The sequence below is a fragment of the Bufo gargarizans genome, chromosome 1 (genome assembly GCF_014858855.1).
Source record: "Bufo gargarizans isolate SCDJY-AF-19 chromosome 1, ASM1485885v1, whole genome shotgun sequence".
Taxonomy (NCBI): domain Eukaryota; kingdom Metazoa; phylum Chordata; class Amphibia; order Anura; family Bufonidae; genus Bufo; species Bufo gargarizans.
In genome coordinates, this window is record NC_058080.1 from 228,503,872 (window position 1) to 228,575,960 (window position 72,089).

The following is a 72,089-nucleotide window of genomic DNA, read 5'->3' on the forward strand; positions in this document are numbered from 1 at the left end:
TGGAGCCTTACAGGGGGGTGATCAGGGGTTAATAAGTGACACGGGGGGGTGTAGTGTAGTTGTGTTTGGTGCTACTTTGCACAGCTACCTGTGTCCTCTGGTGGTCGATCCAAACAAAAGGGACCACCAGAGGACCAGGTAGCAGGTATATTAGACACTGTTATCAAAACAGCGTCTAATATACCTGTTAGGGGTAAAAAAAAAATAATCGCATCTCCAGCCTGCCAGCGAACGATCGCCGCTGGCAGGCTGGAGATCCACTCGCTTACCTTCCGATCCTGTGAACGCGCTCTCCTGTGTGCGCGCGTTCACAGGAAATCTCGCGAGATGGCGCGTATATGAGTCGTTGAGCGCACAGCTGCCGCCTCCGGACCGCAGATCTGCGTTAGGCGGTCCGGAGGTGGTTAAGAGAACTAGGAAGAGGACTTCAAGACAATGAATAAGCTAGAAAAAAAATGACTGATTTAACCCATCTAGCTAGTGAACTTTTTGAGGATACCCTTCCCTTATTCCTCCCTGAAAAAAAGTTCAAAAAGAGCAGAGGATTTCCTCCAATCCCTAGTCACTTCTAAGTAATGCAAAAGGTATCACCTAACATCCAGCTAGTGGAACCTACTCTCCTCCTGACTTTTGGAATCGGTAAAAAAAAAAGGGGGTTTGATTGAGATAGCCTGGATCTCACTAATTATTCTAGCAGAAGTTAAGGGAATCGGTCACTTGGTTTGAGCATATTCAGCTGTCACCATTGGCATGTACAATAAACTACCTCATTTTCCTGGTTTCATTTTGATTTAAAAAAAAAATCCACTTGGTGTTATGCAAATAAACCTCCAAGAGATGAATAATAAACATCCCTCTGGGCACCTTGGAGGTTCATTTGCATAACACAAAAGGAACTTTATTAAACAAACCATGAAAAGAAGACCACTGCAGGGAACAAGGTAGTTTATTGTACATGCCAATGGTGACAGCTGAATATACTCAAACCAGGTGACAGATTCCCTTTAAAGCTATTAAAACTAGTTTGAAAGTAAGGAGTTTTTCTGAACAGGATGACAATGGTTCAAAGGGTTGGTTGATCAAGGCATTTAGAACTAAAGTTTACGTCCCACGGGGCCATATTGGGAGCTTTCACTGGCAGAATTCTGTCCACTTTAAAGAACCTCACCACCCAGGGGTTAATGGCAAAGTTTCTATGAAAAAGGGCAGAGAGCAGACACCTGAACTTTTAGATTTAGTTTTCACAAATGGGAATTTGGTATCCGATATTACTGTAGGGGAAAGCTTGGGATCTAGTAATCACCAGTCAGTGTGGTTTACTATAAGTACAGTGACTGAGTCACACCGCACAAAAACAAAAGTTTTAGATTTTAGGAAAACTGACTTTTCTAAAATTAGATTAGTGGTATACGAGTTCCTATCAGATTGGAACAGTGTCAATGGAGTCCAAGAGAAATGGGACTACTTAAAAGTGGCACTAGTGAAGGCAACAGATAATTGCATTAGGCCTCATGCACACAACCGTTGTTTGCTTCTGCGTCCGTTCCGCCGATTTTAGCGTTTCAGGTGCAGACCCATTCATTTCTATGGAGCCGTTGAAAATGCGGATAGTGCACCGTTTGCCATCCGCGTCCGTGATTCCAGTCCTATTATTTCCGCGGAAAACTGTTCAGGGACCCATTCAAATCAAATCAATGGGACCGCTAAAAGATGCGGAGGCACACAAGATTGTCAGCCGCACGTCCGTTTTATTCCTATCATTTGCATGGCAAACCTGTCTTAGCCTTTTTTTTTACATTCCTTTGTGTCTGGTGGTCCTCCAAAAATAAAGGAAGACACAAACAAAAACGTATCACGGAACCCCATTTTGCGGAACAGAACACAACGGTCGTGTGCATGAGGCCTTAGGCGAAGCAAAAAAAAAAAAAAAAAAAAAAAAAGGAAGAGACCACTGGTACTCAGCAGAAGTGGCCAAAATCATTAAAAACAAAAAGATAGCATTTAGTAATTATAAAACAAAAACAAGGATGACAGAAATTTATAAGATTAGGCAGAGAGAAGCCAAGCAAGTTATAAGAGCTTCTAAAGCACAGGCAAAAGAGAAATTAGTTCAGTCAGTGAAAAAAAAGCGATAAGGCATTCTTCAGATACATAAATGAAAAAAGGAAACTAAAACAAGGAATTGCCAAATTAAAAACAAAAGGAAGGTATATGGAATATAAATAACTATCTGACTGCCTCAATGAATACTTCTGTTCAGTTTTTACAAAGGAAAATGACCTCAGTAAGGCTACTTTCACACGTCCGTTCGGAGTTCCGCTTGAAGGCTCTCACAAGCGGCCCCGAACGCATCCGTACGGCCCCAATGCATTCTGAGTGGATGCGGATCCGCCCAGAATGCCTCAGTCTGGCACCGTTTGGCCTCCGCTCAGCAGGCGGACCCAAACGGATCCGTCCAGACTTACAATGCAAGTCAATGGGGACGGATCAGTTTGACATTGACACAATTTGGCTCAATTTCAAACAGATCCGTCCCCCATTTACTTTCAATGTAAAGTCTGGATGGATCCGTCTGACTGACTAATTTTTTCTGAAATATAATGCAGACGGATCAGTTCTGAACAGATCCCAAAGCCATTAAAAGAGCTTAGCAGTGAGCTAGCAAAACCATTAACAGATTTATTTAACCAATCACTGGTAACAGGAGTCATCCCAAAAGATTGGAAATTAGCAAATGTTGTGCCCATTCACAAGAAAGGTAGTAGGGAGGAATCTGGCAACTATAGGCCAGTAAGCCTGACATCAATAGTGGGGAAATTAATGGAAACCATACTTGAGAGGATTGTGGAACATCTAAAATCCCATGGATTGAAAGATGAAAAAAAACAGCCTGGGTTTACTTCAGGGAGATCATGTCAAACTAATCTAATTGATTTTTTTGATTGGGTGACTAAAATAATAGATGGCGGAGGTGCAGTAGACATCGCTCATCTAGACTTTACTAAGGGTTTTGATACTGAACCATATAGAAGGCTTATCAATAAATTGCAGTCTTTGTGCTTGGACTCCTATATTGGTGAATGGATTAGGCAGTGGCTGAAGGACAGACAGAGGGTTGTAGTCAATGGAGTATATTCAAACCATGGTCTTGTTACCAGTGGGGTACCTCAGGGATCTGTTCTGGGACCCATATTGTTTAATATCTTTATCAGCGAAATTGCAGAAGGCCTCGGTGGTAAGGTGTGTCTTTTTGCTGATAACACAAAGATTAGTAACAGGGTTGATGTTCCTGGAGGGATACACCAAATGGAAAAGGATTTAGGAAAACTAGAGGAATGATCCAAAATCTGGCAACTAAAATTTTATGTTGATAAGTGCAAGATAATGCACCTGGGGCGTAAAAACCCAAGAGCAGAATATAAAATCACTGATCCAGTCCTAACCTCAGTATCTGAGCAAAGGGATTTAGGAGTCATTATTTCAGAAGACTTAAAAAGGTAGGCAGACAATGTCAGAGCAGCAGGAAATGCTAGCAGAATGCTTGGGTGTATAGGGAGAGGAATTACCAGTAGAAAGAGGCAGGTGCTCATGCCGCTCTACAGAGCACTAGTGAGACCTCATTTGGAGTATTGTGCGCAGTACTGGAGACCATATCTCCAGAAAGATATTGATTCTTTGGAGAGAATTCAGAGAAGAGCTACTAAACTAGTACATGGATTGCAGGATAAAACTTACCAGGAAAGATTAAAGGACCTTAACATGTATAGCTTGGAAGAAAGACGAGACAGAGGGGATATGATAGAAACTTTTAAATACATAAAAGGGAATCAACAAGGTAACAGGAAAAAATATTTAAAAGAAAAACTGCTACAAGAGGACATAGTTTTAAATTAGAGGGGCAAAGGTTTAAAAGTAATATCAGGAAGTATTACTTTACTGAGTAGTGGATGCATGGAATAGCCTTCCTGCAGAAGTGGTAGCTGCAAATACAGTGAAGGAGTTTAAGCATGCATGGGATAGGCATAAGGCCATCCTTCATATAAGATAGGGCCAGGGGCTATTCATAGTATTCAGTATATTGGGCAGACTAGATGGGCCAAATGGTTCTTATCTGCCGACACATTCTAGGTTTCTATGAGAGGAAACATTAATAAAAGAAAACTGTAAAGAAACAATGTTCATACTTTATTATTTCCATAAAAACTGTTCAGAAACACATGGAGATTGACAGGACAAGTGAATGTCAATGCTTGCAAACATATAAATAAAATATTCACAAATATAATTGGTGGACATTTCAGAATCATATGCTGTGTTAATTCCAAATGAGTAAATCACAGTCTAATGGTCTAAAGCTTTATAAAACATTAGTATAAATTATAGAGTATAAAATCACCCTAATATGACCCTTAGAAAACCTGCAAGATGTGTCTAAAGGGCAGGAAGAAGGTATTCGCTGTAATACAGTAGTTTCACAGTGGGCAGTCTTTAAAGGGGTTGTCCAGGATTAGAAAAAGATTCCAAAGAGAACCACACCTCCCCACAGGCTGTGTGGGGTATTACAGCTTACCCCTATTCACTTTAATGGAGCTGAGCAGCAATACCATGCACAACCCATGGACGTGTGGGGCTAAAGTAGTCCTGTTTTGTGAATCCTGGACGACCTCTAAAGGGAACTTGTCACCTGGATTTTGGGTATAGAGCTGAGGACATGGGCTGATAGTTCGCCGCTAGCGCATCTGCAATATCCAGTCCCTGTAGCTCTCTGTGCTTTTATTGTGTTAAAAAAAAACGGTTTTACATGTATGTAAATGAGGCTACTAACGTTTCCGGAGCCCAACACAGCGGGGAGGTGCTGGGCTCCTTCACAGTGGGCGTGGTTGGGCTCCGGAAACGTTAGTAGCCTCATTTACATACATATAAAATAGTTTTTTTGACACAAAAGCACAGAGGGCTATGGGGACTGGATATTGTGGATGTGGAACACCAAAAAAGGAGATAGGGCCAGCACAAATAGAAATGAATACAACCTTTATTATAGTCTCAACATGAGACCAGATATAATAAAATACAAGTAAAAGACAATACTGTGGTGGGTAGCTAGTAGGGCAGCTTATATAGCCGAATAATTTAAGATAAGAGACAGCTGGGGAGACATGTGTGGCCACACAAGGAAGGGAGGCGAGTGCGCTCCAGCATGGAACGCATCGCCTCACTTCCGGTAATCGGGTGGAACGCAAATGCTTCGTGGAACGCAAGGAGTCACTTCCGGTATATCGGAGCGAGGAGGAGAGGCTATACCATCTCCGGACCTAAAGACATGTACATATAATGATTAAAAGAGGTATGGTAAGGTAGGGGACAGCCACAAAGTGGTGACAGTGATATGCAAATATGAAAGCCAGAATATAATATTCGGACGGACCGGAGCGCTCCACAGGCATGGAACGCAGAAGGCGATCACATGACCCGTGGAACGCACCGGACATCAGAAAAGTGCAGTGCATAAAATCCAAACATAGGTATATGTAAAAGGCCTTCAAGAACACACACAACTGATGGTACAAATAGTGTATAGAGGACATTGTATGGAGGCAAATAGGAGATAATAATGGTGAAAGGACAGTAAATACAAAAGGTGTATGCCATACGTATAAACATCGACAATAATAGGGATAAAGTAATAAAGAACCTGTGCGAGGTGAACACAGGGGTGTGGCCACACGTCTCCCCAGCTGTCCCTTATCTTATTAACTTTTTCGGCTATATAAGCTGCCCTACTAGCCACACACACCTTCCCCCCCCCCCCTGAAGCTTACGCAAAACGTGCATTGGGGTTATCCGGTTCACCACTCAGGTATTCAATGTCATAGCTTTATTGTGGATGTCTCATTAATCTGATTCCTGCACTTTGCATTTTATACATTTCTGTACTGTCTTTGGATCTCCATCCGGCTTCATTACCTGTGACTCTGCCTGCTATTCTGGATATCCGGTCTCTTATTTATATACCATGTTATATGTATATGATTCTATTAGCCTGGATATCTAGATTGATATTTATATGTATATGTCTATATACTAGTGGTGCCGCTTTTCTTCCCGTGTGTTCCATACCCACCACAGTATTGTCTTTTACTTGTATTTTATTAATATCTGGTCTCGTGTTGAGACTGTAATAAAGGTTGTATTAATTTCTATTTGTGCTGGCCCTATCTCCTTTTTTGGTGTTCTACTTTACGTGCAGGCTCGGCACGGGCACTCACTTCTGTGAGTCATTTATTGGTGTATATTGTGGATGTGCTAGCGGCCATCTAGCAGCCCATGTCCTCAGCTCTATACCCAAAATCCAGATGACAGGTTCCCTTTTAAGGGTTGTCAGGAATAATTTCTTAACTGAAAGCCCTAGCCTGCTTCACCAACTGAAAGACTCACAATTACCTGTTCTCTGGCTCCCATTCCTCCATCTTCTAGTCCCCAGATTGTTCTCTTAAGGCCAGGTATCGACAAGACTTCGTGAGCCACTGCAGCCAATTAGTGGCTTCATGGGTGATAACACGCTACTGCTGAAGTCAGTTATTGGCTGTAGCAGTGCAGGTGATCATGTCCATACCAGGCCAGAAAAACTACTTAATGTGTATTGGGGCCTCCAGACTCTTCCCCCCTATGGTAGATGTCAGTGGGAATAAAGATCAGGCAGTTGAATTTCAACCGCATGATCCTTTTGTTCTCCGCAAGAAAAGCCACTTTCAGTTGAATCTTGCATCAGCTTCTTCCTCTTTCTCCTACTGAGAACACATTCTCAGCCAAACCAAGCAGGCGAGTGTATAAGGCAGATCAGGAGTGATAGCTGTTAGCTGTCAGATGAAAGAGCATTCAACCATCTTATATGTATGGCCACCCTCAGACTGGAGCTACGTGGAGTCTTTTGGTCACCTGGGAGTCTCAATAACATTGCAGCATTACTGCAACACAAACGGCTAGGATTTTTGAGCTGACAGAGGATTGCAAGTTTTTCCAAGATTTTACTCACTTAGAACCAAAATCCATGTAGAACGCTTGCTCTTTTCCCCCCGACCCAATGCCTGCATATGCATGTTGCATGGAAGTCTCAATGGACACAAGACTATTAAATACAAAGGATATATAGCTGTGGTCTAAGAAATACTTAAATGAGTTGTCTCAAGACACATCCTCCATCCACAGGATAGGGAATACGTATCTGATCAGTGGGTGCCCAACTGCTGGAGCCATGACTGTTGATGAGAACAGGGGCCCCCGAGTTCCCTGAATGAGTGGACTGGCAATCAAACAACTTAATGCAGCCCCAGTCCTTCTCTGAACTTCCAGAGATTGGAAAAATGCATTTCGGCAGATTAACGCATTTATGAAACTGATAAGGATACATCTTCTGCAGTCTTTTAGTCAGCCATACAGGACATATTGGGTGCAGATTCTGCATCAAAATCGTCAAAGTACAGTGCAATGCAAGTAAATGGGGTTTAGAATGTATAACAGACCAGAGCTGGTACTTATATAAAATAAGAATAATAAAATGGGTAGAAAAACATTCAGGTCCTGCAAAGGACACTTAAATCTGTCAACAGGAGCTTACTGCCGGAATATGTTCCTGAGACCAAATTGTTAAGTCCACCCATTAAAAACCCAATACAAAACTGTCTGTTACAGCAAGAAAATGAAGCTAGTGCATGCAATAATTGTTGAGGTTGTAAAGTACCCCTGTTTGGTGCCTGAAAGGGGGCACGTTAGCAGATTCTGCCCTCTTAAAGAACTGGCATGACTAGGACCAGTCAGTCGGCAGTGGAGCTGCTAAACAAATATACTCATGTTCATAGCATCACAGTGTACCTTCACAAGCATAGGACCGATGCACTGTATCACAAACTCATGATCCCCTAAAATGAATATGGAACTAAAATACTTAAGGTTGTGGTGGCAGAGCCCGTTACTCTAAGAAAGTGAACTGGTTAAGTTCCATCTAAAGCAACTAAGTAAAAAGCTCCCCTCAATATATCTCAGCTTAAGCTAATGCAGTAGGGTGTGGAAGGACCAAGTCCTCTACAGAGCATCAAAAGACACGTAATGAGGTGGCTACTAAAAAAAATAACCCAAAAAAATAACCACATACATCACCTTAAAAACTGCATTAGAAATCGGATCAATACTACCAGAGTAGACAAGAGAAAGAACAGTAAAAATAGAATCCACTATTAACAGTCTATTTTTTTATATGCCACCATGCTGTTAACTTTATGGATTGTAGTGGTGAAGGAGCGAAGCCGAACTTCTTCAGAGTTGGAAACAAACTGAGGTCCAGATTCTTCCCACTTCTCGGGCACTTCCGAGTCTTTATCTGTATAGATCAGCAAGTCAAAAGCACCTGGATCAAGAAAAGTGAACAAGATTCATTAAGTATCATGGAAAAAAATATCACAGAAATGTATAGTGCGGTGCGGAAGCACTACGGAGTGCTTTTGTGGCGTTTGTCCGTGCCTCCGCACCGCAAAATAGTAGTGCACGCACTACTTTTTGCGGTGCGGACCGCAGACTCCATTCAAGTAAATGGGTCTGCAATCTGCATGCGGCTGCCCCGCGGTCGGTGCCCATGCATTGCGGACTGCAATTTGCGGTCTGCAGCACGGGCACGGAGCCCTTACATTGTACCATTGTCCAGTGACTGTACAGGCAAGGAAAAGAACTAAGGCTACTTTCCCATCTGCGTTTTGGCATTCCTGCAGAGAATCTCAAAACTGGGCCAAAACGGTTCAGTTTTGTCCCCATGCATTCTGAATAGAAAGAGGATGCATTAGGATGCCTTTTGTTCAGTCAGTATTCCATTTTGTGACCAGACATAACTGCTGAAGCAGCTGTTGTGTCCAGTCATTGAAAAAAATTAGTCACTAAAAACAATCTAAGTCAATAGCGTCGGACCAGTTTTTTTGGAATGCTAAACGGATCCGTCACCCTTTGCTTTCAATGTATTTGGTGACAGATCCGGTTGTCACACAACCGCATCCCAACAGAACGGATGCAACCATTTTGGTCCTCTGCCAGATCTCAAAACTTGAAACCAAAACGCATATGTGAAGGTAGCCCAAGTCAGTAAGACGTCCTCTTATGGCAGCCTGTGGTGTTTAATCACACTTTACTAACAAGGCAGAATACTATGATATTCATTCTAACTGCAAGTTTTTTTTTTTTTTTTAGACACATTTGGCTCTTATTGAATAAATAGGTACTTTTTTCAATCATATTTAGCCCAAAAATAAATCCTCTAACTTCTCCATGAGTAGTGATATTAGATGTGTACATTATGTAATGCATGTCATCACTATAGTGGCAAAAACAAAACCACAACTTGAACTTTACATGGATCTCCCACCCTTAGCTTTATGCCTCTTGCAAACAACTGTTGGGGTCTGCTGTTACATGCATTGTGGATTGCAATTTGCGCTCCCCAATGCACAGGCACCATCCGCGCGGCTGCCGAAACGAATCCAGACCATTCATCCGTCCGCACCGCAAAAAATAATAGAACAAGTTTTTTTTTTGGAGGTGCGGATGCACAAAGAAACTCCACGGAAGCACTCCGTAGCGCTTGCTTTCGGTGGTGCTCCGGCTCCCCCGTGTGGCGATCGGAGGAGCAGCAGAGTGTATGCAGCAGCCCATCTATGAATGACATGAGGCTGCTGCATAGTACTTCCTATGGAGCCCTTTCCTGTAAAAGGGTTACATAGGAAAGTAGTGAAATCATAATCGATTCCAATGCTAGTGCATTGGAATCTATGATAATAGCAATCAGATGATTGCATGTATAAAAAGTGTAAAAAAAAGCCGATTTGCAGTTTTTGGTTGCTTCATTTTCTACAAAAATTAAGTGACCAAAAAGTCACCCCCCCCATACAGCTCCGTACACGCAAGCACAAAAAAGTTATAGGGGGCGGGGGTGTCAAAAAAAAAAACAGATTTTTTTCCCCCACTCAATTTTCTTATCACTATCAAAACACAAAAACTATACATATAAAAAAGGTATCACTGGATTCGTACTGACCTGTAAAATAAAAGTAACCGGTCAGTTTTATCGTACATCGAACGCCATAAAAAAAAAAAAAAAAAAAACACCTTCCGGGGCTGAAAAGGTTAAGGGTCAATTCACACGTCCATGTGTTTTACGGATCCGCAAAACACAGACATCGGCGTTGTGCGCTCCACATTTTGCAGAAGTCACATCGCCGACACTTAATAGAAAATGCCTATTCTTGTCCGCACATGTTCTATTTTTTTGGGATCGGCATTGCGGACCCGGTTCCACAATTCTGTTCCGCAAAATGCGGGATCGGAATTGCGGACCCTAATAGTTGCACCGTTGAGAGGGGTTTTCTGTGACAGAACTGATTATTTCTGTTCATTGCCACTGTACAGGATTGGGATGTCATTGTGACTAGCTCAGCAACCCATTTATTTTTGTGGTGAACAGGTTATACATTGCAGGTGTTTTATCGACCCTTTCTCCCAAAAGGAGGAGACCTGAGATGCCTTATACACTACTTACACGCAGTCTCCAGCAGTGGAAGAAACGTTACTGTGGCTGTGATTTGTCTGATGACTGATCGGATTTCTTCCTGAATAACTTTCGGAGACTTGTCTCTAACAATGCTGAAAGAAATATAATGTACAGTGAGGAACAGTAGTATTTGAGCACCCTGCGATTCTGCAAGTTCTCCCACTTCATGGAGTGGTTTGAAATTCACATTGTAGGTGCATTCCCACCCAGAATAAAAAAATAAATTCAGGAAATCAATTGTATGATTTTTAAAGAATTTATTTGTCTTGCACTGCTGAACATAAGTATTTGAACACCTAAGAAAATCTGTGTTAATATTTGGTACAGAAGCCTTTATTTGCAATTAGAGGTCAAATGTTTCCTGTAGTTCTTGACCAGGTTTGCACACCCTGCAACAGGGATTTTGGCCCACTCCTCCACACAGATCTCCTCTAGATCTGTCAGGTTTCGGGGCTGTCGCTGAGCAACACCGAGTTTCAGCTTCCTCCATGTTCTATTGGATTTAGGTCTGGAGACTGGCTAGGCCACTCCAGAACCTTGATATGCTTCTTACGGAGCCACTCCTTGGTTATCCTGGCTGTGTGCTTCAGGTCGTTTTCATGTTGGAAGACCCAGCCAGGACCCATCTTCAATGCTCTGAGTGAGGGAAGGAGGTTGTTGCTCAAAGTCTCACAATAAATGGCCCCATTCGTCCTCTCCTTAATACAGTGCAGTCGCCCTGTCCCCTTTGCAGAAAAGCACCCCCAAAGCATGATGTTACCACCCCCATGCTCCACATTAGGGATGGTGTTCTTGGGATGCAACGCATCCTTTTTCCTCCAAACACGACAAGTGAAGGTTAGACCAAAAAGTTCTACTTTGGTCTCATCTGACCACGTGACCATCTGGATGATCAGAGGAGCCATGGGAGAAAGTCATTGGCAAACTTCAGACCGGCCTGGACATGTAATGACTTGAGTAGGGGAACCTTCCTTGCAATGCACGATTTGAAACCATGACGGTGTAGTGTTCTACCGCCAGTGACTTTTGAAACTGTGGTCCCAGCTCTCTTGGTGTCATTGACCAGCTCCTCCCTTGTAGTTCTGGGCTGATTCCTCACCTTTCTTATCATCAGTGATACCCCACGAGGCAAGATCTTGCATGGAGCCCCAGTCCGAGGGTGACTGACAGTTGTCTTTAGCCTCTTCCATTTTCTAACAATTGCTCCAACAGTTGATCTATTTTCACCAAGCTGCTTGGCAATTGCCCCGTAGCCCTTTCCAACCTTGTAGAGGTCCACAATTTGTCTCTGGTGTCTTGACAACTCTTTGGTCTTGCCCATGGTAGTAGTTGGTGTCTGAGTGGGGTGGACAGGGGTCTTTAAAGCGCTCAAACAGGTGCTACTAAGTTACATTAATGAGTGGAGTAGAGGTGGACTTTTTAAAGGCACAGTAACAGGTCTTTGAGAGCCAGGATTCTTGCTGTTTCTCAGGTGTTCAAATACTTATGTTCAGGTGCAAGACAAATAAATTCTTTAAAAATCATACAATGTGATTTCCTGAATTCTTTTTTTAAATTCTGTCTCTCAGAGTATGAATGTACCTACAATATGAATTTCAGACAGCTCAATGATTTCTAAGTGGGAGAACTTGCAAAATCACAGGGTGTTCAAATACTTCTGTTCCTCACTGTATATTTAAAGTGAGAACAACCAGATAAAAGTAATGATCAATGCATTCCTTCCAGTTATATTCCAGCCAATGGCATTTAGTACCTATCCACCGGATACAGCTGTGCCGTTTCAGTCAGTGCCACAGACTTTGAATGGAGTGTATGGGATATGCTTGACCGCCTTTCCATTCAAATTCCTCCTAGCTACTGCCTTGGTCCCATATACTGGACAGCCACCCACCTAGCAGTTATCACCTATCCAGTTGATGAGTGATGAAGGCTTCTAGCTGGAGTACATTCTTGTAAAGTAACCTGTTTCTGCTCTATCACCAAGCAGTCCAGTTTTAACCACCTGTTAAGATACTGCTGAAATGGCCGAGATCAGAGAATACTCCAAATCCAACCTTTTAATGCCCTTTAGTGGTCAAGGTTGCTATTAATCAGGACATAAGTGGTTGACAGGAGTAGGTTTCCTCTGTCATCCCATTGGCTTGATCACTGGGTGCAGAAGAGTTGCTAAGGCTGCAGAGGTGGCTCACAAAGCACCTCAGGTCCACACTGTATTCGTAACTACTAGAACTAAAGGAGCAACAAGCTTGCACCGCCTAAGCAAGGAAGATCCATCACTCCAGACAACCAATGTGTTAGTGTTATTCAGTGGGGGTAAAGCTTTCCTGAAAAAACCAACAATAATCTCTGCAATAGCCTATAAAATGACGGCTTACACAGCATGAAAGTTAATCACCTCCCTCCATATTTGGCATACTGACTTGGCTTTTTTAAGTTAAAAAGTCTCTCGGAGCTGCCCATCCCACCTGAAATCTAGAATTAGCTGATTTTTTCAGTCTCCATAGCAAGGTTGGACTAAGTGCCGGCCTTACCAAAACTGCTGAGCGGGCCAGCGTTCCTGTGTTTCCATAACTACCATTGCAATGAATGAGAACTACAGAAACATTGCAGAACAAGCAGAAACGGCAAGAAGGGGCAACCCTTTTAAACCTTCTCTGCTTATAAACAAGAAATTTTCCGTTCCAGTATGTGAGCTTCTATGCCCAGGATTTTCATGACATCTCAGTTACCTGTCATCTTTCACAGTTTTATCACATTCTATATCAAACTGCCAGCGCTCAAGAACTTCATTGCCGTCGATGCTTGAAATCACCACCACTAGTTTCTGGACCTGACATTTGTACAGCCAATCTGAAATGACAGAAATAAAAGCAGAACTAGATTAGAACAGAACAAACATACCAAGCATGGACTCAACATATATTACCATTAATACATGAGGATGTGTGCCCCCTGAAACCTTGATGGCACAGGACAGCCTGCTAGGCATTACAAATCTACAAGGCACCGCTACAGCCCCACAGCCTTTTGTACCAGCTGGCGAATAAATGTGGAGGAATTACTGTGTCAAAAAATTGCCTTTTACATCGGAATCTAGTTCTAGATTTCAAGGTTTCAGAATAAACTGCATTTCCAGTTACAACACTTTTCAGTGACAAAAAAAAAAAAAAAAAAAAGACCCCAGCCAGGGAACCAATACGGTACACTCTTTCCCTAACTAAACTAGGATATAACTTCAAGAATAAGCCCCATTAAAGAAAAAAACCGGTTGGGAAAATTTTGGGGTGCTGTCATGGGTTTCAAGAAAAACAATTACCGGTAAGCAATTTGTTTCCCCCTCATCCATGACAGCACCCATGTGGACTACAGCTTGCAGTACCTTCCTCCCAAAGGCAGCATCAGAGTCCAGATGCAACCTGTAGTGTTTTAAGAAAGTATGGGGGCAAAGGCCATGTGGCCTCTCTGGAAATCTGAGATAGGGAAGCCTCCGCCCAAGTAGTAGCTACTGCCCTAGTTGAGTGGGCCCCAAACCCCTCTGGAATGGGCAGACCTCTCGCCGAATAAGCACAAGATATGGCAAACTTAACCCATTTTGCAATCGAGGCTATGGAAGTTCTTTCCCTCACCAGATCCCTGAAACTGGATCAGGAGATTTTCATCTATTCTCCAATCCTTAGTGCAGTGGTGCCCAACCTACAGCACGCGGGCCATAACCGGCCTGCAAAGCTGTGTGATCCAGCCCGCGCAGTGACGGGAGACTGAGCTTGTGCCCAGCTAGAGAAGCTGAAAAAGGTACACTCTGGGGCGGCTGCAGTGGCGCAGTACAGAAAGCCTGGAGGCAAGTCAGGGAACGAATGCGAGTAGTAAATCATTTCTGTGACTGTAGGGTGTTGTGTGTGTGGACTCTGCAGAGTGCGTTGTGTGTGTCGACTAAGCGCATCTCTCACAGCTGTCGTTCACATGGGTAGTTGCTTGCAGTGCAGGGCTCCTACTGTGCGGAGGGCTGTACCTTGTGACTGGACTGTACCGGAGGAAGGAAGGGCTGACTCTTAATGGCGGGCAGTGTGGTTTCAGGAGGGATGCCCCCCCCTGTAAGTGTGGCTGGTTCCTTAGTGAGGACAGTTGGGATATCCTGAAGGGCCAGTGGAGTCCATGTGGCAGGGGTTCGGCAGTACATGCTTTGAGGGGTAAGAAAGTAACCCTTCTTGGTTGGAATTAGTGTCTGGTAGCGGTGGTCTGTGCTGTGGCTGGCAGGAGAGAGAGTGCCCCCTTCACAGTAAGGCTACTTTCACACGAGCGTTCTGCTGTCCGCTCGTGAGCTCCGTTTGAAGGAGCTCACGAGCGGAGCAGAACGCTTCCGTCCAGCCCTGATGCAGTCTGAATGGATGCGGATCCGCTCAGACTGCATCAGTCTGGCGGCGTTCAGCCTCCGCTCCGCTCGCCTCCGCACGGCCAGGCGGACACCTGAACGCTGCTTGCAGCGTTCGGGTGTCCGCCTGGCCGTGCGGAGGCGTGCGGATCCGTCCAGACTTACAATGTAAGTCAATGGGGACGGATCCGTTTGAAGATGCCACAATATGGCTCAATCTTCAAGCGGATCCGTCCCCCATTGACTTTACATTGAAAGTCTGGACGGATCCGTCTGAGGCTATTTTCACACTTAGCTTTTATATGCCAATATAATGCAGACGGATCCGTTCTGAACGGAGCCTCCGTCTGCATTATTATGATCGGATCCGTTCAGAACGGATCCGATCGAACGCTCGTGTGAAAGTAGCCTAATAAAGCTCACATGTGCCCCCTTCACAGTAAAAATGCCCAGATATTTGCCCCTTCACAATAGTAATGCTTGCACGTGCCCCCTCACAGTGTTTGCATTTCTTTCTGGCAAAGCTACCTGGTCCCGGCCCGCAAAATTTATACCATGTCTAGTGCGTCCCTCAGACGAGAAATGGTTGGGCACCACTGCCTTAGTGGATTCCAGGTAAGTGATTAAACATCTTCTAATGTCTAGACAATAAAAATTTAGTGCTCTACAATTAATGGGATTAACACAAAAAGGTAGAATTATGTCCTGGTTTCTATGGAAGTTCAAAATCACCTTAGGCAAGAAAAAAGGTAAAGGCCTTAAAATGACTATCTTCCAATATATTTGTATAAGGAGGGAAGGCTGAAAGGGCCTGGATCTCAAAACTCACCTAGCAGATGTAATAGCTAACAAAAAGTCATTTTTAAAGTGAGCATCTTGATTGGTATCTCCTTAATAGGTTCAAATGGGGAATGAGTCAAGGCAAATAATACTACATTTAAATCTTATGGGGAAACAGAGGTCTTCAAGAGGGCCATAATCTGGAGGCTGCTGATCGAAAACTTTATCCAAGAATGCTCGGCTAGTTGAAAATCGTAGAAAAAGACTCAGTGCCGCTACTTGTCTTTTAGGGTTGTACTTTAGATTCTTGTCCAGGCCTGCTTGCAAAAGGGGTCAGGAGACCTTCCCAAAAATTTAGAGACTGTATCACGATTCTTAACATACCGTATTTTTCGCTTTTTTAAGACTCCCTTTTCCCCCTCAAGAATGGGGGGGGGGGGGGGGGAATGGCTGTGCATCTTATAAAGCAGATACTTCGGTGGCCGCTAGGCCTGCACAATATATCGCCAAAGCAATCGCAATTAATCGCCATATCGCAATTGCCCGACCCAAAAATACTGCAATTATATTACCATATTTTTCGCTTTATAAGACAAACTTGTGGGGGGAAAATGGCAGTGCGCCTTATAAAGCGATGGTTGACTTTTTACGTGGTTGACACGGATGTATCGTCGGCCGCTATGCTGCACAGCACGGCCGGCGATACATCAGTTACAGTATGGGGAGGGAGGAGGGGCTGGAGGCAAGTCGTTATTTTAATGAACAAATGTTTTTATTTATTCTATTTTATTTATCTGTTCCGTGCAGTGCTATTAAGAAAATGGCAAGTTTAGCATTTTGTACTTTTGCAGTAATGCAAATATGTTATTTAGGCTACTTTCACACTTGCGGCAGTGTGATCCGGCGGGCAGTTCCGTCGTCGGAACTGCCCGCCGGATCCGCCGCTGACTGAAAGCATTTGAGAGACGGATCCGGATCACAAATGCATTGCAAGGACGGATCCGTCTCTCCGCTTGTCATGCGGACCGACGGATCCGCCTTGTACATTTTTCTAATTTTTACCGATCTGCGCATGCCGGAACAACGGATCCGGCATTCTGAATGCCGGATCCGGCGCTAACACATTCCTATGGGAAAAAATGCCGGATCCGGCGTTCAGGCAAGTCTTCCTTTTTTTTTCGCCGGAGAGAAAACCGTAGCATGCTACGGTTTTCTCTTTTGCCTGATCAGTCAAAACGACTGAACTGAAGACATCCTGATGCAAACTGAACGGATTACTCTCCATTCAGAATGCATGGGGATATGCCTGATCAGTTCTTTTCTGGTATAGAGCCCCTGTGACGGAACTCTATGCCGGAAAAGAAAAAACCGCAATTAGACTTACCGGTAATTCAGTTTCCTTGAATCCACCATGACGGCCCACATTGAGATTGACCCTTGACCTCTGTAGGGGCAGGAACACAGAGAGTTTAAGAACCCCCCACCCCTCCACCTCCTCAGTGCTTTACAATTACCCAAAAAGGTGGAACAAAAGTAAAAGGATATTAATCCATACCCTTAAACTCCTATTTATCCTAAAGTACGTATATATGAAAAGATATATTCGTAAGCATATATCTCCCTTTTTTTTTTTTTTTGGGAAGGGGAATAGTATGGGCCGTCATGGTGGATTCAAGGAAACGGAATTACCGGTAAGTCTAATTGCGGTTTTTCCATTTCATCCACCATGACGGCCCACATTGAGACATAACAGATAACTAAAAGGGTGGGGATAACGCCTGTAAAACCTTCCGGTCGAAAAGAGTTTCATTCGAATCCGGAAGATTAAGACGGTAATGTTTTACGAAGGTATTGGTGCTTGACCAGGTTGCAGCCTTGCAAATCTGGTCCAGCGAGACTCCTCCTTTCTCAGCCCAAGAGGAGGCAGTGGCCCTAGTAGAGTGGGCCTTAACATTATCAGGACTGGGTATATTCTGGAACCTGTAACAATATTCAATGGTGGATCTGATCCATCTGGCTATGGAAGACCTAGCTAGTTTCTTTCCCTTATTTTTCCCCGAAAACTGAACAAGGAGATTGCCATCAACCCTAAAATCCCTGGTAGAATCCAGGTACTGGATCACTGTATCCCTGACATCTAAGAGATGTAAATTAACACTAGACCCTGAAGATTCAGATCTGGGGATGGAAGGTAGAAAGATCTCCTGTTCCCGATGGAAGGGGGAGACTACTTTTGGGAGAAAACCTGGATCGAGAGTTAAACGGATGTGATCTTGGGTGATCTGGAGGTAGGGTTCCCTACAAGAAAGGGCCTGGATCTCTCCAATACGTCTGGCTGAGGTGATAGCAATTAAAAAGGCAGTTTTTAGGGAAAGGTGTTTTAAAGAGATTTCTGATAACGGTACAAAGGGAGGTTTTGTTAGGCCTTCTAGGACTATGTTAAGGTCCCAAGTAGGAGCCCTCGATTTCAGAGAGGGTCTCAATCTTGAAACCGCTCTAAAGAACCTCCTGATCCATCTGTGGCTAGCTAGGCTGCAGTCATAAAAGGAGCTGAGAGCAGAAACCTGGACTTTCAGGGTACTAGGTCTTAGGCCCAATTCCAAGCCGCACTGCAGAAAGTCCAAGATCCTATTGATGGGAGGGGAGGAGGTGTCTGGGCGCTCCACTCCTAACCAGGAACAGTATCTCTTCCAGATCTTTAGGTAGATGGCAGACGTCACATTTTTCCTACTGGCCCTTAGGGTAGATATCACTTTTTCTGAAAGACCCCTGTTTCTTAATGTCTCGCTCTCAGGATCCAGACTGACAGTTTGAATATCCCGGGGTCTGGATGAAGTAGAGGGCCCTGGACTAGAACATCTTTCTGGAAAGGGATTTCCCATGGATCCTCCAGCGATAGCTGTTTTAGAGTGGAGAACCAACTCCTCTTTGGCCACAAAGGGGCTATTAAGATCAGAGTAGTTGGTTCCCCTAGGAGTTTCTGGATGACCCTGGGAAGAAGAGGTATTGGGGGGAAGGCGTAGGCCAGGTTCCAATTCCAGTGTATCGATAGGGCATCGATTGCCATGGGTCTGTCCTCCCGGTTTAGGGAGCAGAAGCATTCCACCTGCGCATTTTTTCTGGAGGCGAACAAGTCTACCTCCGGACGGCCCCATCTTTCCGAGATCTTCCGGAAGATGTCCCTGTTCAGAGACCATTCTCCTGGATCTATCGTCCTCCTGCTCAGGAAATCTGCTATCGTATTTTCGCAGCCCTTTAGGTGGATGGCGGAGAGAGATAAGACGTTCTCTTCTGCCCAGGAGAAGATTCTTCTTGCTAACGCACCCAGAGGCCGTGACCTTGTCCCTCCTTGATGTCGCAGATAGGCCACCGTTGTGGTGTTGTCGGACATTACTCTTAGGTGTTGCCCTTTTAAAAAACTCTCTCCCCTTAATAACGCCTCCAGGACTGCATACAGCTCTCTGTAGTTTGAGGATTTGACTCGTATCTCGGCTGGCCAGGAGCCCTGTAGAAGATGATCTCCAATCTTTGCACCCCAGCCTCCGAGGCTTGCGTCCGTGATAACCTGAACGGCCGGATGGTTCTGCCACTGTAGGCCTCCAAGCAGTCTTCCTCTTTCTTTCCACCAGTCTAGGTCTGTTTTTACGGCCTGTGGGATCCGGAAAGTCTTGTCCAGACTTACCTGCTTCCCGTCCCAGATGCCTAGGATCCAACTCTGGATCACCCTTGTGTGGCCTTGGCACCAGGCAACCGAAGGGATGCAGGCTGTTAGGCTTCCCAGGAGACTCATGGCCTTCCGGATGGAGCAACTGCGAGACCTCTGGAATGCTCGGATCTTTTCCACTAGAGTCGTGGCCTTGTCCTGAGGGAGGAAGGTTCTTAACAGGGATGAGTCCAGTTCCACACCCAGGAACCTTATTCTCCTGGATGGGATTAGGGTGGATTTCTTTAGATTTATGATCCAGCCGAGATTGTTTAAGAATTCCGAGAATCTTTGCGTTGCTCAGAGGTTCTCGGACTCTGTCTTGCCCAGAATCAGGAAGTCGTCGAGATATGGGATAATTGTAACTCCCTCTTGACGAAGATAGGCCACCATCTCTACTACTACTTTTGTGAAGACCCTGGGGGCCGAGGAGATACCGAAGGGAAGGGCCACATATTGAAAGTGATGGATTGATCCGTCTTGACCCTTTATAGCAAATCTTAGATACCTCTGAGAGAGATGATGAATGGGGACGTGGTAGTAGGCGTCCTTTAAATCGATCGATGACATGAACGCCCCCTTCTGGATCAGGGGAATTATGGATGGGATTGTTTCCATCCTGAACCTCCTGTATAGAATGGACTTGTTTAGGGGTTTTAAGTTTATAATGGTGCGAAAGGATTGGTCTGGCTTTTTTATTAAAAAAAGGCTGGAATAAAACCCTCTCCTTTCCTCTGGGATAGGGACCCTTTGAATCACCCCTAGGTCCAAGAGGTCTTGGACGCCCTGCCAAATCTTTGGAAGTTCTGACCTGCGCTGGGGTGAGATGCAGAATCTTCTTGGGGGGACTGATGCGAATTCTATCTTGTAGCCCTGAGAGATTACATTTAGAACCCAGGGATTTCTGCTGTTTGTTTGGTCTATTTTGGGGGTTGAGGATGAAGCCTCTTCCTCTCCCTCCTTTGGGATAGCTCCATCGGCCAGTTTTCCCTTTCCCCCTGTAGGATCTCTGCTGAGGCTGGAATTGACGAAAGGGCTTCTTTTTAGAGTCTTTCTCCTCTGGGAACCCCTTTTTCTTGTCTGCTGCCCCCTCTAGGATCTTATCCAGAGTGGGACCGAAGACAAATTCCCCTGAGAAGGGGATGGAGCAGAGTTTAGCCTTGGAAGCCTTGTCCCCGGACCAGGCCTTCATCCATAACGCCCGCCGGGCTGCATTAGAAAGAGCCGCATCCTTGGCTGAGAAGCGGATCGACTCTGCAGAAGCATCGGCCAGAAATGCTGTGGCGGAGCGTAGAAGAGGGAGCGAGTCTCTGATCTCTTCTCTTGGGGTTTTATTTTTCAGGTGTACATCCAACTCCCCTAGCCATATATACATTGCTCTAGCAACAGAAGTAGCAGCGATATTAGTCTTGACCCCAAACATGGCTGATTCCCAGGATTTTTTTAGGAGCCCGTCCGCCTTTCTATCCATAGGATCGCTCAACTGTGAGGAGTCTTCAAAGGGTAGAGCGGTCTTCTTTACTACCTTAGCCACTTGTAGATCTACTTTAGGGGTCTGATTGTAAAGTTTGCATTCAGTCGAATCAAAGCAGAGCCTGTTTCTGAACTCCTTAGGAACGCCTAACCTTTTCTCCGGGTCTGACCATTCTTCCATTATCATCTCCTTTATATTTTCATTAATGGGAAAAACTATAGAGGATTTAGATCTAAGGCCCCCAAACATTTCGTCTTGTACCGTACGAGGTTTAGGGGTATCCTCGATACCCATTGTGGATCTAACTGCTCTCAGCAGCTCCTCCATTTCATCAGCGGAGAATAAATATTTTTTATCCTCGTCCGGAATTTCCCCGTCAGACAAGGGTTCCTCATTAGGAAATTGTCTGGATGAGGTGGAAGCCACTTCAACATCCTCGCCCTCAGAGGAGGAGATAGCGGACAACTTGCGTTTCTTGGAGGGGATAGGAGTACTAGCGGGGGCTGTCAGGGTGGCTAAAGAGGACTTGATTTCGTCCGCAATAAAAGATTTCATTTCAGACAGAATATCTGGTTGTTCTTCTTTCCAAATTTCCGATGTGCAAGATTTGCACAACCTTTTTTTGTAGTTCTCAGGGAGACGCTTAGAGCAAGCGCAGCATTTTAGGAGTTTGGACTTTGGCTTTGACTCCTTGCTGCCCTGGAGTGAGGAAGCAACCAGATATGCCAATTAGAATTTCAATGACAAAAGACTGAAATATATACCCCCCAGAAGGGGACTCACGGTACTGGCAGTAGTGGGATCAGGGCCTTCCTGGCGGGGAGCAGGTGTCTCAGACATCGCGGTGCAGCAGGCAAGAGCTGGAGGGAACCGCGGTCTACTTCCCTTTTCAAATTTCCCGGCGTCTGACGTCATCAAGCTGCGCCTCTAGTGACGGCAAGAGCCGGCGCCACACGAGCCTATGAGAGGATGCGTGCGGCGTCCGGCCTGCCTCCTGAGCGCTCCATGCGCCGCACCTGCTCCCCCAGCCGGTCACAAGCGCACAGCATGCGGAGGAAGAACGCCGCACACCGCGCGCCCGCGAATCCGGCACCCCCGACTGCTTCCCTAAGGAGGGAAGGAAGTACGAGAGGTATGGGGGAGGACCACAGGCCTCAGCATAGGCCGAGACGAGGGTCCTCGATGCTCCAAGCTGGCCAGCCTTAGCCCATGCCGCGGGAGGCCAGCTGGAGAACCTGCAAAGTAAAAACTAACGATGTAATCCTCCTTGAGGAGGATCCTCTCCACGTGTTGGCCCCTGTAGGGGCAGGAAAGCACTGAGGAGGTGGAGGGGTGGGGGGTTCTTAAACTCTCTATGTGTTCCTGCCCCTACAGAGGTCAAGGGTCAATCTCAATGTGGGCCGTCATGGTGGATGAAATGGAAAACTCAAGTGTGAAAGTACCCTTAATTTAGTAAAAGATGTTTTATTTTGAAAAACACTGCATTTCAGTTCTTGAGTTAAGCATAACTACATTTCTGCATTATCAGGAATTTGTGTGTGCTTTTGCCTTGAAAATCCAAGCAAATAGACCTCTAGCACAATTGCCTTAAAATATTGCATCGCATACCGTTATTGCAATTTTTAGGGCCCTAATCGCAATCGCACAAAATTCCCATATCGTGCAGCCCTACTGGCCGCTAGTATCAGTGTGGAGGAAACAGGCGGGGACACTCATGGTGGGGCCCGGTGCAGTGACCCTAATACACCAGGTCCCGCAACTGTTAAGTACATTCAATCCGATCCATATCTTAATGTATACCGCACTGTTCTGTACTTACTGTAGTACCGTATGTATAGCATTAAAGAGGACCTTTCACTAGTTTAAAAACTAAAAACTATCAGTGGTCAGAGCGGCGTCCAGGGGTCCCCCTGCACTTACTAGTATGTTTGGGCGGCGCTCCGTTCGCCCGATGTCTGCAGCTCCCTCTGTTGTACTAGGCGGAGTTTTTGTATTAGGGTTGTTCCTTGCTGCAGCGCTGGCCAATCTCAGCGCACAGCTCAAAGCCTTGGAGTCCCAGGCTATGAGCTGTGCGCTTCGATTGGCCAGCGCTGCAGCAAGGGACAACCCCAATACAAACAGAGGGAGCTACAGACACCGGAGCCTATACCGGGCGAACGGAGCGGCGCCCAGACATACTAGTAAGTGCAGGGGGACCCCTGGACGCCGCTCTGCCCACCGATATAGTTAGTTTTTAAACTAGTGAAAGGTCCTCTTTAAAGACAGAGCAGACCGGCAGCTCCCTCGGTTATGCACCGCCTTCCTGTTCATGCATAAAGTGAGATAAGCAGGCAGGCTGCGCATGACCGAGGGAGCTGCCGGTCTGCGCCGTCTTAATGCTATACATACGGTACTACAGTAAGTACAGAACATTATAGTATACATTAAGATATGGATCGGATTGAATGTACTTAACAGTTGCGGGGCCGGGTGTATTAGAGTAGAGTCACTGCACTGGGCCCCGCCATAAGTGTCCCCGCCTCCTCCCTCCACACTGATGCATGATCTGTAGATGACACTTATGGGGATCTGTGGATCCTCAGACCCCCCCCCCCCCCATAACAGTGCGTCACCCACAGCTCCTCCGACCCCCATAGCAGTGCGTCACCCACAGCTCCTCCGACCCCCATAGCAGTGCGTCACCCACAGCTCCTCCGACCCCCATAGCAGTGCGTCACCCACAGCTCCTCCGACCCCCATAGCAGTGCGTCACCCACAGCTCCTCCGACCCCCATAGCAGTGCGTCACCCACAGCTCCTCCGACCCCCATAGCAGTGCGTCACCCACAGCTCCTCCGACCCCCATAGCAGTGCGTCACCCACAGCTCCTCCGACCCCCATAGCAGTGCGTCACCCACAGCTCCTCCGACCCCCATAGCAGTGCGTCACCCACAGCTCCTCCGACCCCCATAGCAGTGCGTCACCCACAGCTCCTCCGACCCCCATAGCAGTGCGTCACCCACAGCTCCTCCGACCCCCATAGCAGTGCGTCACCCACAGCTCCTCCGACCCCCATAACAGTGCGTCACCCACAGCTCCTCCGACCCCCATAACAGTGCGTCACCCACAGCTCCTCCGACCCCCATAACAGTGCGTCACCCACAGCTCCTCCGACCCCCATAACAGTGCGTCACCCACAGCTCCTCCGACCCCCATAACAGTGCGTCACCCACAGCTCCTCCGACCCCCATAACAGTGCGTCACCCACAGCTCCTCCGACCCCCATAACAGTGCGTCACCCACAGCTCCTCCGACCCCCATAACAGTGCGTCACCCACAGCTCCTCCGACCCCCATAACAGTGCGTCACCCACAGCTCCTCCGACCCCCATAACAGTGCGTCACCCACAGCTCCTCCGACCCCCATAACAGTGCGTCACCCACAGCTCCTCCGACCCCCATAACAGTGCGTCACCCACAGCTCCTCCGACCCCATAACAGTGCGTCACCCACAGCTCCTCCGACCCCCATAACAGTGCGTCATCCACAGCTCCTCCGACCCCCATAACAGTGCGTCATCCCCAGCTCCTCCTACCCCCATAACAGTGCGTCATCCACAGCTCCTCCGACCCCCATAAAAGTGCGTCATCCAAAGCTCCTCCGACCCCCATAACAGTGCGTCATCCACAGCTCCTCCGACCCCCATAACAGTGCGTCATCCACAGCTCCTCCGACCCCCATAACAGTGCGTCATCCACAGATCCTCCCCCCCATAACAGTGCGTCATCCACAGATCCCCCCCCCATAACAGTGCGTCATCCACAGATCCCCCCCCCATAACAGTGCGTCATCCACAGACCACCATTAGTTCAAAACCTACCAAAAGCACACTTTTTGGTTCAAAATATTTTTTTCTTATTTTCCTCCTCAAAAACCTAGGAGCGTCCTATAAAGCGAAAAATACGGTACTTTTTAGCTGTGACCTCTTTCTTACTGGCCAGTAAAACTACCTCATTTGACAAGGCCCTCCTAGCCCATACTATACTTTTAATTTTCTAGTTGTAAAAGATCTGGTCTAGGGTGAAAAACTGGCCCCTGATACAGAAGGTTGTCCCACACTGGAAGCATCCATGGGGGTTCCATCACTAGGTTTTGTAACATTGAGAACAAAGCTCTTTTGGGCCATCTTGAAGCTATTAAAATCAAAGAAGCCCTCTCCTGGATAACTTTCTTCAGGACTAATGGAATGAGTAAATACGGAGGGAAGGCATATTCAAACTCCTGATCCCATGACTGGGTTAATGTGTCTATCCCTGTCGGGAAGTTCATTCTGTTGAGCGAAAAAAAAAAAAAAATTATTCTGCCGACCTCTTTGTTTTCCCTTGTTGCAAAAAGATCTTTAGTTGGTAGACCCCACTTCCGTACTATGAGCTGGAAAATAGAGTTGTGAAGGCACCATTCTCCCTGCTTTAAAACTTTTTTTTTTAAAGCATAAAAAAGTCCAGGGCATCGTCCTTCCCTCTGAGGTCAACTGATCTGAGAATGAACTGGTTCATCTCTGCAATTTTAAAAATCACCAGGGATAACGTCAACAGATCTCTTATTCTTGTGCACCCCCCCCCCCCCCCGGTGGTTTGTATAAGACACTGCTGTTGTATTGTCTGAATATATTATATTACAGTTCTGCCAATGTCTATAGGATTTTTAATATAGCCTCTTTTATTGCACTTCGTGCCTTGTAGTTTGAGGAATGGTTTCTGGACTGAATGTTCCATCTTCCCTGCCAGAAGTGTCCCCCTAAATGGGCTTCCCCACCCCCAAGGCTTGCGTCTGTGGTCTGGCGATTGCCATCGTATGCAGAGACACCCAAGGGCATCCCCTGGATAGATTCGTTGGGATTGTCCACCATAGTAATGACAACCTTGCTACTGAACTCAGATAAAAGTTGTAGTCCAAGGATAGAGGAGAACCATCCACGTTCTTTAGAATGTCCTCCTGCAATGGTCTTGAATGAAACTGAGCATAGGTTACCACCGGGATGGTGGATGTCATTAAACCTAGTACTGACATAGCCTGTCTCAGGGAACACCCATAACTGAGAAAGATCCTGTATTTTCTGTCTGATGCTTTTTCAAGAATGTCATCCAAGGAAGACTCAAATATCCTCTGACCCTCACATGGTAGGGAACAAAGCCTCACTTTGGAACCTTGGTCACCCTTCCAAGATTTAAGCCAGATGGCCCATCTAACAGCGTTAGATAAAGCAGCCGATCGAGCAGAAAAATCTAACGGCATCAGAAGAAGCGTCCGCCAAACAAACCGGCCGAGTCTATAAATGTTGTAAGGGAGGCCAGAAGTTCCTCTAGGGGTTTTATCTTTAATATGTGACTGCAGTTGTCCTAACCATAGCTTTAAAAGACCTAGATACCCAGAAAGCAGCAATACTTGGCCTAAAACTAGTAGAGTTTAAAACTAGCAGATTCCTAGGCTTTTTTAAGGTAGGCGTCTGCTTTCTTATCTAAGGGACCACTAAGAACCCCTAAGTCAAAGGGAAGTGCCGATCTTTTCGCAATTTTTGCCACTGGGGCATCTACATTAGGTGCTTTATCCGAGACTGAAGACACTTGTTCATCAAAAGGATTTTCTTTTAATTGTATTAGTAATTTACGATCTGGATTCCTCCATTCTTTTTTAATTAGGGCCTCCATATTTGTATGAACAGGAAAAACTATGCTTTTTAGGTGCCAATCCTTCAAAAACCTGGTCAGCAATGGATGTCTGGTGCTTAACATCTTCCAATTGCATTGTCGCTCTCACTGCTTTTAATGATGGCTCTGTATCTTCAGTGGGAAAAAGTGCTCTGTCTGGTTCATCTTCAGAAGAATTGCTCCCACATCAAAATTCCATTTATCTTCATCTGAATCAGAATCCGGGTTCTGTCTAGTGCCACATGCGGATTGAGGAAAGAGCCGTTTTAGGGGTTTAAGGGAAGCTCTAACCTCTGATTTCACCAGCACCTTAATACTTTTTGACAGATTGAGACTCTTCCAATACTAACATTTCAATGCAGGATTGACAAAGCGGTTTCAGATGAGAAGCAGGCAGCATACTTTTACAAATAGAACACTCTGTTTATTCTTTACAGTACTTATTTTTTTTAAGGAATTTTAGGCACCTATAATAAGTAGCCAAAAAGAATGCAATCAGCAATGCAGGAGAAATAGAGGAATTATCTCACCTTCTTTGTAGCTGTCCCCCACTACTCAGGCCAAAGTACCAGGCTTGATGGTCTAGAGGGCTCAATAGGGTCAGCGTGGATCGCATCTCCTATTTTTTTTTGAGAAACGAAATTGCGGACAAGGTAGTGCGGATCCAGACAGCACATAGTGTGGCCCCATAGAAATGAATGGGTCAGCAATATGCAGAACAGAATTGCAGATGTGTGAATGGACCCCAAAACAGAGAAAGTTTAGTTGGGCATACGTTGTTCCTTAAAACTTCAAGCTGACTCATACTGTCACCAGGTGTAGAGTATACTTTACCCTATGTCTCAAGGCAGGTACACATATATGTCTTGTACTCCTTGAATTAAATACCATTTCTATTAATATTGTCTACATTGTGTAAGGAGGAATGTGGCTCCCAATACAGCTTTGTGCTAAACTGTAGATCGTGAATAGGCACTGTAGGCTACGCCACTCACCAATTGGTATTAGAGTGCATAGACTGAACTACCAATCATCTCCCCTAGGCTTTCTGTGGCCCTGAGTTCTTCACCTTAGGACCCCTATAGCTTTAACTTAACTCCAGTCTCCTACCTAGTTACTTTAATGTGTCAGGGCACCAGTAGGAGGCAAGCGGTGGCAGGCCACTGCACAGAGGCAAGCACAAAAACACAACAAACTACGCACAGAAGCTATGAGGCGGCACTCCAGGCAGAGGCCATAAGGCGGCACGTCAGGCTAGTATAAAGTTCTCCTAGATAAGGAAACCAGTCAGTCAGACATAATTAAAGGGAACCTGTCGCCAGTTTTATGGTGTCCTAAATCAAGGGCAACATAAATAAGTGACTGATTCTCTTAGCAAAATGCTGGGTCACTTTCTTTAATTGACCCAGTCAATCTGCCAACATCTTGTATTGAAAAGCTCCAGCTCATAATGATGATGAGTCCTGAATATTCATGGAGCTCCTGACTCTTCCCGTCTACCTGCTGCAGACAGTTATTTTCTATATGAATCAGCAGCAGGTGGGCGGGGGAGTAATTAGTTAGATTATAATCGAATATCCACATGACAGATTCCCTTTAAGCCAGGTTGCTAAACCTGAAAGATTTAAGTCTTTGACCTTGTCCATTGAATGCAGCCCGAAGTTTTAAATCCAGATACCTGGACCTCCATGATTTACAACTGACCACCTCAGCCAACATCATATAAATGGACTTGCCCCATTTGGTCCACCCCAGCCGCCGCACTGCTCCTCCTCCTCTTCCTGGAGGACTCATTCCAAGGAAGAGTCGACCCCCATGCGAGGCCTCCGAATACCAAGGCCTCCAGCATGCGATGACGCGCGTCTAGAGGAGCATAGGAACTGCAGCCAAGCCCAGAGCTTCCACAGGAGAAGCGGCATCGGCTTCCCCCGATACTGCGGCGATGCTTGCTGTACCAGCTCTTTCACAGAAGGGGCTCCAGCCCTCTAAGGTACCGGGGAAGAGCTAGGGAACCCCTTACCAGAGAGGTACTAGCCTGGGCTACCAGAGGCTGATAGTCATAACCCCCCTCGAGCCAGCCTCAGCCCCTCCTAATCTTACTTCAATCTTGGCTTATCTTAGCAGGTACTCTCTCTGCTTCCTATCCCCGTAGGGACAGGAAGAACACTGGTGGGTGGAGGTGGGAGGGACCTTAAAACCTCTCTGCTTCCTGTCCCAAGAAGGTCAAAGTGTAACATCCTCCATGTTGTGTTGTCATGAGGGAAGAACTGGAAAAACACATTTAAGGCTACTTTCTCACTAGCGTTCTTGCAAGAGCCGTTACTGATAATCAACCATCTGCATCAGTTATGAACGGATCCAGTTGTATTATCTTTTACATACCCAAGACGGATCAGTCAAACTCCATTGAAAGTCAATGGAGGAAAGATCAGTTTTCTGTTGTGTCAGAGAAAACAGATCTGTCCCTATTGACTTGCATTGTGGGTCATGCCGGATCTGTTTTGCCCCGCATCCCATGACGGAAAGAAAACCGCAGCATGCCGTGATTTGCTCTCCGGTGTGAGAACGCAACCAAACGGAACGGAATGCATTTTGGAGCATTCCGTTCAGTTATGTTTTGTTCACATTGACAATGGGGACAAAACAGAAGCGTTTTTTTCCAGTATTGAGACCCTATGACAGATCTCAATACCGGAAAATATTAACGCTAGTGTGAAAGTAGCCCAATACGTGGGCCTTTGCTGTGGATGCTCAAGTGGGCCTTACCACGATGCAATCTGGGAGCAGGCTGACAGTGAAGGAAATCTTTTTAGAAACCTCTTGTAAAGAACAAATCAAAGATGATCAAACACAGACACCCCCAGGGGGAGGTTCCTGCCATACACCAGTACCTTTCAGCTGCTCCACCACTGTGTTCAAGTAGTTCTTAAGATCTGGGTCTGTAGAGACAAGCAGTGTGAGGCCATACTTCTGTGCGCGGGTGAAAGACTCTGACGGATAAATCCCCCGCTGATATAAAATACTATTGATGCCAAAATCTGAGGAGAAACATGGGTTAGTTTACACTGTTACAATGAGCATGAAACATGGGTTAGTGTCATAAATTACACCAGAGGATGCACTTAAAGGGGTTTTCCAGGATTTTTGAACTGATGACAGCTGTTTAAGAAGACACCAGCACCACGGCCATCTCTCTGCCCACCAAGCACAGCGCCGTACATAGTATAGTGGCTGTGCTCGTTATCACACTTCTATGGGCCAAGCTGCACCTAGTCCATGTGACAGATGAACGTGACATCTAGGTATGAGCCTTGCAACCGAACCAGAGTTTGGAACCAAGGTTTTTTACAGTAATAATTCCCAACTTCAGCTCATCAGAGCCAATACATTCTAATACTGTACAGCAGCGGGAACTTCATACAGTTCTGCAACAACATTTTTTGCAAATTGACTTCGAAAGTATCATCCGAAGTCAATTCGCTCAGCCGTGGTCATATGGAGCAGGCATACAGCTGACCGGCAGGGGGCCCGGCTGCCACACCACCTGGAGGATAGGTCACCAGTTCAAAAATATCAGAAGGATACACCATGTGTCAAATAGGTGCAAGTATCACCCATGCCCATCTCCGGAACTGGGCCACCAAAGAGGGGGAGCGCACACCCATAGCAGTGGGTGGAGAGCAGACGCACCACCTCTGCCATCGCCAGTATGGGACTGCTGAGTCAGAACTCCCACAGAAATGCATGGAGGGTGGCTGAATTTGAGCAGCAAGCTCTCCTTCACTTGGCGGATCCCAGGGGTGGTACCTGTGGCACAGTCTAGTAATAGGAGACATCTTGAGATGTGAAATCCTGAGTTTCCAAGTAGTGAAAGGCTTTGGCGAGCCTGAGCTTACACCTGGCTTCTTCTATGCAGAGCCGGAGGTTCCGCAGGTGTACACAGTGCCTGAGCAGAACCGCGCGCACATACAGCAGCGTACTCACAGAAGAACTCGGACACGGTCTCGGCGCTGCCCTTCAGTGTGATACCTTCTTTGGTCAACTGAGCCGCCATTCCTGGGCCTCCCGTCCAGTGCTCCTGGGCTGTATTCAAGAAAGCGCGCCTTTCCGCCACCGCAGAGATGTAATCACGTCACGTACGGGAAGGAGCGCTTCCATTGGCTCGTGGAACCTAGTGGATGTTCACGTCGTACGTAAGGGTTTGCACTTCGGTGGCCATTTTTAGTAAGGGTAAGCCCAATCCCCCCCCTTGATAGGTTTTCTCCGACAGAGTGCTATATTTTCCGTGGTGTCTGCGTCATCTTCTTCGTGTACTCTCTGCCGTACACAAGCCGCATAGACAATGGCAAATTTCCATGTTGCGTTTGTCAAAAGTGATCTCCAGCGCCACCTAGTGGACGCGGACCGCATTGCAAGTGACGTTCTGATCTGAAAGCGATGTATACATTTTTAAACCTTTCTTTTATGTGAATAATTACTTTTGTACACTTTTTTTTTCTTTCTTTCTTTCTTAGGCTACAGTCTGCAGCCGGTGTAGGACCAAGAAAATAAAAATGTCAACCCCAAAAAACAGAAGCGCTGGATCAGGAAAAGCCGCATATGATGGCCATCACGGCACCCGGGATAGACCCCACTAACATTGGGGTCCCTCAGGTTTCTATTATTCTGCAGGGCAAAGTGCTGCTTCATGCAGCAGTATTTTGTACAGTGTTTTTTTTTTTTTTACTGTAAGCTGTATAGGAGGCTCCTAACGGAAACTAGGCTTAGGCTCCATTCGCACGTCCGCAAGTATTGTCCGTCCCCGGTCCTGCAATTGTGAGGAATGGGTGCGGACCCATTCATTCTCTATGGGGACTGAATGGATGCGGAGAGCACACTATGTGTGCTATCTTCCGGTCCGCAGCTCCAGAAAGAAATAGCCACGGACAAGAATAGGCATTTCTATGGGGGTGTCGGCCGGGTGTATTGTGAATCCACACTTTGCGGATCCATAAAGCACTACAGATGTGTGAATGGACCCTTAAAGGGGTTTTCGAGTTGTTAAAGGGAATCGTTCGATGCTTTTACCATTTTAAGCTGGCACCATCGCTATGTTGACTAAAGTCCTTTTTTCCAGCAGTCTTCTTTTTACTTTATTTCGTTTTGTAGTTTTGATATAAAAGCGGCTCCAAGGTGCCCAGAGGGGCGGTTTTTTCACTCTCCGGTGCCCAGTGGCGCCCCCCTGCAGTGCCCAAGAACGCCTCTTGATCATCAAATACCCTCCCACAGCCTGGCAAACCGTTCCGCCCCCTCCCCACATCATAGTCTACCTTCTAGCAATGCCCCGTCCTTCTTCCTGTCTGCGGCCAGAAAACTTGCGCAGGCGGAGCACCGCCTGCGGCCTGCGCGATCATCAACCTCCTGAGGGCAACAGCCTCAAAAGTCTCACTGGGCATGCGCCGAGCCCAGTGATGTGACCTGAGCGCTGTTGCCCTCAGGACGTAGATGATCGCGCAGGCGCAGGCCGCAGGCGGTGCTCCGCCTGCGCGAGTTTTCTGGCCGCAGACAGGAAGAAGGACGGGGCATTGCTAGAAGGTAGACTATGACGTGGGGAGGGGGCGGAACCGTTTGCCAGGCTGTGGGACGGTATTTGATGATCAGGAGGCGTTCTTGGGCACTGCAGGGGGGCATCACTGGGCACCGGAGAGTGAAAAAAACGCCCCTCTGGGCACCTTGGAGCCTCATTAGCATAACATAAAAATCGCATTTATATCAAAACTACAAAACGAAATAAAGTAAAAAGAAGACTGCAGGAAATAAGGTACTTTAGTCAACATAGCGATGGTGCCAGCTTAAAATGCTAAAAGCATCGACAGATTCCCTTTAAAAGTTATCCCCTATCCTAACTATTAGATTGCAGGGGGCCCTACTGCTGGGACACCCACTGATCACTACCCCTTGGAGCCCACCCCCCCAAGACAACGGAGCTGCAGGTCAGGCATGCAAACTGCTGCTGCATTCATCTCTATGGCAGAGCGCTGTACATTGTTGTCTCTGTAGAGGTGAATGGAGCGACAGGGTGCATACCCAACCTCCCTTCATTTAGAGGGATCCAAGACGATCCTGTGGATAGGGGATAACTTTTAACAACTGAAAAACACCTTTAAAGGCATTTTTAATGTGGGGATTTTTATCAATGGGGGTGCTTGGTGTCGGACTTCCAGCGATCTGATATTGATGACTTATTATAAGGATAGGTTATTAATATTCGTAACTCACAAACCCCCTTTAAAGTGCTTCTGTCACCCCACTAAAGTGATTTTTTTTTTTTGGGCTAGTGAAATTAGTTATATTGCGATATATGACAATATAATTGTGTTACTTACTTTGATCCAGCAGTTTCTGCAAACAACGAAGTTTTGTAATATGTAAATTCGGTCTCTACCAGCAAGTAGGGCGGCTACTTGCTGGTAGCTGCTGCAGAAATCCGCCCCCTCGTCGTGTTGATTGACAGGGCCAGCCGGGATCTCCTCCTCCGGCCAGCCCTGTCGGCATTTCAAAAATCGCGCACCTGTGTTGATTCGGCGCAGGCGCTCTGAGATGAGGAGGCTCGTCTCCTCAGCACTCCCTCAGTGCGCCTGCGCCGATGACGTCTTCTATTTCGGTGATGTCATCGGCGCAGGCGCACTGAGGGAGTTCTGAGGAGACGAGCCTCCTCATCTCAGAGCGCCTGCGCCGAATCAACACAGGCGCGCGATTTTTGAAATGCCGACAGGGCTGGCCGGAGGAGGAGATCCCGGCTGGCCCTGTCAATCAACACGACGAGGGGGCGGATTTCTGCAGCAGCTACCAGCAAGTAGCCGCCCTACTTGCTGGTAGAGACCGAATTTACATATTACAAAACTTCGTTTTTTGCAGAAACTGCTGGATCAAAGTAAGTAACACAATTATATTGTCATATATCGCAATATAACTAATTTCACTAGCCCAAAAAAAAAAAATCACTTTAGTGGGGTGACAGAAGCCCTTTAATGGAACTATACAAGTGAATGGGAGTTGAGCTGCAGGAACCCGATTCCTCTCCTTTCTCTGTGTTAGTTCCAGTAGCTGATGCAAGCAGTTGATTGGTGGGGGTGATGGGTGTTGGACCCCCAATCATCTGGTATTGATAAAGATAGGCCATCAAGATCTGTAGCCAGAGGTGCATCACTGATAAGGCCAGGTGAAGCGCCTCAGGCAGCACCAGGTAGGGGCAAGAGAGGGGCAGCCGAAAGGCCATGGGCTGAAGGGAAGTGGTTAGGTTCAGAAATTGGCATTGGGGAGGGGGTGCCGGTTTCTGTTTTCGCCTCAGGCAACAGAAAGGCTAGGTGCACCCCGCCTTAGGGCAGTATTACTCCGGCTGGATCATCCTTACCAAGTGTTTGTAGGAACATTCGTTAGCGATTATCTGCCGGTGTAAAGGTGCGGTGCCGCTGATTACCCTGATGAGTGATGGCATTAGCGATCACTTTTAGGCCTCTTTCAGACGGGCCTTGCGGGAAAATGTGCGGGTGCGTTGTGGGAACACGCACAATTTTTCAGTGCGAGTGCAAAACATTGTAATGCGTTTTGCACTCGCGTGAGAAAAATCGCGCATGTTTGGTACCCGGTGTTCTGTAGATTGTATTATTTTCCCTTATAACATGGTTATAAGGGAAAATAATAGCATTCTGAATACAGAATGTATAGTACAATAGAGCTGGAGGGGTTAAAAAAAAAAAAAAAAAAAATTATTTAACTCACCTTAGTCCACTTGATCGCGAAGCCGGCATCTCCTTCTGTATTCATCTTAGCAGTGAGCAGCAACAGGACCTTTGGTGACGTCACAGTCATCACATGATCCATCACATGATCTTTTACCATGGTGATGGATCATGTGATGACCGGAGTGACGTCACCACAGGTCCTGTTCCTCCAGACAGCTAAGATGAAGACAGAAGGAGATGCCGGCTTTGCGATCAAGTGGACTAAGGTGGGTTAAATTATTTTTTATATTTTTTTAACCCCTCCAGAGCTATATTTTTTTTTGGTCAAATCTTTTTATTTGAAGACAAAATCTTCATGTTTTTAATCACAAACATCAAGAACATCACAAAGAAACCCCAGCCCCGAAGTCCAGGTGCAGTCCGTCTTGGAAATATCGTGCAGCAAAGTCCAGGATACAATCCAACCCTCACTCATACTACAGGCATTCCTGCTCATACACGCTCCATTCATTTACCTGACTAGATCCAGAGTACGTTCTACCTATAACTGACTCCTCTTACTCTACCTTCACATCCCTACCCTAAACAACCAAATGGAAATGGTCAATCCATGCACACCAAATTTTGTTGAATTTTTTTGTTATTCCCCCTCTTCTGATACACATAACTCTCAAGTTGGACCAAAGTATGAATCGCCTCCACTACCTCCTGCACCTCCGGTGGATCTGAAGCAATCCATCGGGACGCTATCCGCTTCCTGGCCTGATATAGGATACGCTGAATTGCCAACTTAACCTCCTTTAGCCCCGATATTCCACCAGTATAGCCCAATACACATAGTAGAGGTGAACATTCAACTGTGACCCCATAAACCTTCCCAATGAGGTCAGCCACATCCTTCCAGTATCTGCGCAATCGCGGACAGTTCCACATTAAGTGTATGAGGTCAGCGGACGTGACCCCGCATCTAGGACATTTATCGTCAGCACGAAACCCTATTTTATGTAACCTTTTCGGAGTTCTATATGCTCTATGAAGCAGCAGCAATTGTGAAACCCGATGAGCCTCACTTACCGCTATATCAGGGAAGTCAGTAAGCACTTTTTCCCATTGGTCATCTTTCAATTCTGGTATATCTTTTTCCCATTTTTCAAACAGGTGTAATGGATTATTTTTATGTAATGCTTCCATTAGGCTCAGATAATGCAGCGATATCACTCCCCCAGAACCGCCCCCAGTAGCCGTGAGGTCTACGATCAGATGTTTCTGGGCAGGCAACAGCTCCTCCCGCCGTTCCTGCACTTGTATGGCATGTCTTACTTGCAAATATACATAGAAAAGATCTTTAGGCAAGCTAAACTCCTGTTGCAAAGCAGTAAATTCTTTAAGGGAAGTACCTTCGAATAGCTGACATAGTCTGTCCAAACCAAATTTCCTCCATGCCCTAGCGCTGGAGACCTTGTTGAGTTCATCATACATGATATTCGGCCATATGGAAGTAAATTTCATATATCCCGTAATACCTGCCATTTTCCTTGTCTTCCACCACACCATATGAATCATGCCCAACACCTCATACCTTCTCCCCATTTCCCTGAAAGTGCCGTCTTCTAGCGCCGACAAAAGGCATCCCCTTTTGAGCAAGTATTTAACTATCTTACCTGCCTTATTAATCTGTTTCTCCTCGCCCCAACCCCTGATGTGCTGCATTTGGGCTGCCAAATAATAAACCAAGGGATCAGGGACACTCAATCCTCCCTGGGTCTTAGGTCTGCACAAGGTGCTCAGTTTTATATGGGGGATCCCCTTCTTCCAGATTAGATCTCTAAAAATGGCGTTGACAGTGTAAAACACCTTCAGTGGAATCCATACGGGAGCATTATGCAGCACATAGAGAAGCTGGGGCATAAGAATCATTTTAATCAGGTTTGTTCGGCCAACAATAGATAACGGCAGCTTAGACCATGCCTGCACTTTCTTCTTGAACTTGTCTAATAATGGCATTACGTTTAGATCTATAAAGTCCTCACTATTTCTGGAGATCTGTATCCCCAAATATCTGAAGCTAGACACGATCTGTAACCCACCGGTCATGACAGGATCCGAAGAAACATCTCCAGCCAGCGGCAACAGGATTGACTTAGTCCAATTTATTTGCAGGCCCGAGATTTGTCCAAAGTCATCAATGATCTCCATTGCAGCCGGCAGGGACGTCTCCCAATCATCTAAAAACACGAGCAGATCATCTGCGTATAACGCAACTTTTTCTGTTACTGACCCATATCTAAATCCCTTAACTCCCGTGGATGAACGGAGAGCCTCCGCCAAGGGTTCTATTGCCACCGCAAACAGAAGCGGCGACAACGGGCAACCCTGTCTGGTACCCCTCTGCAGTTTGAACGAGTCAGATATGTATCCGTTCACCTGCACTCTGGCCGAAGGGCACGCGTACAACATTTTCACCCAATCGATAAAGACCGATCCCACCCCCATCTTTTCCAATACCAGGAACAAGTATTGCCATTCCACGCTGTCAAATGCTTTGGCCGTGTCAAGAGACGTGACCGCCGCATTCAAGGCGTGAACCTGGCCCACCTGAACATTTAAGTGTAGTCTCCTGATATTTACCGCTGTCGACATGTTTGGCATAAATCCTGCCTGATCCTTATTAATAAGCGAGGCAATGACTGAGTTAAGTCTGTTAGCCAATATCTTAGCCAGCAGGCAAGCCATCACTCCCTGAGGCTTTATTATTAGCCATATCACCCAGCGCTATTTCTAACTCTTTCAAAGTGAAAGGACCATCCAGAAATGCTCTCCGATCCTGATCTAAAGTGTGCATCCATAGGGGATGAAGGACATTTTTGATGTCAGCTTCCGTAGCCACAATTTTAGAAGAGTAGAGGTTCTGATAAAACCCCGCCAATACCTGGGATATCCTGTCTGTGGTCACTTGCACCGTACCATCCGCGTCGCGCAGCACCGCCAAATAATTAGAAGTCTGCTGCGCTCTAGTAACCAGAGCCAGCAACCTACCCACCTTTTCCCCTTCCTCATAGTACGTTTGCTTCAGGAAAAACCGTCTATTACGGGCATTACGGAGTAAGCGGTCATCCAACTGTTGCTGCGCCTCTTTCCACTGAAACTCATGTTCTGGTGTAGGGTTATCTACATAACTATTCTCTGCCGCCTCTACCGCCGAAAGCAATTGTCTAGTTAGGGCACTATTCTCCTTTTTTCGACCATTAATTTTAGCAGCTAGCACCCCCCGCAGGAACGCCTTCATTGTATCCCATACTACTATTCTACCAGCTGACGGGAGATTATGCTAAAAAAATTCCTTTAAAGCGTCCCTGACATCTGACATATCAACCAGGACATTCAGCCAATAAGGGTTAAACTTCCATAGATTAGCTCTGCGCGACACGGATGGCAACATCTGAAAGGTCGCCACAATCGGCGAATGATCAGAGACCCGTCTTGGCAAGTATCTGATATCCTCTAGCAAATGGAGTAGTCCGGAAACAGCGACACCCTTTGACCGCCAATAGAAAGATCAGGTAGTTTGCGGGCTTTACGTAGGAGTATATCCCTATCTCTGTAGTGCAGAATCTTCCTAAGAACCTGCCTTGGTGGAGCACCTGGCGGTAGCGGCCTAGTAGGAACCCTGTGAGCCCTTTCAACAGCAAAGAGAGGGGTCAGAGTCTCTTTTCCAAAAGTGTCTCTTGCCCATGCTTCAAAATATTCAGTCGGGTTAGACCCCTCAACCTTTTCTGGCACTCCCACTATGCGAACATTATTCCTCTGCGACCGATTTTCAAGGTCATCTTGTTTAGCCATTAAAAGCGCAATTTTCTGAGTATGGTCAGCAGAGGCTCTCTTAAGGGGGGGTACAGCATCTTCCATTTCCCCTACTCGGCCTTCCAGGGCCGTTGTACAGTCTGCCAATCGTTTTAGATCATGCCGCACTATAGACACATCTTCCTTTATGGAGCCCACTTGCATCCTCGGGGCCGTCAACGACTTCCCACATTGCGTGATAGCTTTCAGCACATCTTTTAGAGTAGGCTCCTCTATATCCGACTCCATAATGTCCATGCCATCTGTATCTGCGCACAATCGCAGCGCATCATACCTGTTGCGCGGGAGACATATCACGCTCCCTATTCTCCTCTCCCCCACGATCAGGGTCGGGCTGAGATGATAGTCTGTCTCGCTTCCCGCTTGTTTCAGGTGGGTCCAGGGGGTCTGTTATGTGCTCGAATCTCCCTAACTTGGCAGCCGCTTCCCGCTGTATATCTTTTGCGCGGTCACTGCGCCGCGGTGTGTCAGGCCCGGCGCCATCTTGCACTGGCCTTTAGAGTCCCTCTTTGGGCCCATCTCGTCTCGCAAAACAACCAAAAAAGTCTCAAACTGGAGCGGGCAGACTTCAGCAGCTTCGAGGCTTCAACTTAGGCGAGATGAATGCGGATTTAGGGGGTTCTATACAGGATAAACTGTTGAGACTGTGCGGGAGCTCTGCTTAGCACGTCCGCTCACATCCTCCGCTGGCTACCAGAAAATTTCCTCCAGCGCTATTTTACTATGCATTCTGTATTCAGAATGCTATTATTTTCCCTTATACCATATTATAAGGAAAAATAATAATGATCGGGTCTCCACCCCGATCGTCTCCTAGCAACCGTGCGTGAAAATCGCACCGCATCCGCACTTGCTTGCGGATGCTTGCGATCTTCACGCAACCCCATTCATTTCTATGGGGCCTGCGTTACGTGAAAAACGCACAAAGAGGAGCATGCTGCGATTTTCCCGCAATGCACAAGTGATGCGTGAAAATCACTGCTCGTGTGCACAGCCCCATAGAAATAAATGGGTCGGGATTCAGTGCGGGTGCAATGCGCTCAACTCGCGCATCGCATCCGCGCGGAATACTCGCCCGAGTGAAAGGGGCCTAACAGTCTCCTTCACTGATGAGCAGGCGCTTGTCGGGAAGAAACACTTCCTTCACGACAATTGCCTGCGGAATCTAATTGTGTAATACAGCCCATATTAAACTGGCCAGAATGATGATGATCTGCCAGTGTAAAGGTGGCACTGATTAGCGGATGAATTAGCAAATGCTTGTTCATCGGGCAATCACATCTTTTATGCATGTATAAAAATCATTGTTTGCCAGCAGTAGATCGTGCTGTCTAATCACTCTCTTCTGCCGGCAAATAATGATTCTGTATGGAGACGAGCGACAGCATTAGCTCCACCCCATACTGAGGAGGAGATCGCTGCATGTAATAGCAACGGTCTCCTTCACTGATGAGCAGGCGCTTGTCGGTAAGGAACACTTCCTGCTCGTCAATTGCCTGCTGAATCTAGTAGTGTAATACAGCCGTTAGACTGCAATGGATTATCTTTTCCTGTCTTGAAATTGAATGTTATCACCTCATTATCTCTGCTACATATGTAAACTGTGGGATGGGACACCCAATGCGTTGTCTCTGCAAGATATGTAAAGTGCAGGGTGGCACACCCTATGGGATCTCTTTGCTAGATATGTAAAGTGCGGGTGGCACACCCTATGGGATCTCTTTGCTAGATATGTAAAGTGCAGGGTGGCACACCTGCAAAGGGCCAGGGGTCTCTTCTACGAGTGTTATGTGAGTTTTTAGAATTTTTGTCGTGACGCCAGTTGCATTTCAGCAACGAGGGACTAGGTTCCCCTTTGTAGAAGGTGAGGGTGGAACCCAGGTGTAGGAATGTCAGAGTGGTATGTGGGTGCCTATAGTGTCCTTTTAGGTGTGGCTTGTCACTTGTCACGGTGCTCCTACCTGGATATCCGGAACCCCAAGCGTGGTCATCCGCAGCAGTGAAAATAGGGTGAAGAGTTGAGGAATAGGTAGAATAAATTGAGTCCAGACTTTCATTGAAGTAGTTAAAAGCTTTACTTGGCATAAACTTTTATCAGAAAACAATCTTCCAACTTTATCTTGGCTATCTTGGCTTAGCTTTCTGTAGTCTGACTCTGTCTTATCTTGCTCTGTATCTTTGTATTTATCTCTGTCTTTATCCAAGGGATATTTATCTTGGCTCTGGAGGCACTCAGCTTTGGCCTCTGGGCCCAACAGAGCAGACATGCTCTGCTGGCTGGAACACAGCCTTCCTCTTGCAGGGGGTAAGCTACTCTGACCTTCACTAACATTGAACTCATCCCTCTCTAGAGAGGGCTAGAATGGATAGGAAAATAAATATACATTGTGCAGGACATGGCAATGAATACACAAGATTAACCATTAAAGATAGTGGAGGGGCACAAAAAGGTGGTAATGCCACTGTGGGGCATTACACACCCTATGGGTTCTCTCTGCTGGATATGTAAAGTGCCGGGTGGCACAGCCTATGGGTTCTCTCTGCTGGATATGTAAAGTGCAGGGTGGCACACGCACACCCCATGGGTTCTCTCTGTAGGATATGTAAAGTGTGGGGTGGCACACCCTATGGGTGATAATTGCCCCAAACAAGTCTCATGATTTAGCATATATTTTTATGTGCCTCCTCTGGAGAAAGGTAGTCCTGTGATCCTTGTCTGCTTTTAAAGGAAAAGACTACTTTTGTGATTGCGTTTTTGTGAAAGATCTGACAATTCCCAGACGTGGCTTCCTAAGTTGAAGACCATGGTGGAATGGTGACCCCAGATATTCTTGAGTTGAATAATAGCTATAGACTACATGGAGTAGTTTGAGACGTGGGGTTCCTATGCAAATTCAGCTACTTACCGATAGTTGATGGTACTAATGCCTGATTCTGATTGACAGGCTTGAACAATAGTCCATATACAAGAGGATCCAGGTGATAGGACTGAGCTACTGGGCCTGTACTGGAGAAAGTTGGTAGAACATCCTAGAAGAAATCAAAAGAAGAGCAAGGGGTGCCATAAATATATGTAACTTATCTATTTTTCTATATTCTATATTGTCATGTATTATGCAGTCAGAGATATTATATATTTAAAGAGGTTGCCTTGTACTATATGATATATGCTTTTTATTTTTTACATTAATCACACGATAACCCTTTTAATCATGGGACAAGCCCTGTGTTCACCATGACCTTATACTGTGTACATTGAGTAAGAGGTGCATGATTAGATTTCTTTAAGAAGCTCACTTTCTTTTATTTCAGACACCTCTCTATTATTAGGTAGTAAAGTAAACTTGAAGGATCTTGAGTCATGTAATGAAGTGACTTTTATATAAAGAATTCGTGAAAAGTATTGTTATTCTCTAAGCTGCGGAGGAAATTGCATTTAGTGGAAATGGTGAAATTTCTGACAAGTCAGACCTAACTGACTTACCATGATTTTATTTCAATCTTTTCAGCAGAGTTTACTTTGAGAAACCCCTGGTGGCCTGTATGTTCCTCCATGAAGGAATTAAAGAGGCATATGTTTTTAAAGCCGACCAAAGTGTTAAATTCATTGTATTTCTTCCTTGGCTGCATATCTTAAAGGGAATGTGTCACTGAAAAAAATATTTTTCTGTCAATAAAAACCAGATAGTAACACATATCCCCTTTTCTAATCCGTTTTTATTTTCTGATTACAGATTTATTTACATATTCTGGTGTCTGAACAAGATTATGTGGGCGACCTGAGATGTTCTTGTTAGCTAGCTAGCTAGCATTTAGAGATATGTTTTATGGCAGCCACCATGGGCCATAGACACAATGGTCAGGAGCGGACCTCAGGGACATCTATGGAGAGTTTTCTAGGTATGCTCTGTGTCCTGTGCTGAGGGAGTAGATAGTCTGTGCTTTTGTGAATAGTGGATCCTGTGTAGAAAAAATATAAAATAAATAGCCATGACAGTAATAGGATATGAAAGATCTTCCTACGTCCACTTTGTGTATTTCTATCTGTCAAATTCTTTATTTTGTGTATTTCATGAGACTTCTGTTTATGAGCACGAGATTAAGTAGCCAAATCAAATCAACTGGTGGACTCCATGGATTAATAGGCCATCAGCGCCAACCTATTTCTCCTGTCACATTGACAATGCAGTGCAATTTCAGTGACCAGGAACGGGTACGCTGACGCCACTTATGCAGTGGGCCAGGATAAGGGTGGATAATAGTCTGTATTTGTTTGTGACGCCAATTGCAGCGTGCGCAGGGTACTATCACAGGGCCCTTCCAAGGTGTTATAATGCACGTCCCTGATTAGGAATGTCAGAGTGGTGTAATGGCCTATAATGTCTCTGTAGGATAGTGGTAATTGTGTCAACGGTGTCTCCTACCTGGGTACGGCTGGACTCCTGGCTCTTGGCTCACTTGCAATAAATTTGAGTGTAGTGATAGTAGGAGTAATAGAGGGATTTTGCAGCAGAAATAATGTCCGGACCTTTAGGTAAAGTTCAAACGTTTCTTTACTGAAGATAACTTGTATCCAACCAGTATACAGCTTTGGTCTTTGGTCCCAGCAGGTTTTAGCAATCATTGGCAAGAATAAATACTTCTGCACTTTAAATGTGAGCTTGCAGGATAATTTGTCTGCTTGGTAGCTCTGTACTTGTGGCAGGAACTAATCTTCTGCGCTTTTCTATATCTTCTGCTGTAAGGGAACAGACTAGCTGAGGAGGAATGGGTTCTCCCTAGGTCTCAGGACTTAACTCACAGATAGATTCTCAGGGGATGCTTTCTTCCTGGAACTCTGGAGATTGTCTGCTTTCTTCTCATCCAGCTGAAGCTGCAGTTGCTCAGGCTGGGTATGTGATCAGGTCTCAGCCGAGACAAGATCCTTGCTGTCTTCCCTGCAGGGGATCTCCTACACACACACACCCTACCCCTAGCAGGGGGTGGGCTACACTGACTCTAACTTCCTTCTCCAGCCATGGTGCAGTATGTGGGAACAGTCCACACCTTCACAGAGGGGGAGCTAAGCTGGAATAATCCATTCCAGCCTAGATAAACTAAACTAGGACTAGTACCTGGCCAATGCTTTGCTGCCACCTGCTGGTAAACCTGGAAAATTACAGGAACAGTTGTGTTTAACATGGTTTTACATGCACATTTGTGAAGACATAATATAAATTACATCAGATGACAAATATACAGGCTCTTAGAAGATAGTAGTGGGGTAGAGGCATGTAGTAACACAACTCTTGGGTGTTACACAATCTGTAGGCATTTATTCATTTAAACCTCTACAGATTCTGGACAGTATTAATGTGGGCAGTCCAGCCTTCTCTATATGAGTAATTAAATATTGAGGCACTCAGTCTGGAAGTTATGCAAATTAAGTGAATTTTATTCTTTCATTCTTTCTATGCCATCCATAGGCCCGTTATATGTTAAAGAATAACAGATTATTTTCTGACCAGACGTTTCGGTCACGGTGGACCTTCATTCAGTGGTCATGTTATCTGGAACATTATCAAATACATATATATATAAGGTACTTTTACATGGATGGCAGAGTATGAAATTACATCGATATGAACATAATAAAAATGAAACAATAAATAATGTACAAGTAATATTTGATAGGGTTATAGCAGCAGAGTAGATAGGAGCCCAGAGGTTATATATACATATAAAAATGCACATATAAATTCATATTTACGAACCTGATTAAATGGGTATACGCAAGGAAAACATGATTCTATTGGGGTTCCATGAAAACATAGTTCAGAATGTGGTTGCGTCGTCTATGTCCACTGCACTTGATGTCAACGTAGAATATGACAAAAAATACACTTAATGTCAACACTTGATATCAACGTAGAATATGGCAAAAATATATAGATCAATTCATATTTATGAACATGATTGTATCGGTATACGCAAGAAAAACATGATTCTATTGGGATTCCATGAAAACATAGTTTAGAATGTGGTTGCGTCTTCTATGTCCACTACACTTGATGTCAACGTAGAATATGGCAATGTTTGCGGGGGTTTACTAGTAAAAATTGTGTACATCAGACTCCATGGGTCCTTGTGTGGTTGGCATAGACGATTAACCACATGCTAACAATATTAAAGCTAATAGGAGGGGAATAGAAAGATACTGAGTAAATCGGTTGTCATATGGATATATAGGAATACACTGTTGTAGTATGTTGAAAACAAATACTCAAGCCTCATGTGGTATATTCTGCATATAGAAGTTGGCAGGCATGGAAATATCCCATGATACTATTGTGGCCGCATAGTTGATCAACATAATCAGAAGAGATTACATCATTATGGCAACCTGTGAGAAAAGGAGTAGAGGTGGTTAGTTACCTGTTACCACACAAGGACCCATGGAGTCTGATGTACACAATTTTTACTAGTAAACCCCCGCAAACATTGCCATATTCTACGTTGACATCAAGTGTAGTGGACATAGACGACGCAACCACATTCTAAACTATGTTTTCATGGAATCCCAATAGAATCATGTTTTTCTTGCGTATACCGATACAATCATGTTCATAAATATGAATTGATCTATATATTTTTGCCATATTCTACGTTGATATCAAGTGTTGACATTAAGTGTATTTTTTGTCATATTCTACGTTGACATCAAGTGCAGTGGAACCCCAATAGAATCATGTTTTCCTTGCGTATACCCATTTAATCATGTTCGTAAATATGAATTTATATGTGCATTTTTATATGTATATATAACCTCTGGGCTCCTATCTACTCTGCTGCTATAACCCTATCAAATATTACTTGTACATTATTTATTGTTTCATTTTTATTATGTTCATATCGATGTAATTTCATACTCTGCCATCCATGTAAAAGTACCTTATATATATATGTATTTGATAATGTTCCAGATAACATGACCACTGATGAAGGTCCACCGTGACCGAAACGTCTGGTCAGAAAATAATCTGTTATTCTTTAACATATAACGGGCCTATGGATGGCATAGAAAGAATGAAAGAATAAAATTCACTTAATTTGCATAACTTCCAGACTGAGTGCCTCAATATTTAATTACCTGGATACGGCCTAATAAGCCCTTGATCGGCACCGGTATCAAGACTTGAACAGAGTGCGGTTCCTCACCTCTTCACATACTTCTCTATATGAGTGTGCAGGGTCGGCGTTGGGGGGGGGGGGGCAAACTGGGCAATTGCCCAGGGCCCTCAACATGGAAGGGGCCCCCTGCTTCAGGATCTTCAGCTGAATGTCCGCGGAAGCCAGCGGGCATTCAGCAGAAGAGTGCTCAGTATAGAGACGCTGCCAGCTAGTCTGCGCAGCTGCCAGCCATGCTCCTTGTACTCGTCGGCCGCACAGTGATGGAGGAGGGAGAGAGCCTCCCTCCCTCTCCCACTGTGATGCGGCTGTGGCCGACCACTGCCACCAATGAAATCGCTCGTCTCGGCCGCACAGTGAAGAAAAAGGGAGAGAGCCTCCTTCCCCCACTGTGATGCGGATGCCACTACCACCAATGAAATTTGAAGAGGGGCTTCTGAAGCTGAAGCACCGATGAAAAAATCTAATAATTAAAAGAGGAGGAGGGAGGGAATATATAAACGAAACAAGGTCCTCTGCTGGCTGTTTCTGAGATGAGGCAAGCCAGCCAGAGAGTGCCCAGTGAAGCAGCAGCATCTCCACAAGACAGGGTGTAGCAGAAAGACTCATAATCATCAGGTATCCCAGACTGCCAATACTGTACACAAATAATTAGCCTGCCTAAAAATAAAGGCAGGCAAAAACATAAGTACCAGATGGGCCAACAACATTGGGGTTAATGTAACTCATTAACCCCAATCTTGCCACTGCCATGTGTTAAAACATGATGGGGGTCACTTATTTTTAATGTGAGGCACATGCTTTTCTCAATCTGTCCCCATGTGCCCCACATTATGGCCTAATGCACACGGCCAAGGCACATGTTGCGGACCCGCTGTTTGCACGCTGCTGGTGCCCGCATATTGCGGACCCGCTGTTTGCGGGCCGTTGCCAGATACGGCCGTGTGTGTGAGGCCTTAATGTGAGGCCGTAAATTGTGGCCCCCAATGCACGGAATGGCCATGTGAAAAAAAGGCCTAATACTAGGTGACCTCCAAATACCTCCTGAAATAATGGGCAACATGGGGTTAATGTGAGTTACAGAATACAGATGAGTCTCTTACTATTAGGGCTCATTCAGGCGGCTGTAGTGTTTTGCGGTCTGCAAAACATGGATACTGGCACTAATGGGGGCATTATTTTTACTGGGCAGCACTAATGGGGGCATTAATATTACAGGACAGCACTAATTGGGGTATTATTCTTACTGGGGGGGCACTAATAGGGGCATTATTTTTACTGGGGGCACTAATGGGTGCATTAATTTTACTCAGGGCACTAATGGGGACAGTATTAATTCTGGGGGGCGCTAATGGGGGCATTACTATTACTGGGGGCACTAATGGGGGTATTAATTCTGGGGTGCACTAATGGAGGCATTACTATTATTGGGGGGCACTAATGGGGGCATTAATATTAGTGGGGACACTAATGGGGGACAGTATTAATTCTGGGGGCGCTAAGGTCAGCATTACTATTACTGGGGGCACTAAATGGGGCATTATTAATGCTGGGGGCACTAATAGGGGCATAATTAATGCTGGGGGCATTATTAATTCTGGGTGGAACTAATGGGGGCATTAGTATTATTGAGAGCCACAGTATGACAGTGATGTTACACCTTGTGTTAAGCCATGCCCCCACAACCACACCCCCTTTGGAGTGTGGCTTAACCTGGCCTGTATTTTTTGTTTGGAAAGGCGGCAACCCTATAGATTTTGATGCCTTATCCTTAGAATGGGTCATCAATATCAGATCAGTGGATTTCCGACACCTCGATTAGCTGTTTTAAGCAGCCGCCAATGGCAGAAATATGGCAGGGGATAAGGTCGAAGTAGACCGTTCCAACTACCATGTAGTAGCAGTGCTCATTCCTGCAGCTCAGTAGCTCTGTCTACTGTTTAGTGGCCATGCAGGGTTACTGCAAGTCAGCTCCCATTCAAGTGAATGGGAGCTTAGCTGCAACAAACAAGCATGGTTACTACACAGTGGATGAAGCTCTCTGCTCCTGGCGCTGGTTGCTGGGAAAGCCTGATTGATGGGGGTGTCCTAAAGATAGATTATCAATATATAGAGCCTGGAAAACCCATTTAAATCTTTATAGCTATGGAGAGGATACAGTTAGTGACAAGGGCACTGTTCTATCTAAACAGAGCAAGCGAAAGCTGCTCCAAATACATTTTGCTGTACAGTTTTCTCTAATTAGCTCCATATTGTATTCATCAGGAGAACAAAAAGCAGGGGAAATATTTTATAAATTTTGTCTCTTGTTAATCACACCGTTTCTACCAGTGGACTCATGTGCCGCAATTAGATATGAACGAATCAATTCTATTGATTCAGAATTTGTCCCAACTTTTTCAAAACTTTAGGATTCTAACAAAAAAACTGACTTTTTGAGATATATCTCAGGTAAATCAGAGAGAAAGAGAGCGAGAGAAGTATATCTAAAGAAGAAAGAAAACTGAGAGCCCTTGCATAACACTTCCCTAGAAAAGGACATTCAAATCAGTCTAATTGCAGCGTCCCACTACGTGTATGTGGGCATTGCTTAAAAGCACTTTTTACCTTGTCAATTGCATTATGTTGTATTGTGGTACTTTGTACTAATGTATCTGTAAAATCCCTGTTACCAGGCAGATTAGGTGTAATTTATACATCCCACCACTAGATGGGGATATAGCTTAGGTCTTATATATACCTAGTTCAGGCCTAGTTTAGTCAGTTGAGACCAGAGATCAGATGAGTGATAAAGATGTAGTCAGAGTCTAGAGCAGATCTGAGGAAGTCAGATTAGATTAGTGGGAGAAAATGTAGAGTGAAGACTCCATGACACAGATTAGTGAGTGGAGCCAACTTCGCTAGGAGGTGATACTAAGATGTGAGGCGCAGAAGAGCGATTTCCTTTTGTGGCCGGACTATAGACTTGCATCCCTGTACAGTAGGAGACAGTTTGCCGCCCACAGATACCTTTACGCATGGTGGAGGACTTATAGCTTCTGGCAGCGACACCATACTTTTGAGAGACAGATGAGTTTTCCTGTCCAAATGTTCAGCTTGTAGGGAAAGGACAAGGAATAGGACTGAACACATCTACAGGAACAAGGTACACCTAACCCACAGCTCCAAGTCAAACCTGAAAAGCCTAGAAACAGTGGATTTGCAGAATCAACTCTGTTAACATCAAGAGATTGCATTTTTGTACTGCTGCAACCAAAGTCATCAATAGTAAAAGTTGTGAGTTGCATCTTACCACTGTCTACCTCATTATTACTACTAATGTACCACCATTAACGGTACTGGCGTCACTGGTGTCACGACAAAAAACAATCAAGGGACTCAGCCGCAACAAGCACCCTAAGCACCCCTAACATCAAGGGCACCTCAACCACCATCTTGGCTGATGCTTCCCTACCACAGAGCGTGCCCTGGAGGATTTTGTGCTGTCCACCTCAACACTGTGCTGCCGTGAGTAAACTGATGAACTGTGTAATATATTTTGGCCCCTCATCGGTCCACCGTGCACCTCACGTGTTGCCCCTGCGCTACTGGCTGGCTGCATAATTTCTAAAAGGAAAAGAAAACTAGGTGTGTCACACCATTCCACAGCTCTTTCTAGGTGCTTACCCTTTATCAGAGCAGAGAAAAGTAGCTTAGGCTACTTTCACACTAGCGGCACGAACCTCCGCCAGGCTGTTCTGTCGGTTGAACAGCCTGTCGGATCCGTCCTGACGCTAGTGAACGTGTGCCCCCGGACTGCCACTTTGTCCCCATTGACTATAATAGGGGCGGGGGCGGAGTTCCGGCGGTGGCACGGAAGCACACGGCGAGAGGCTTAATAAAGGGTAATCACCAAGAAAGGGCTGTGTGCTGGTGTGAGACACTTTTATTTTCCTTGTAAAAGGAAGACTATTTTGCATGTCTTTTTTCCTAAGGAGTAGAGATGAGCAAACTAGTCGAGTTTCGTTTCGGGTCCGGGTCGCAGAATTTTAAAAAAAGGTTGGTTCACACCTGAATTGGTTTGGGCTGAATCAAAGTTGCTCCATTTGCCCTGAAAGTTGGTATATCGCCTACTTTAGCCCCTGAGGACTCATCATTTTTAGTAAAACTTGTTATCTCTTTTCGTTCACCTCCTCCTCTTGCAGTGGCAGCCCTGGAAGCCTTGGAAGGAGAACCGATTTGCACATCTATTTTCCAGAGGAGCCTCTTTCTCTTGTGTAAAGAATGACTTCCGATCTGGAATGAAAATTTAGAAAAATCAGGCAAATCGGATACGATATGAATTTCAAGAAATGTGCTCATCTGTAATGGCAATCACTGCAATTTGAAAACATCAGATTCCCTGCTTCCCTTTAAATAATAAAATTCTGGATGGCTGAAGCTGCGACTGGGGACTTTTTTTGTTCAATACTGTTCTCTTTCAAATGAATAATGGACCTGTCTTAAAGTTGGACTTTTAAAGCTGCCCTGGGTTTTTGTCACAATGTAGGGGGAGGGGAGGAACACCAGAATCACAACTGAAGGAAAATGACCCGAAGCTAGGCCTCACAGCTAGGGAAAGGAAAAGCTCACCACCTAGGAAAACCCTAAACCTAGCCCTGACTCCTGTCAGTATGAATAGACCCTGAAGGTGGGAATATTCATACAACGTATACCTAGGCCTTAGATACCCTGAAAATCCCTAGGTGTAGTGAGAGAGTCTGAGACCACTGGTTCCTTCCCAAATAAACAAACCAGCGTCTCCCTGAGGCCTAGTAAACAATGAGCAAAAGGGGGAAACACAATACAAAGGGGAGAACACTTATCTTCAATAGAAAATGGATGAGCAGGAACTCAGAAGAGGACAACACACCCGCTCTTCCAACTCCGGGCAGATAATAGCAAACGCATAGTAGGAATTGTGAGTCCAGACTAAATAGAAGAATAGTAATAACCACAAGCTACACCTGAAACAAGAGGTGTGGTCATACCAACAACAACAACACTGCAAAGTGGAACCGAGAGGCTGTCAGATAACCTGATGCAAGTCTCTCAGATCTTCTAACCTCTGTCACGGGAGGGATCGTGACAGTTTCCTTTGAAAATTAAAAAAAATGCAATGATAATACTAAATGTATATGTCCTCTGATTTTAGGTCTGTTGCAAATTTTTACATCATTGTGCAAATAAATCTAAAGCTATTGAGATAAAAATTGTTTGTGACCGTTATTTAGCAGGTTCTGTTTTCTTTCACTAAGACTACTCGGAATGCCATTTTGGCAGGTCGATGGTTATTGAATTCCCCAGGACTTACCAAATAATAATATTACCTCCCAGTATAGGGGAATGTTTTTGTTCACCCCTAGGGGATAGTATTACTTTGGTGCTTGTGAAGGAACATGAATGAAAATAATCCCGTCCCCTGTGAAGTTTAATATTTGAATTGATTCAACCTGCTGCTTTGTATTAATACTGACGGCTTTTAGTTTTTTAAATACACATGATTTATTCTGAGAATCAAGGGTGAATAGCTTTATGTGTTAGTACTAAATGATTATAATGTTTCGTGTCAGTGTATTCTTTCCATCCCAGACTAAAAAATAATTATATAAAACAAAAAAGCAACATTAAAATGAATAATACTCATGTATGTGATATTTGTTTCAGTTATTAGTTCAGTTATTAGATGCATTTATATGCATAACAGAAAATGTGTTTGCTTCTTTTCTATGTTGCAGCTATGTATTTATACTTAAATTTTTTAAATGTCCATTTTTGAAGGCACATACACTTTTCCTATGTAATCTGTGTATTCAGTAGATCAGAGTATATGTGCTTTATGAAAAATGAATGGGAGCTAACTGACAAAAAATTTGATATATTAAAAGTCTCCAGTAATTAATGGGGTACACCTTACCCAGAGACCAGCAGTGACAAAAAAAGATGGATATAGAGAAGGAGCTTGGCTAGGGGTTCGGTATAGGGTGGGCCAAAACTACATCTGTCGCCTGAGTGACCCCCTTTAAGGCTGGTGTTCATTCCCATTTTGGTTTGTTTAGGGTTAAAGGTGTGTGCAAGGAGGAGCTGGGTGTGGCCTCATGGCTCTTCTTATACTGGAGTTGTGAGCTTGAGGTGAGTTGTATGTCTGCCTTTGTATGAGTAGGAGCTTTGCTCCTCTCTGGATGTGTCACCTGTCCGTGAGGGCCTCCTTGTGGAGCATCCAGAGAGGAGCAAAGCTCCCACTCGTACAAAGGCAGACATACAACTCACCTCAAGCTCACAACTCCAGTATAAGGAGAGCCATGAGGCCACACCCATCTCCACCTTGCACACACCTTTAACCCTAAACAAACCAAAATGGGAATGAACACCAACCTTAAAAGGGACGTGTAAAATCAGGCTAACAACACGTTGCCACCAGCAACAAGCATACACGGCAAAAGTGTCACGGTCCACTACCACCAGACCATGACCGCCGTGACACCCCCATTCTGCTGATAGTCCTAATTCTGTGTCTGTTGGTAACCTATCAACCCCTTCTACTGTAAATGCTGCATGGCACGGTGTTTCCAAATATTATATTTCAGATATAAGATATAGGTGTCATAACTATAACTAACCCTCCCAATAGTGCTACATAAACAGCACCCCCGAAAACAATAGTGCCCTCAAAAGTCATAGTGCAAGATACAAGGATACAAGGACCTCCATATTGTGCCTTAGACAGTTATAGTGTACCACACAGTAACAGTGACACCATTTGTGCCTTCACAAAGTAATAATCGTCACTGGTGTTCAACTTGCATAGTATTTATGCCCCCGTTGTGACCTCTAGACAAAAATGACCCCTTTGTACCCACTAGAAGTTAATGATGGACCATGTGAGTGCCTTAGAAAGTAATATTGCCCCCATTTTGCCCCTAGACATTAATACTGCCCAATGTTATACAGGCTATTGCTACTAGAGATGGGTCATTGATCCAGGGAGTTATTCTGATTGCCTGATTGGAGTCGGGAAACCACCTTCCCTCTGCTACCACCTGCCCAGGTCCTGAGTGGGGCAGGTGGTAGCAGAGGGAAGGATAAGGAGGATAAAAAGGATAAAAGTGACGATATAAATAAAAGCTATGTAAATAAAAGCAATGTAAATGATGTAAATAAAGTGTCAGCTGGCCCAGCAGTGTGTATGGGGTCCGATGTGATTAAGGTAGTCCCTGTAAAGGTGACTACTGAAAAGGTGGTCACCCAAAAAGGTTGGGCAAATAAAAAACTAACCTTATCTTGATAATCCAAAAAGCAGGACGAATCATCTTTGAACAGCTATCGTCCTAGCACGGTGCAGTGACGTCATTGTGCCACCTGCACTGGGAAGCTGTGTGTGTTCTGCCATCGTGTAGGCTGCAGACCTACAGGATTTTGGGGATGCCAATACAGTTCATAGTGGTTCTCTCCAGGTCACTCCTACCATGCCAGTGGGACTAGGGCTGCTGCCCCCTCTGCACTTTTACTGATACAGAATAATGTTACTTTCATGACAAATGTTTATTGTTCCTTTGTGTTTTATTACTTTTGCCCAATAAATCAATGAATGAATAAAAACAGCAATTCTGGCACAGTTTTTTCCCCCATTCATTGTATTGGTTAAATAACATGACAATTTTATAGTCTGGGATGTTATGGATGCAAACAACTGCAAATTACTGAGGAAATTAAAGTAAAAAGTAGTTTTTATAAAGTTGTATAACTTTTCATCATATATTAATGAAGCTTTATTTCTAGTGAAACATCTTGATAGAGGACAGCCAGTGAAAATGATCACAGAATCAGGTAAGAAGATCACATTGGTTGAAGCTTTAATTTCATAAGCAAGGTGCATTTATTTTAAGAATGTCTTGTACATTCCTATGGCGTATGTGAACTAACCAGCGTGAGGTAAGCAAATGAGGTGCGTTAATGTTGTATTTAGCTTTGTGTCTTGCATGGACATACCACAAATAGCTTTCACTCAAGCGAATCGAGGCTGTCACTTGAACAAAGACCTAGTTACAAAAGCGAGCAATGACATCCGGATATTTCTTCTAGTTGTATCACTTGTTCAATGCATGTATTGCAAGAAGACCCCCATAGCATACCCAGCAAGCACAAATTCCTTTACTTCAGGAGTTGTATTTTAGAACTGTGCCTTACTTTCCCAACTTTCAGCTATGATGGGAGCACGAGCACCTTTAGGGTATAATATTACAATTGGCTTCAAAAGAAAGGACATTTTCCAAACGAATCAATCATTTCTGTCAAAATAAAAAAAAAGCTTGCCTTCAGTTGACCCATTAAAAGGGTTGTTTGACCTAAGAGCTGACGTAACCCCTGCCCAAATAAAGAGAAAAATCCACTCACCTGTCACTAGCAGTGACGCATTATTCAAACCATGATTGTCTGCAGCAGTAATGGGAGCTGTCTACTTTCAGTCTAGCAGGGGCCCGAAGAGGTCGGGCAGGGAGCCGTGGTACTGAAATGGTGGCATTGTGGACGCGTGAGTTTATTTATTTATTTTCATTTGGGCACATGTTACTGGCAGGGGATAAGTCAGCTCCTAGGTTGGACAACCCCTTTAAAGGCATTGTTCACCTTCTGGGGCCTTTCTACCAGACCGTCCTACTTCGACGGATATGCGGAGGGAAGCATACTTACCTACTTCCCAACCACTAGGCTCCAGCTTCTTTGGTCCCTTCCACTGGTGCCTCACTCCAGTCTTTGTTGTCAACAACCGTCCACAGCAGTGACGTGTCCCATATGGACCATGTGACCAAGTGACAGGAGGGGACTGAAGGAGAGGGAACCCAGTGTCAGGAAGCAGGTAAGAATGCTACCTTCTGCAGGTTCGATGATGTGGGGGTCTGGCAGAAAGGCTCCTGGAAGTTAACAACCCCTTTAAGGTCACAGCCAATGTGACCATTAAAGGGAACCTGTCACCGGGATTTTGTGTATAGAGCTGAGGACATGGGTTGCTAGACGGCCGCTAGCATATCCGCAATATCCAGTCCCCGTAGCTCTGTGTGCTTTTATTGTGTAAAAAAAACAATTTGATACATATGCAAATTAACCTGCGATGAGTCCTGTCCCTGACTCATCTCACATACAGGACTCATCTCATTGACAGGACTCATCTCATTGACAGGACTCATCTCAGGTTAATTTGCATATGTATCAAATTGTTTTTTTTTTACACAATAAAAGCACACAGAGCTACGGGGACTGGATATTGCGGATGTGCTAGCGGCCATCTAGCAGCCCATGTCCTCAGCTCTATACACAAAATCCCGGTGACAGGTTCCCTTTAAGGACAGACTAAATTTTTCTTATTTTCAACTCATTGCAATGTATTTGTTGACTTTTTTTTACTGATGACCTATCCTCTGGCTAGGTCATCAGTATCTGATTGGTGGGGGTCTGACACTCGGGACCCCTGTCGATCAGCTGTTTAAGACAGCAGCACTCACAATAGTACCGCGGCCTTCTCTCTGCTTTTCCTAGGCCAGTGACAACACGTTCATGTGTCGCGTGGCCTAGGGACAGCTATGGCGCCATTTTTAAAGTGCGGAGTTCCTTAAGGAGATACTGTATTTTTCGGACTTAGACCCTAAGACCCTTATGACTATAAGATGCACTTCAGGTTTAGACAACAGAAAATGAAAAAAATAATGTCATTATTAAACCTTCCCTGGTAGTTTATTAAAGTGGAGGAGTCAAGGTCACTAACTTTGGGGTCTAACTTTGGGGTTTAGCATACAGGGGGTTATTAGTTTTGGTCAGCTCCTGTTAAACATGTCTTCTGCTGACCATTGAAACAAACAGCAATGGCGCATGTCACCTCATTAAATGTACCTATCCAAGTAAATGTGTCTCCTGTCCTTGCTCTGCATGACATCATACAAATACACACACAGCTCTGCAGCATGCACATTATACACACACAGCTCTGCAGCATGCACATTATACACACACAGCAATGCACTATGTACATTACACACACACACACACACACACACACACACAGAGGTCTGCAGCATGCACATTATACATACACAGCTCTGTAGTACGCATATTATACACACACAGCTCTGTAGTACGCATATTATACACACACAGCTCTGTAGTACGCATATTATACACACACAGCAATGCACTATGTACATTATACACACAGCTCTGTAGTACACATATTATACACACATAGCAATGCACTATGTACATTATACACACACAGCTCTGCAGCATAGTACACACACAGCTGCTGCAGAACCTCATAATAAACACTTCAGCTGCTACAGAACATCATGATTTACACCTCAGCTGCTAGAGAACATAATATACACCTCAGCTGCTTCAGAACTTCATTATACACACCTCAGCTGCTATAGATCCTGATAATACACACCTCACTGCTGTAGAACCTTATAATATGCCCCTCAGCTGATGCAGAACTTCATAATACACACCTCAGCTGCTGCAGAACATTATAATACACCCCTCAGCTGCTGCAGAACTTCATCATATACACCTGAGCTGCTGCAGAACATAATCATACACACCTCAGCTGCTGCAGAACATAATTTGATACTACATAACACATACAGTGAGGGACAGAAGTATTTGAACACCCTGCGATTTTGCGAGTTCTCCCACTTAGAAATCATGGAGGGGTCTGAAATTCACATTGTAGGTACATTCTCATTCTGAGAGACAGAATGAATATAAAATAAAAAAAATCAGGAAATCACATTGTATGATTTTTAAAGAATATATTTGTCTTGCACTGCTGAACATAAGTATTTGAACACCTGAGAAACAGCAAGAATTCTGGCTCTCAAAGACCTGTTACTGTGCCTTTAAAAAGTCCTCCCCTACTCCACTCATTAATCTAACTTAGTAGCACCTGTCTGAGCTCTTTATAGACACCTGTCCACCCCACAGTCAGTCAGACGCAAACTACTACGATGGGCGAGACCAAAGAGCTGTCAAAAGACACCAGAGACAAAATTGTGGACTCCACAAGGCTGGAAAGGGCTACAGGGCAATTGCCAAGCAGCTTGGTGAAAATAGATCAACTGTTGGAGCAATTGTTAGAAAATGGAAGAGGCTAATGACGACTGTCAGTCTCCCTCGGACTGGGGCTCCATGCAAGATCTCACCTCGTGGGGTATCACTGATGATAAGAAAGATGAGGAATCAGCCCAGAACTACAAGGGAGGAGCTGGTCAATGACATGAAGAGAGCTGGGACCACAGTTTCAAAAGTCACCTATGTAAAGATATGTTAAACTTGCCTAGGAAGTGGTTTATACACTGATTCTGTAGGATTGCTTCTTTATATGCTGCCGGACATGCATCGTGTTCATTTTGCTTTTAATAAAAGTAGAAGTATTACTGAGGCTCACCAGTCGGTCAATATGGATAGAGGTGCTCTATCACCGGTACACCTAGAAACCGTGAGAAAGTGTTGTATTGGAGAAGAAAGTTGTGAAGGCACACTCACATTTGGTTTAATGGACTGAATTTATTATTTATAGTTGGATAGTCGATTTACGTAATTATATATAATTGATTATATATGTAAAATTATTTAAAAATAGCATAAAATGGAATTGTAAAAAAAGTAATTAAAATAGAATATGTTGTGTTCAAAGTGTTGAAATAGTCTATTCAGTAGATCCTGGAATATAAGGTCATAAAAATGCAGTCGGTTGAATTGTTTCTCGCGGAGTATTGATAATCTCCAGTACATATACGGTGATGATATGAATAGAAGACAGTCCAGTATAAGTCCAATCACGTGAAAAGCGTGCAAAAAAATATATATATGCGTGAAAAAATTGTATTCAAGACAAAAGGTATAAATTGGTGCGCATTCGCTCAATTATATTGTGCACAATAAGAATAAAAAATAAAATAAAAAATAATAAAAAATCAGTATTGATTATAGTGTTGAATTTCAAATATTGTGGGTAATGGTTAAAACAATGTTAAACATTTGCTGATCGGAAAACTGCAGTGATTAATCTTCTATTTGTCGGATTTCCCGGTACTAGAATGTCCGCTCTTTGATGGGAGAGCAAATAGCTTACCAATAATATATATAGATATATTCTATTATATGGTTTGCCCGATATAGCTCTTTCATATATCTGTCCTGCTTAGTAAAATGAATATATTCATATGTGAAGGAATAGTTGATAGTTTGAAAAGTTTACTTTACCCCTCTTCATCCGTTGCGGTGTACTCCTTTGTGCAAGGACCTGCGTGGCGTCCCACGTGATCGCTCGCCTTACCATGTGATGTAGCACGTGATGGTGATGCTGATCGACGTCACACGGTGTTTTAGTTCCTGATTGGCCAATCTCTTTTGCTGCGGGATGTTTGAAAGATTATCGCCAGGACAGATGTGTTCTTTTCCGATGATTTTTAGTTCCAAATGGTGGATATCCTTTTAGTCCTCACAAGTTCCTCAGACCAGACGCGTTTCGGGACGCTTTTGGTCCCTTCCTCAGTGGTCAAGTTGTGGAGTGTCAGGAGCAAGTGAGGATTTAAATGCTGATTTCTTTAAGGGGTGTTGCCTTCAATTTGTTTGAGTTGTGTATAAGTCCTGGTCTGGATTCGGTTTTTGTAAATCCTGGTCTGGATCAGGTCTGCAATTTGATGTCAGAATGCAGTGAAATGAAGTAAAATAAAAATAAAAGGTAAAAAGGGCCTATTCACGTTGTCTATGTGGTAATCTATTTCTCGCTGGGAGTTTTTTGCAAAACTGGAAGTTATATTGTGTATTTTATATCTTATCCCTGGATTTGTATTTGTTGTTCTTCCGCTATGTACTGCTGACGGTTATTTTATATATATGCGGTTGCAGTGCGTTTTTTTCTTTAGAATCAGATTTTTGGGTGTAAATGAAGTATGGGTTATCTGTATCATCTTTTACTGTTTAGATCTTTTCTGGGTGGTATTTATGATGGTTTCTTTCTGTTATATGGTCTATTACTTCTGGTTATAGCTTGGTAGGAATTTGGTAGTAATCCTGATCTATTTTATGTTGAACTGGTTGTTTCACTTGTATGTATCTGTGTCTAAAGAGAGTATTGTTCGATTTTTGGTATTAATATACTCATTGCGTTTTTGATGCGGTTTATGTGCGTTTTTTTCAAAATACAAATTTTATGGGATTCCTCAAGGTTATTTTCGAATTAGGGTTACTTTTTTCTTTTCTTATATTTAACTATATGGTTTTATGTTGACGGTGGTTTAGCTTTCCGTTGATATTTATTACTAGAATGGTTTTCATTTTTCCAATTTCTTTAACGGTATCTGTTAATTTCAATGTCTGAGGTTGAATGGATATTGAGGGTACGTGTGGGGGAGAGGGGCCTAGGTGGGAGAGGAGATAGAGGTGCTGGTAGACAGCCGGACCTCTATCTCTCTTTCCCAGAGAGGCACCCCCCCATAGTTGCAGGAATCCAAAAATCTCCATTTCCGCATTTAGACCTGCAGGTATTAAGGTGTCAAATTCATAGATTCTCTTGGATTCATTTCGTGACATATTGTTTATATGATTACCTCCTCTCCATGGTTTGTTAATCTTTTCGAAAGCTGTAAATTTGAGAGATGATGGGTCACTGTTATGGTATGTTTTGTAATGTTTGGATAATGTATGTTGTTCATATCCTTTTTTGATGTTTGCTATGTGTTCTGATACTCTTTTTTTCAGTTGTCTTTTTGTTCTACCAATATATTGTTTGCGGCATGGGCATTCCAGTAAATATATGACGTCTGTGGTATTGCATGTTATACATTCTTCTATTTGCAGTTTAAATGAGTTCTGTGTAGAACAAACTTGTAAATTTTTTTGGGGGAAATTTGTCACTTTGCAGTTATTGCATCGCCCACATCTAAAAAAGCCTTTCATAGATAGCCAGTTGTTCTGTACTTTTTTCATTTTTTGTTTTATCGTGGGAGCTATTTTTAGTCCTAGATTAGGGGCTTTAGTGTAAACTATTAATGGTATAATGTTAAGTGATGGACCTATGGTTTTGTCCTTGAGTAGGTGATGCCAATGTTTATTAATGATTTTGGCAATGTTTTTATGTTGGGCATTGTAAGGTAGAATTAGTCTGGCTTCTTCTTTTTGTTGTGTGAGATCTTCTTCTTTTTCTTTAAAGAATTCCTGCCTATCCATTCTTTTAACTTTGTTTAGTGCGTTATCAAGTAATTTGTCTGGGTATTTTTTATTTGAGAATTTCGTTTTCATTTGAATGGCTTCTTCTTCAAAATTGGTGTTAAGAGTACAATTCCTTTTTAGTCTTCTGAATTGATTTGTTGGGATATTGGTTAGCCATTGTGGAAGATGGCAACTGGAGAATAGGATGTGGTTATTTTTCATTACTGGTTTTTGGTAGGTACTACATATTAATTTAGTGTTTTCTACTTGGATTTTTAAATCAAGGAATTCTATTTGGGTCTTGGTTATGTTGGATGTGAATCTTAAATTCAGATTCTTGATATTAATTTCATTTAGAAATGACTGTAAGGAGCTTTCAGTATCTTGCCATATGAATATCACATCGTCAATGTATCTTCTCTACAGAACCAGACTTGCCCCGAGCCTAGAACCAATCAGCTCCCGTTCCCATTCGGACATGAAGATATTGGCATAGCTCGGGGCAAATCTGGTGCCCATTGCCGTGCCGATTTGTTGTTGGTAGAATTCGGAGTTGAAGATGAAATAGTTGTGAGTTAATATAAAGTGAACTCCAGTTGTGATGAAGTTTATTTGGTCTGTTTTGAGTGGCGAATGATCAGTTAGATGTTTCTTAAGTGCTGATATACCCTGTGTGTGATCGATTATAGTGTATAAGGAATTTACGTCTAGTGTCCCAAGTGTCCAGTTTTCGTTGTACTCTATTGCTTCTAGTGTAGTGATGATGGCCGTGGTGTCTTTTATATAGGAGGGAATTGTTTTCACATATGGTTGTATCATTTTATCGATGTATTCTGACAAGTTAGATGTTATTGATCCTATCCCTGAGATAATGGGTCTTCCGGGGGGAGCAGTTGGATTTTTGTGTATTTTCGGTGTACAGTAAAAGGCTGGTAATCGTTTTTGTGTGGATATGTTGAATTTGTGTTCTCGTTCCAATAGGATATCATCGTTTAAGCCTGTAGTGCAATATTCTACCAATTTCTTTTGATATTCTTCTGTGGGGTCGTGTTTTAGTTTTTGGTATGTTGTGCAGTCCATAAGTTGGCGTATACACTCTTGATTATAATTTTTGGAATCTAGTATGACTATGGCTCCTCCTTTGTCTGCTGGGCGGATGGTTATCTGTTCCATTGCTTGGAGTTCTTTCATTGACTCCCTTTCTTTTCTTGTCAGATTATTTGAAGTTGAATATGTTTTCAATTTCTTAATATCTTGTTCTACGCACTTGCGAAATGTTGTGATTTCTTGACTTATCTCCTGTCTTGGAAAATGTTTGGATTTGCTTTTTAATGTTGTATGTAAGTATTCCTTGCTTTCTGGTAACTGTGGAATAAGTGAATTTTTTAGGTGGTATTTTTTTAGGCATAATTTTCTAATATATTTTTCAATGCCTATATAGGTTGAAAATGTATCCAAATTTATTGTGCGTGCGAAGTTGAGTCCCTTGTTTAATACATTTTTTTGGTCTAACGTTAGGTTTATCTGGCTCAAATTGACTATGATGTCCTCTTGTTCTATCTGCATCACCATCACGTGCTACATCACATGGTAAGGCGAGCGATCACGTGGGACGCCACGCAGGTCCTTGCACAAAGGAGTACACCGCAACGGATGAAGAGGGGTAAAGTAAACTTTTCAAACTATCAACTATTCCTTCACATATGAATATATTCATTTTACTAAGCAGGACAGATATATGAAAGAGCTATATCGGGCAAACCATATAATAGAATATATCTATATATATTATTGGTAAGCTATTTGCTCTCCCATCAAAGAGCGGACATTCTAGTACCGGGAAATCCGACAAATAGAAGATTAATCACTGCAGTTTTCCGATCAGCAAATGTTTAACATTATTTTAACCATTACGCACAATATTTGAAATTCAACACTATAATCAATACTGATTTTCTATTATTTTTTATTTTATTTTTTATTCTTATTGTGCACAATATAATTGAGCGAATGCGCACCAATTTATACCTTTTGTCTTGAATACAATTTTTTCACGCATATATATATTTTTTTGCACGCTTTTCACGTGATTGGACTTATACTGGACTGTCTTCTATTCATATAATCACCGTATATGTACTGGAGATTATCAATACTCCGCGAGAAACGATTCAACCGACTGCATTTTTATGACCTTATATTCCAGGATCTACTGAATAGACTATTTCAACACTTTGAACACAACATATTCTATTTTAATTACTTTTTTTACAATTCCATTTTATGCTATTTTTAAATAATTTTACATATATAATCAATTATATATAATTACGTAAATCGACTATCCAACTATAAATAATAAATTCAGTCCATTAAACCAAATGTGAGTGTGCCTTCACAACTTTCTTCTCCTTTTTAATAAAAGTACCCTGCTGAATCCTAATCCGGTTATTCCTGGCATTTGATGCTACCCACCCACTATAATATATTTGTAACACCCCAGAGTTGTGTTACTACACGCCTCTACCCCACTACTATCTTCTAACAGCCTGTATATTGTCATCTGATATAATTTATTTATGTCTTCACAAATGTGCATATAACACCATGTTAAATTCCATTGTTCTTGTAATTTTCCATGCTCCCCAGCAGGTGGCAGCAAAGCGTTGGCCAGGTACTAGTCCCAGTTTAGTGTATCTAAGCTGGAATGGATTATTTCACACATCCTGCAGCATGGGCGGAGAAGGAAGTGAGAATTAGTGTAGCCCATCCCCTGCTAGGGGTAGGGTGTTTGTGTGTGAGGAGTTCCCCTGTATAGGGAAGACAGCAAGCAGCCAGTTTTGTCTGAGGCTTGGTCATGTTCCCAGTCTGAGCACCTTCAGCCTCAGCTGGATGAAGAAGCAGAAAACTAACTACAATCTCCATAATTCCAGGAAGAAAGCATCCCCTGAGAATCTATCTGTGAGTCAAGTCCATAGACCTAGGAGAAGCCATTCCTTCTCAGCTAGTCTGTCCCCATATAGCAGAAGCTACAGAAAAGTGCAGAAGATTAATTCCTGTCACAGAGCTACCAACCAGACGACTTATCCTGCAAGCTCCAGATTTAAAGCAGAAGCGTCTATTCCTGCCAATCATTGCCAAAACCTGCTGGGACCAAGAGACTAAAGCTGTATACTGCTTAGATACAAGTTATCTTCAGTAAAGAAACGTTTGAACTTCATCTAAAGGTCTGGGCATCATTTCTGCTGCAAAATTCCTCTATTACTCCTACTATCACTACACTCAAATCTATTGCAAGTGAGCCAGGAGTCCAGCCGTACCCAGGTAGGAGACACTGTTCACACAACTACCACTATCCTACAGAGACATTATAGGCCATTACACCACTCTGACATTCCTAATCTGGGACATGCGTTATAACACCTTGGAAGGGCTCTGGGGTAGTACCCTGCACATGCTGCAATTGGCATCACGAACAAATACAGACTATTATCCACATGACCTAGCCACTGCATAAGTGGCGTCACCATACCCGTATCCTGGCCATTGCATATTATATATATATTATTTATTATAATTTTACTGACTTATATAGCGATGAAGCTTCACCATTCCACAGCACTTTACAGACTTTATCACTATTCCCAATTGGGCTCACAATCTAAGGCCCCTATCAATATGTCTTTGGAGTGTGGGAAGAAACCGGAGTACCTGGAGGAAACCCACGCAAACACGGGGAGAACATACAAACACCATGAAGATGTTGTCCTAGTTGGATTTAAACCCAGGAGCCCAGTACATATACTGTATATATATATATATATATATATATATATTGTGACACAGTGAGGGGTTGTGTCTGGCAAGGCAGGTATTTTCCTCCCAGCATGTGCTGCTGGGTTGGTTTCCAGCCAGGTGAGGTCAAATTCTAGACCAGAGTTTAAGTGCCAGTCCGGGTTTTCGCAGCACCTGGCTGTCCGTAAATAGACAGCTGGGCTCAGCAGAGAGGTCTCTGTTTTTGGGATCTGAGGCTTTGTGCCATGCTGGAGGGCTGAGAGCCGCATGCTGGGGAAACAGGCCCCCTAAAGCCTGCTGTGGACTACTGGAGGCAGAACTGCCAGCAAGGTGACTTGTGTTATATGAACTTTCCATTTTGTGTGAATTAACAACAAGACTGCAAAGTTACATTCTGTTTTGTGCAATTGCCTCAAGTTTGAATAAACACTAAAGTTTTGAGTTAATAACTTGTATTTTGCCTCTGTACTGCGCTCGCTTACACTATCTACCAGAGCGAAACCCCACAATTAGTGGAGGACGCGGGCAAGAGCAGTGAGGCTGGCGTGAACGCTGATATTTTTGGTTTCTGCATTTTTCAGGCACGGTTGTATGTCGTACATTAAACCAGCTGTATTACAACCAATACCCCACGACAAAATGGAGGCTGTTGTAAAGGCCCTCATGGAGGCTAATCTGCAGCATGAGAGACAAACCTGCAGAAACGCGAGGCTAATAAGCAGGAGACTAACCAGTTGCTGCTACAACACGACAGCAGGAGCAACCCCGAGCATCCACGATGCCGTAAAGCAGTTTGTGCCGCAATTCCTAAGATGACCCCCTCAGTCGATATCGAAACCTACCTGGCGATATACAAGAAAGTGGCCATCAGGGAAAAGCTACCCCGTGACCAGTGGGCTGAGCTCGTCGCTCCATTCCTGGCATCCGATTCCCAGCGGGTATATTTCCTGGACAATCAAGCGGCCGACTACCAAAAAGTAAGGGATGAGATTTTGGCAAGACTCCGGGTGAATGTGTTGGTCCTGGCCCAGCGGGTACATCAGTGGGGGTTTAAGCCGGCTGAGCCTGTGAGGACCCAATATTATGACTTACTCCACCTCTTGCAAAAGTTGCTACAGCCTGATGTGCTAAGTCCCATGGCTATGCTTGATAGACTATTGGCTCTGCCATCCCCTCTCCAGCACTGGATCGGCCAGGTATCTCCTGGCAATGCCCTAGAAATGGCTAAAGAGGCGTGGGAACAACAAACCCACTCCATATAAAAGTGTCATTGAGTACGTTACCCAGATGCAAGATCAGATAGAGACAGTGTTGCCTCTTGTTAGGGAGCATATGGAGGCAGCTCAGCGACCCCAGAGTCGGGTCTATAATCGTCAGGCTCGGGTCCGGATCTTTAATCTGGGTGATCGGGTTTTGGTTCTGGTGCCGACTGTGGAGAATAAGTTCCTGGCTAGGTGGCAGGGGCCCTACGAGGTACTAGAGAAAATTGGAGATGTAAACTACAAGGTACACTAGCCAGGGCGGCGAAAGCCGGAGCAGGTTTACCATGTGAATTTACTTAAACCATGGAAAGATAGGGAAACTTGTACAGAAGACAGTCCGCAGCTGGGTTTTCTAGGTGAAGAGGTACCGGCCTCTCTGTCTGATGCAAGAGAGGCGGCTGCCACAGTAAAAATTGCTGACAGCCTCTCCTCTAAACAGACTCAAGAGGACAGGGAGTTCGTTAGTCGGAACACGGATGTGTTCTCGGACCTCCCTGGACGCACTTCCATAATCCAGCATGACATTATCACTGAGCCTCAGGCAAAAGTCAGATTAAAACCATACCAGGTCCCGGAGGTGCAGCTATTGTTGCAGCTAGACGTCATTGAGGAGTCAAAAAGTGAGTGCACCAGTGCTATAGTATTGATACCCAAGCCGGACGGGACATTGCGGTTTTGGAACGACTTTCGAAAACTTACTGAGGTTTCCAAATTAGATGCGTATCCCATGTACTGGGTGGATGAGCTCATCGACAGGTTAGGACAAGCCCGGTATTTTTCTGTTTAAGACCGCATGAAAGGGTACTGGCAGGTGCTTTTAATGGAGGCTGCCAAAGAGAAAACTGCCTTCATCACGCCTGAGGGGCTGTATCAATATAAGGTCTTACCCTTTGGTCTGCATGGTGTCCCCGCCACTTTTCAGCGACAAATGGACATTGTGCTTCGTCCACATCGTCGGTACGCTTCGGCTTACCTGGACGATATTGTCATTCACAGTACTGACTGGGAAAGTCACCTACCCAAAGTGCAGGCTGTAGTGGACTCCATTCTAAAAGCTGGCCTAACCGCTAACCCCCAAAAAAATGTGCGATAGGGTTAGAAGAGACTAAGTACCTGGGGTATGTCATTGGGCGCGGAGTTATCAAACCTCAAGTGAACAAAATAGAGGTGATACAGAATTGACCCCGACCTGTCACCACTAGGCAAGTAAAGTCGTTCCTGGGCATGGTGGACTATTACATGAGGTTTGTTCCCCACTTTGCTACTCTAGCTGCCTGTCACGGCTGTGGATGGGGAAAACCCTCAGCTGCGCGATGACAGAAGATGGTGGTCGCTGCTCGACCAGGATGACAGAATTAGGGAGCAGGTCACCTTCTAATCGCATCCCTAATCTGACCCTGACTCCTAGCTGTATGAGCCGACCCTGATGGTAGGAGGGCTCATACTCCGGAACCTTGAAGTCCCTGCTAGCCCTCAGGGTGGCCCTAAACCAGGAGCAGGGTAAGATGACCTGTTCCTTCTGGATACGGAGGAACAGGAGTCTCACTGGCCAAGCTGCAAGGAAGGGGGAAAATATACAACTTATGGCAATGGCAGGTACATGCCACAAACACAACATTCACCTGCCACAGACACTAAGCCTGGAACCCATGTGCATGTGCTGCTATCCACTACAAAAGGACACAGCACACAACACACATCACACAGGAACCCAGGACCATAAGGTGCAATAAACAAGCATACCACAGACATCTTCATGACATCAAACAAGAGTTATGACCACAAGGGTGGCCCTCACTGGAGAGATGGACAATAAGCAGGAGGATGTCTCTAGCAAACCATGGCTGAAGAACGCCTCAGGTTCAGGTCTCCACAGAGGCTTTATAGCCCAAAGTGGCCACACCCACACAGACACACTGTGGAAAGAGAGTTAACCCTTCCATCACCAAACAGGGTAGTGAAGCCACTAAAAGGGGAAGTGCACAAACAACTATAACACTGCAGCTGTTACCGGCGACAACGACATGCGTGGCCACCGCGTCCTGGGAGCCGGCCAGAAGGCCGAGACACTGCGAACACATGTAAACAATACAACACGTTGCCACGGGCAGCCACAGGCGAAGGGAGGTGTCACAGTGCACACATACATAAACCCCGTGCACACCAGACATAGAAAGTGGATACAAACACACAAACATAACCAAAGGCAACTGCACGCATACCTGTTGTCCGCGGCAACCACACTTGAGGCAATCAACTAAGTGCCCCCAGCAGCGGTTGACACAACACCCAGACCGCGGGCAACTGCATGCGGCTCCCAAGGAGTCACGACCATGAACATGGGCGTGACACTGCCCCATTGACAGGGCTCTTGAAGGGACGACAATCTGTGATGGTTCGCTGGGATGATCGGGCGGAAGAGGCTTTTGCCGCTTTGAAGTCGGCCCTGTGTGGGTCACCGGTTTTGGTGACGCCTGACTTCAAGAGTAGGCCTCAGTGCTGTACTGTCTCAGGAAGTCAACGGGGAGGAGCATCCCATTGTCTTCCTAAGCCGCAAGCTCACCCCATCCAAACCCAGGTACAGTATAGTGGGGAGAGAGTGCCTGGCTATCAAGTGGGCACTCGAGTCTCTCCGCTACTATTTGTTGGGGAGAAAGTTCCGCCTGCTGACCGACCACTTCCCTCTCAAGTGGATGAGCCAAGCCAAAGACAGGAATGCCCGGGTCACCAGATGGTATTTGTCTCTGCAGAACTTTAAATTCTCGATAGAACACAGAGCAGGCCGGTTGCAGGGAAACGCGGATGCCCTATCCTGGGTACATTGTCTGGCATGTGTTCACCCCCTCGGGGTTGAACAAAGGGGGGTGGGGGTTATGTGACACAGTGAGGGGTTGTGTCAGGCAAGGCAGGTATTTTCCTCCCAGCAAGTGCGACTGGGCTGGTTTCCAGCCAGGTGAGGTTTAAGTGCCGGTCTGGGTTTTGGCAGCACCTGGCTGTCCTTAAATAGGCAGCTGGGCTCAGCAGAGAGGTCTCTGTTTTTGGGATCTGAGGCTTTGTGCCGTGCTGGATGGCTGAGAGCCACATGCTGGGGAAACAGGCCCCCTAAAGCCTACTGTGGACTACTGGAGGCAGAACTGCCAGCAAGGTGACTTGTGTTCATTGAACTTTCCATTGTGTGTGAATTAACACCAAAGTTACGTTCTGTTTTGTGCAATTGCCTCAAGTGTGAATAAACACTGAAGTTTTGAGTTAAGAACTTGTATTTTGCCTCTGTACTGCGCCCGCTTACCCTATCTACCAGATCGAAACCCCACAATATATATATATATATATACTGTATATATATATGACTTGTTGCATTCTTATATGTCATTGTCATTTTTATTTAAGTATCTTTTATTTTTTCATACCCTGGAACATGTAAAAAACAAAAAACAGTCAAATTTTCTTCTTTTTTTTTTGAATAACACATAAAGCAACTAAAATATATATATTTTTTAATTATTGTTTTATATAGGGACTATATAGTTTATGGTTTCTGAGGCAGGGCTAGAATAGGTTATCATCAGTATCTGATCGTTGAGGGTCCAACACCCGGGATCCCAGCCGATCAGCTGTTTGAGAAGACACCAGCACCCCTGTGAGCGCTGTGGCCTTCTCTGTGCTTAACAAGCACAGCTCCATACATTGTACAACGGCTGTGCTTTTTATCACAGCTCAGCCCCATTCACTTCAATGGAGCTGAGCTGCTTCTAGGCCATGTGACTGATGAACATGACATCATGTGGCCTAGGGAAAGCTGCAAGAATACCACGGAGCTCACAGGAGTGCCAGTGCCTTCTCAAACAGCTGATCGGTGGGGGTCCCGAGCATCCGGAGGATAGGTCATCAGTATATAAAACCCTTTTAAGATGAATATACAATTGAACATACTGTATTAGTAGTGCTGCACAGTGCATGAGTCCTGCTTGGCTCTCTGTCCCATGTCAAGTTGCTTTCTATGTCATGTAGCTGGTGTGATGAGTTAATGACACCGCCTACATTGTCCTACAGAAGCCTGGCCAAAAGAGGTCATGTCTCCTGTGTGTGGCATTGGTTGGGGGATAGTGTGGAAGTAACAAGAGGTGTGTATTACTTCCTGTGGCTTTATGGAAATTTTTTATGCAAAAGGATAGTGTGAGGGTCATCATTTAAACAGGGGGCACAGAGGGAAGCCATAGTTTAAACAGAGAGCACAGTGTAGAGGCCATAATTATTCAGGCGTGGGGAACATTATGGGGTCATTATTTAAACAGGGGTCACAGTGTGGGGGCCATAGTTTAATCAGGTGGTATAACATAAGGCACTTTTTTCTTCAGGGGGCACAATATAGACCATTTTTTATTCAGAGGGCGCAACAAACGACATATTCATTCAGGGGTACTGAACAAAGGCATATTTATTTAGATTCCACATCACTATAAAGTGTATTTAGAACATTTTAACTATTTTATTTGTTTATTAAAGGATGAAACATTTTCCATGGCACAATGACCATATACTGTAATCTGACATTGATGATGTGTCTTGTCTACTCCATTCAGGAATTGTAAGAACCCTTTAATGTATTTCTATACTGAATGGTCACCACTAGATGGCGGAGGTGTCTTGCAGTTATTTCAGATTTTATGAGTATCGAAACTGAGTCATGAAATTCCTGCCTTAAATTTTTATTACAAATAGGCTTTGTTTTTATTACAGTGATCATCAGGAATACTGCAGCTTAATTCCCACATAAAAGGAGGTTGCAAAATAATTTCCCACAAAATACGCAATAATAAAAATCAATTAAATGTTCCCTAAAAAATAGTGTATTATAATGGATTTACCACAAACAGCCCCTTCAAGCCAGCAGGACAGACATGGGAACAAATTCTCCACAATATCCTACAGAGGGACTGAAGAATGTAATATTTCACTCATGTAGTGGGATGCATTGAGACTACAATAAATTAAAAAAGGAAAAATGCTCCTGGAAAAAAACAAACCAAAAACATGAACAATTCAAATGATGTTTATTTTTATGCCTATGAGTATGTATTTTAGGGGGGGCCTATAGTACACTTCATTGACTGTACCATACTTTGTATTCCACTTGTACACATTTTAATGGGGTTGCCTAAGTAAACTAAAAACTCAGGCAATCCCAGTACATGTGGTAAAATAAAATAATCAATATATACCCCTTTTCTCAGCTGTTTCTTCCTAATCTGTGCTCTAGTCCTCCACACTGCTGTTTGCGTTCCTGTCTGCAGTGGTGAAGTTCAGTGCACACAAGTCACCACTGCAGCTAATCACTGACCTCAGCAGTGACGTCCCATATTCTGCTGAGGCCAGTGATTGGCTCCAGCAGTGACCTTTGTGCACAGAACATCATCATTGCAGCCAGGAAGATAAAGTCAGTGGTGGTGGTGGCGTGACCACCACCAAGCAGGCCACTACCTCCTGGAGTAGTCCTGGTGTAGTTGGCTACTTACACATGGGGTCAGAGACACTGGTGTAGTACCAAAAAATCTAACAAAAGGTGTAGTCTGAATACAGTCCAAGGTCGGGGCAGGCTGGATATGTGCATATTCCAGATAGCAATTCTAAGGTTGGGGCAGGCAGAGTGCATGGTGATCCAGATCTCAATTCCAAGTTCAGGGCAGGCAGCCCCGGTAGTCAGGCTAAGTATGTCACACAGGTAGTCAGACAGGAGGTAACACCTTAGCTGGTTAGTAGACACTTGAAAACCCAAACCTCAGGTAACATAGTGGAAGCACCAGCCCAGCTAAATAAAAAGGCTGATTAGCACCTTAGCCAGCAAATGGACAGAGAGCAAGAGGGAAGCATTAACTCTGTTGTAAGGAAGTTCACTGAGCACTAGTTCCAATACACCCAGGGGGAGGCCTGCCTGGGAAAGCAGGGCTGCGATGCACACGGACCGCCAGCCTAGCAGATGGAAGCCACACTGTGAACCTAATGGGATAACATAAAATTCTCCATAAGGATGATCACTACAGTACCGCTCATAGAGTACCTGTTCTGAAAAAGGGTGACCAAATTGTTGGACTGGGGTGTCTAGGGCCCACCAGGGGAATTGATTGTGAGGGTCCACCCTACAGCCACAAGAAAATATTACCTGTTCGTTTTTATGCCTTATGCACGGGAACGTGTGCATTTTAGCATGCAGTACAATGTGCAAAGCAAGACTATATTCCTTCAAGCAATGAAAACCCTTTTAGTGGCCAATAGTGCTGCTGTGTAGGGAAAGTGAGGGAAATAAATAAAAACAGGGGTAAATTTATCATCCTAGACACCAAGAAACTGGTGCAAAACAGTTGTAAACCCCGGGTTTGCAACTTTTTAAATGCCATTTGTGGAAAAATCTTTGCATATAAATGCAATTTCTATGCTGCCCTTACCACTTTCTGAAAAGGGAGAGTAGGTGGATCTATCATACTTTACGCCAGGTTTCTCATTGAAATGATAACTGAAATCTACTCCGGCTAGTGTACATTTTATTCTAGGTGCACAGACTGCCAGATGATGTGCTTAATTTATGATGAGACGTGTGCCTTGTTATAAATTAAGCACATCATTTGGTGGTGCAGGGGATATCAAATCCGGCATTGAAAATGCCAGTCTTGATAATTATCTCCCTTAGGGTACTTTGACACTTGCGGCAGAGGAATCCGGCAGGCAGTTTCGTTGTAAAGCTTACTACAACACCTCTCCGGTTGACTTCAATGTGACTAGGGGAACTTTTTTTTTTGTACAAGGTTTCAGTCTGATGACAGTCTGGTTAAATTGATATCCTTACATACGTTTATATGCAGTATATGTATACCATATGTATATAAAGTATGTATAGCAGTGTGTCTTTAAGAAATTATTGCATTTGCATGTTATAGTATATAACTTATTGCTCCCTAGAGGTTGTCTTTTTGAGAAGTATAATTTAAACAGTGTGACACCTTTAGTGTTTAATGCATTTTATTTTTATATATGGTGTCACTAAGCTTATGAATCATGAGCACACAGAGAACAATGTATCAAGTCCGTTATGTATATACTTTAGAAAGTACCACTACTTTTCATTATTGTAAACAGTAACTTTGTACGAGCCTTCATATAGACATTCTATAATCCATTCACTTCAGTCACTTTTAATCAGGGGTGGGCTGGCCATAGACTCTACAGGGAAATTCCCGGTGGGCTGATGCCCAGGGGGTTGACTAATCCCTCCTTACACCGCTGACCAGGTACATAATGATCCAATGCTCTTATAATTAATGTTAGGAGCATTGTACTACAGCCATTTATGTGGTGTAATAAAAGGAAATATACGTACGTCCCATTAGCAGTTCTGCAGTAAATTGTGATTGTTATATTTCTTTTTTCGGGATGTAGTAATAAGAAAAAGAATACTTCTTAATTGACGTT

The 72,089-nt window shown here is 44.5% G+C and overlaps 1 protein-coding gene across 1 annotated transcript; it reads right to left on the reverse strand.

The window, feature by feature from the left end:
* Positions 1-4,949: 4,949 nt before the first annotated feature.
* MAD2L1 (mitotic arrest deficient 2 like 1) lies at positions 4,950-30,709 on the reverse strand. The gene is made up of 5 exons (XM_044302027.1): positions 30,581-30,709; positions 29,488-29,634; positions 13,315-13,435; positions 10,574-10,677; positions 4,950-8,401 (listed from the first exon to the last, which is right to left on the reverse strand). The coding sequence occupies exons 1-5, from the start codon at positions 30,648-30,650 to the stop codon at positions 8,232-8,234; spliced, it is 612 nt and encodes a 203-aa protein (XP_044157962.1). The 5' UTR covers positions 30,651-30,709; the 3' UTR covers positions 4,950-8,231.
* Positions 30,710-72,089: the final 41,380 nt, after the last annotated feature.

Bases quoted from the DNA above. Each gene is read 5' to 3' on its own strand.
- MAD2L1 (XM_044302027.1), bottom strand. From the start codon at position 30,650: ATGGCGGCTCAGTTGACCAAAGAAGGTATCACACTGAAGGGCAGCGCC. The intron at 10,678-13,314 runs GTAACTGAGATG...TATTTCTTTCAG, and splicing joins AAAACTGTGAAAGATGACAG to CATTGTTAGAGACAAGTCTC. The intron at 8,402-10,573 runs GTAAGTAGTGTA...TTCTTGATCCAG, and splicing joins TCCACTGCTGGAGACTGCGT to GTGCTTTTGACTTGCTGATC.